Source organism: Camellia sinensis, chromosome 1 (genome assembly GCF_055761805.1).
Source record: "Camellia sinensis isolate YWXY chromosome 1, ASM5576180v1, whole genome shotgun sequence".
Lineage (NCBI taxonomy): Eukaryota > Viridiplantae > Streptophyta > Magnoliopsida > Ericales > Theaceae > Camellia > Camellia sinensis.
In genome coordinates, this window is record NC_138961.1 from 216,584,664 (window position 1) to 216,656,752 (window position 72,089).

The following is a 72,089-nucleotide window of genomic DNA, read 5'->3' on the forward strand; positions in this document are numbered from 1 at the left end:
CTTCAGACTACTTAGACAGAAAAAGACAAGAAAAGTCAAGTTTGATCAAGGAATTAATATTGTGTTTCAATGTGTATATGTTATGGTTTTGTGTAGGTCATGCGCTATCTTTTGCTTGATCTATCTGATTTGTCTGCATTAGCTGATCTGCTAATGGAGCCATCTGTGAGTAATAATTTTGTAAAGCTATGTTCAATTATAAGTATTTTCTGAATGATATAAGATGATCTGTTTTCTGAAATATTATTATTTTCTGCATAAATGAATGTTTGTCCAATATTTCTGAAATATATTTGTGGCATTCTTAGCTTCAGATGACATCTGTTATCTGTTATGTTACGTCAAAAATATGGGTCAACTGTACGTCTCATGAGCTAACTGTTATGGATCCTTATATATACGTCCCGTTTATGGGCCAACTGTACGTCTCATGAGTGAACTGTACTGTCTCCGTGCACGTGAGTCAACTGTATGCCTTTATGGCCGTTCCTTTATGGGTCAACTGTTTCTGCTAGTGCTAATGAATGTACCACGTATGATTAACTGCAAATTCTGATTATGAGTATGATTAACTGCAAATTCTGACTATAAGTATGATTTTGAATCTGTTTTTGTTATGAACTCTAATTTCTGAACATGATTATGAATCCATTTCTATTAACTACTGAATTCTGTTTTCTGTAACTGTTATGGACAGCATTCATTAAAACCCTTTACTTTATTATTATTCACTAGACTCTAGCTCACTGTATTATTTATGTATGTAGGTGATCAGACGCGTGACCAGGCCTAAAGCTTATGTCTGGACTTTGTTTTGTCAGCCAACCCATGTGCCTCCCGTGGAGGTTTCGGATATGCCAAGTGGTTATGGCTATGTGCATAACGTTTAAGTCTTGTTTCCTTGTTTTTGTTTATTCTGTGCTTAAGGCCAAGTCCCTTTTTGTCTAGCTTATATATATATATGATGACGTGTAAATGTATGTATATAAAGTTTAAATTTTTTCTGTCTCATATGAGTCTGCACAGCTCAATAGATGTTGTATAATTGCTATTTGCGTTCGCTAGCCCTTAATATTATGTTAATCTGTCTTAGAGGCCTTCGGTAATCCCATGATTACTGGTTGGTTAAGATGCTAAACCTATAGGGGTGGGTTTGGGTCATGACAAAAGTACATCTACTCAGTTTCTTTGTCGAAAACCTATCTCTTTTACCGTTGGTGAGCACGAAATAAGGAGTTGGTATTTGCTGGTTGCCCATGAACCCTAATCAATGGTGGTCGCTAGTCACCGATGACTGTAGATTAGAAGGATAAAGAGAAAAAAAAAAGGCGTGGTCGTGGTCATAGACATGGTTGTGATCGTCGCCAATATCAAAGAAAGAGAGATACAGAGAAGAAACAAGGGGTAAGGAAAAAGATAAGATAAATGAATATAAGACTCTTGGGTCTATCTAAAAGGTTTGGGGATTAAATAGAATACACACTTCTCAAAAAACACTTGTGGGTAATTTGCCCTTTTTTAAATTATAAAAAAACTATTAAAGTCACATTTAAAAAAAAAAAGGAATATTTTTTGGAGAAAATTAGTCTAAGGTCTCTATCCCATTTTTAGTAATGAAAGATATCCACAATATTATTTTGTGATATCTAAGGTCCTTCAACCCTGACACACATATATCATAGAAAAATTTGATTCTCTCTGTAACAACCCCAATCTCTGATTAATGTTAATTCATGATTAATTATATGTGCAATTGCGTTATTTTGTGTTTATATCTGTTAGGCGGAGAAAGATCTGTTCATGTTTAGTTACGGGTGCGAATTAAAGGCTTTATTGGCATTTGAATCAGAAATTGACTTGATTTATGTGCCAATTAGGATTTTTAGAATTTTACGGTAGATTCAATTGAAAATCAATTCGGAACGAATAAATTAGCATAATTGGTGCCAATGTGATTAACTTAAGTCAATTTAATCAAGCCAATTTAAATAAGCCTATATAAGGCCACTTTAACTCCTTTAGTGGAGGATTACACTTTCTTTCCTTTCATTTGATGCTCAAAAACGTGGGAGAGAAGGAGAGGGAGGAAAATTGAGATCAAAATTGAATTAGGGGAGGATTGCTTGAAATTGTGGACATTTGAAGAAGACTTGGGAGTTCAACTTCAACTCTTGTGAATTCAAGACTTAAGGTAGGAATCCACCCTCTTAATTGTGTAATTGAGTTAATTCATCTATGAATTCAAGTGAATTGAGCTATGAGATGTAAGAATCAAGCTTAAGAAGTAAATAAGAAGATCAATTCATGCATGCATGTACATTTCAATGCATTGAGAGCATGTTACTAGGAAATTCCCTCTTGCATGTTTGAAATTCATCTTAATTTAGGGAAATCATCAAGTTTCAAGTTGTTTTATGGCATTTGATCATGTTTTATCAAGAGAATTCATGTATGTTATGTTCATGGAACATTCAAAAAGATTAAGTTGAAATTGTGTACAAATGACATGCCTTTGGGCCATGATTTTTTGAAATGATCCTTTAAACATGTTTTATGATTTTCTAAGTATTTTCCAAAATTTTGGCCCAAAAGGATGAGTTTTGAAGTGTTTGAAGCTTGGAGATCAAATCTGGAAATTCCAGATTTTGCATTCACGCTCGAGCGTAGGATTTCACGCTCGAGCAAGCACTCTGAGTGTGTGCACTTTCGCTCAAGTGACTTGAAGCTCGCTTGAGTGTGAAATGCATGTATCCAGAAATTCATATGTTTTGCAGCACGCTCGAGCGGCAGAAGTCACGCTCGAGAGAGGGTCTGAGTCTCACGCTCGAGCATGGATCGAGCGTCCGTCGAGCGTGAAAAACAAGCAACTAGTACTTTTGTCAAAGTTTACAGTCCGCTCGAGCAAAGGAAGTCACGCTCGAGCGAACCTTCACATTTTGCATGTTCGCTCGAGCGATGAAAGCCACGCTCGAGCGTGGACCCTACTTTTAGCAAGTTTTGAAAAATGTTTTCAAGTGCATTGTTGCATCCTCATTCCATCCTAGACATTCCTAAGCCATGTCTAAGACTTCATAATGAGGATTAAAGATGAGAAACACACTAGGAACAAACAAAATAAGTTATGTGCAATCGAGCGTGTGTTTCAATGTATAAATCTGCCATGTTATGTTGGTCACGCGCCCCAGGATAAGTGAATTGTCCACTTTGCTATCTAATTGGAGCTACCAATTATCTGTGAGTAATAACTTTGTAAAGTTATGTTTGACTTTAATTATTTTCTGATGATATAAAATGATAAGTTTTCTGAAATGCTACATTTTGTATGAATGAATGATTGTCCAATTTTCTTTGAAACGTAATTGTGGTATCCTTAGCAGAGGCCCTCGCCCAGGGGACATAATACTGTGACTTATGGTCATAAGGCCCTAGCCTGGGGGATAATATCGTGGCCCAGGCCCTCGCCCAAGGAAAATAATACCGTGGCCCAGGCCCTCGCTCGGGAGAAACAATACCGTGGCCTATGTATGAGATATGTTACCCGGTATAGGAGGTTCCTTTACGGAACTTGACATGCCTTACCAAAGAGACATGATTATGCTAACGGATGTACCACACCTGATTTAATTATGGATAAGATTATGATTATGTTTCTGTCATCTGAAAATGATTCTGATTTGCTATGAGATTTGAAATATGTTATGGGCATCATTCGTTAAAGTCTTTACTCTGTTATTATCCACTGGACTTTAGCTCACTATTTATATTATATATGTAGGTGAGCAGGAACGTGACCAGGCTCAAAGTTGAAGGCCCATGTTTCAGTTTTTGTCAGCCACCCTTTGTGCCTCCCGAGAAGGTTCCAGATGAAGTCTAGTTTTATGGCTGTTTTTGCAATTATGTTAGACTTTGTCATTTTGCAAGTTTAGATGAAATTCTAACATTACACTTCTGGGAGTGATATGTAAATATTGTATCTTTTGGTCATCACTCATAAGTTTATAAAAGTTTTAAATTATTCTGTCCCATTTTCACAACCCAAACCCGCCCCTATAGGTTTAGCATCGTAACCGGCCAGTAATCCTTGGATTACCGAAGGTCTCTGAACAGATTAGCATATAAAAAGTGGCTAGCGGAAGCAAATACGTAAATATAGTTGTCCAATGAGCTGTGCTGACTTATATGAAACAGGATATTTAAAACTTTACATACATAACCAGTAGTCATACATTATACCCACACACATTACAGTAATTTAAGCACAGCCAACAACATCAAACAAGTCTTAAATGAACAGAAACAACGGAACTTAAACACAGGACTCTTCGGGAACCTCCACGTGAGGCACAATGGTTGGCTGACAACAGAACACAGATCCAGACAAAAGCCTTCAGGCTCGAACTCCAGAATGCTCACCTAAAATATATATATATAGAAACAGTGAGCTAAAGCCCAGTGAATAACATTAAGGTAAAGGGGTTAGTGAACGAAATCTGAACATATCATAAGCAGAAAACAGATCATAGCATAATCATTCTCATATCAGAACATAATAATGGTACATCCCATAGAACACATTACAGAACGTCTTCCGACTAGAGTAATCGGTTCTGAATACCGATTAAACACATATCACCACAATGAAATGGCTAACGAGATCTCGTAATTACTTGTATGTCATGGACCCGCATTTTCATGCCGTTCCCCATGACTTGGGACTATCTATGGATGCCATAATAGATTTCAAACTCGGGATGTTCGTTCACATAAACAGATATCATATCAGAAATCATAGCTTATCACATTTCATTTGGAACATAATTTATATAAACGTATCTTTATGATAACGTTATTCACAGTGGTTCCAGTAAGCGGTCAATCAACTCTCAGACGTTGACCTACAAACACAAAGGCACATAACCCAAACATATCTTAGCATTACACATTCATGTGGCCAATACGGCTTAGCTTTCATTACGTTGATTCATGATCATTCTTAACACATTACTTAACACACACACCCTTGCAGCCTCGGAACTTAGTACATTTTTTTCTTAGTGTGTTTCTAATCCATAACCTCATTGCTATGGCTTAATTAGGGCTTAGGAATGCCTAAAATGCAATGAGGATGCCAAAACACGCCTTGGAACACTTAGGAAAAATTTCTGAAAATGAGGTCCACGCTTGAGCGTGGCTTTTCTCGCTCGAGCGAGAATGCAGACAATGGAGCTCCGCTCGAGCGTGAACTTCCCTGCTCGAGTGGACTGTAAAATTCGGCAAAATTACTGGATGCACAAAATGTCCGCTCGAGTGGCAAATACCCCACTCGAGCGGCCTTAAAAAATCTGGGTTTTCCAGAACAGGGTTTTGAGCTCCAAAAGCAATTTCAATGGCAAATTCGTGCATAGCTTGTTCATAAACTTGCAAAACTTATTCATAAACATGAATGTACGATTTTCATCAATTCTTTTTAGTTAAAACCCTCATTTACCAAAATTAGAACCAAAACTTTCATGCATGTAGAACACACAATTCTTTTCTCCAAAACTCATGAAATTAGTAAATTTGAGCTTATCAACTCCATGCATGTAATTCAAAACATGAAACTCAATGATTAAACATGGTGATTCTAACATGCATGCACCAAATAACTCCCAAAATAAGTTAGATGCTCAAAATCAAACTCAAATGACAACCTCTACATATATATACACATGCAAGTGGAAGTATAGTCAAATCCTCCATCCTCTTCACAACCATATGTAAATTACATGCAAATGATACTAAAAACTCCATGAATGCATCTTTATAACACAACTTCTTCATGAATTATGGGTTAGATGCTCACCAAAAGCTCTCAATTACACAAGATCCTTGCCAAACTTGAGCTACTCTAGCAAAATTCTTCACTTCTTCCTTGAATCCACACTCTCTCTCTCTAAATGGAGTCTCACTCTCACTCTAGAATGTATTCTCAGATTTTTGCACTAAGGGATAAAAGAAATGAGCTCAAAAGGAGTTTAAGGCCCATATATAAAGCTATGATGTCAAAATGCATTAATTGGATTATTAAGCTAGCCAAACACAACTTAACGAATCAGACTGAATCAATTTTTAATAAAATTTGCCAAATGATTCTAAAAATTCCAAATAACACATTGGTGTAGTCGATTTCGGTTTCGGATGCCGATAAGGCTTTCAATTTTCATATCAAAGCGGAATTCTAAACAGATATTTCTACAAGTAACAGATAGAAAGCCAAACCTCATGCAATTTACATAATAATCCTTAATTTATTTTATTCACTTAATTAACATCATTAATTACTGATTAGTAGCTAATTACGGGTCCGAGTTATTACACCCATGTATGTCATCACAGCTTATTGGACCTCGCATATTTTGTACATTTGCTTCTGCAGCCCCTAACTATATGATGTTCTGTTAAGAGGCCTTCGGTAATCCAAGGGTTACTGGCCGGTTACGATGCTAAACCCATAGGGGCGGGTTCAGGTCGTGACACTCTCAAATCTAACTGTTCTCTTCCTCTTTCTTTACTCTTCTCTCCTCAACAAACTCCATCTCCATCGCAGCCATCGACAGCTCTTCCTTACTGCCGTATCTCCCCCCACCGTCTCTATCTTCTCCCATATCTCCTTTCGCGATCAGATCTACTCTATCATCTCCCCTTTCTCTCTCTCTCTCTCTATATACACACACACACATTGATAGATTTACAAATCTCTATTTTGTTTTGTACTTATGGTATGAATATGTGATTATTGAACACAAGCCCAAGAAATCTTTCATGGTAGGTCTGATTAGGGTTTGTTTCATCTAGAATCTTTGATCTTTCTCTGTGTATGTGTGTGTATATATATATATATATATAATAAACAAATACATACAACCCATACACATGTAATAAGAGCTTATTGAAGATCAGGGTTTTGTTTTCTGATATATATTCCATCTTTCTGTCTCTCCGTTTTTCCTCTGTTTTGTTTTCGTCATTTTCAGTAATATAGTTGATGCAAATATATGTTTCTTGAATATCCTTATGTTTATGTATGTACTTAATGTTGTGGGAATTGAATAATAATTATTTAAAATCAATTTTATAGAATAAAACTGAAAGCAAAATAGATTCTGAAAAATAGGTTTTTACAATTCAATAAAACTATATATACATATATACAGAATAAGAAGAAGATGAAGAAAATGGTCCAGAAAATAGCCTGTGTAATTGTGAGAGGCACGTCAAAGACATTGTCCTAAAGTTGTTATGCGCTCCCTCCGTGTAGGTTTTAATGATCACAAACGACTCCAAGATACTTTACAAGATCTGACATAATGCATAGTTGCCCCAGAAGAATTTGCCAATAATGTATCGATTGACTAGAAATTAGGGATGCAACTCGGGCGGGTTCGGTCGGGTTGGGGGTCTGCCCAAGCCCCACCCGAATTGTATTTGGCACTGCCCAAGCCCGCCCAAGCCCGACCATGAACCCGAACATTGTTGCCCAAGCCCGGCCCAAGCTTTGTATTTTGAACTCGGGTTGCCCGAATTGCCCGAATTGCCCGAATAGCCCGAGTTCAAAAACCTGTAAGTAGATCTAAGGGTAGACATAAAAGATGCTAATCTAATGGTAGAAAACTAACCAAAAAAAAATAAAAAATAAAAATTAAGACTAACTCTTTTACTTAATAGAAGACTAACCAAAAAAAAAAATAAAAATAAAAATTAAGACTAACTCTTTTACTTAATTTATATATATTACATAATTTATTAAATTATATATATATTATATATTATATATTATATAATTTATATAATATATTAAATTGAATTCGGGTTCGGGTTGCTCGGGTTGGCCATTGGTTCTGCCCAAGCCTGGCCCGAATTGCAATTCGAGCATCAAAAATCTGCCCAAGCCCGTCCAGATTACAAGATATAGTTGCCCAAGCCCTAAAAAAACTCGGGCTGGGCTCGGGTTGCTCGGGTTGAGCCCGCCCAAGTTGCACCCCTACTAGAAATATAGAATATAAAAATATAGTAAAGATGAGAGAGAGAGAGAGAGAGAGAGAGAGAGAGAGAGAATATTGTATGTAATTTTCCCAATGTTAGAGTCCTGTATAAAAAGGCTCTATGGTGTTTGTTAGGAACAGAAACACTTATTGCTTTTGAAACCAAACACATATTTAAAATTTAAATAAATAAGACTATAAAAAGAAATAAATAAATAATTAATAAATAATAAATAATTAAAGTTTTGAAGCTGTTAGGAAATCTCCAATAATCTCCCACAAGATTCAAAACTTTGTAAAACCGTCAAATAAATACAAAATAAATAAAAATAATATGGGCAACTTTAAAACCATACAACGTGTGTATGTGTTTTTGAAACTTGAACCTCACTTAGTGTTAACAGTTTCATTCTGAAAGAATCTTAGTGAACCAGTGAATCTTGAACTAAATCCCTTTTACCAGAATTCAACATGTCACACATATGGTATCATACATAACTGTGGCGCAGGTTAGCACTATTAGCAGCCATGTGCTTAATTTTGATTCCTATGAGTGTTTTAGGAAATAGCCCTATTCTTACGACCGCACTTCACGACGCTTTCACTTAGGGAATCCTCCAAAGATAGAAGTGACAGATGTCTATCTTGCGATAGTTTGCCCACCTCAGATTCATTTAGAGTAAATACTCTTCCTTAGCCATCACATTTACATCAGCACTGATATCTTAGGGATGAGCAGGAGAATATAAATAATAAGTTTAATAAAGTCTCTTTCTTTAAAGTGTTGGAATACGAGTCACACTATAAGGATTATTCCTACCTGTTGAACTTCTTTCATGGGATCTCCAATCACAGAAGTCGGGTTACTTCCTTAGTTGACTCCTTATGGGCTTAGACCCATCTCCCTCGATAAATCTAAGACTACACTCTTAGATAAATCTTTTGTTAACTGATCAGCAATATTCTTTTCAGATTTCACAAAATTCAAAGACACAACATTTTTATTCACCAAATTTTTTTTTATAGATTTATACCTCACTTGCATATGTCTATTCATCTTTTTATTAGTATATGCTTGTCTCACAAGTTCTATTACACCCTTATTGTCACAATGTATGGAAATAGCAGGTATAGGATTTTTCACAAGTGAAATATCAATGAGTAAATTTTTAATCCATTCAGCTTCAATATACGTAGTATCTAAGGCTATAAGTTTTGATTCTGTTGTACTTCTAGAGATAACGGTTTGTTTTTTAGAACCCCAAGATATTACTGCTCCACCTAACATAAATATATACCCAGTAGTAGACTTAACATCTAAGTTATCTGTTATCCAATTAGCGTCGCTATAACCTTCTACCATAATAGGAAAGCCACTAAAGTAGAGTGAATAATCTAGAGTTCTTCTTAGATATTTAAATAATCTTTCCACAGCAATCCAATGATCTTTACCAGGATTATGAGTATGTCTACTTAATCTCCCAATAGTACATGCAATATTAGGTCTAGTCTTATTAGCAATATAGAGAAGTGATCCAGTAATTTGAGAATATCTACGTTGAGATACAGGTATACCATTATTTTTCTTCAAATTCATGCTAGAATCAAAAGGAGTTGAAACAAGTTTGAGATTATAATAATTAAACTTTTTTAACATTTCTTTTAGGATTTTAGATTGATTCAATGTAATACCTTTGGTTGTTTTCTCTAATTTCATACCCAAAATTATATAAGCTTATCCTAAATCTTTCTTATCAAATTTTGAAGATAAATAAGATTTCACATTTTTAATTATCTCTAAATTTGTTCCAAATAACAAGATGTCATCAACATATAAACACAAAATAATACATTCTCCATTATCTTCTTTATAGTATACACATCTATTATGTTCATTGATCTTAAAACCAAATTCTAGAATTATCTTATCAAACTTTTCATGTCACTGTTTAGGAGCTTGCTTAAATCTATACAAAGATTTAACCAACTTGCAAACTTTATGTTCTTGATCTTTAACTACAAAACCTTCAAGTTGCTTCATATAAATTTCTTCATCTAAATCTCCATTCAAAAAAGCAGTTTTAACGTCCATTTGATGAATTTCTAAATTATAAATGGATGCTAGAGCAATTAAGATTCTAATGGTTGTAATCCTAGAAACAGGTGAATAAGTATCGAAATAATCCTCTTCTTTCTTTTGTGTAAATCCTTTGGCTATTAATCTTGCCTTATATTTATCTATACTTCCATTAGGTTTTAATTTCTTCCTAAATACCCATTTGCAACTAACAGCTTTACTCTCAGGAGGTAGATTAGTCAACTCCCAAGTATTATTTTGAAGTATAGATTCAAATTCACTATTAATGGCTTCCTTGACATAGCTTCTATAAAAGTATTTGGTTCTCCTTCAGTTAAAAAAGCATAAAAATCATCTCCAAGGGTTTTCTCTATTTTAGTTCTCTTATTTCTTCTAGGTTCTATGTTTAGATGTTCAGAATCATCTCTCAAAGAAATAACACTAGTACTAGTAGTAGAAGTTCTATTTATAACCTGATTTGAGATCCTAGTTTTATATTGAAAAATATCTTCAAAAAATGTAGCTTCACAAGATTCAATTATTGTATTATTAGTAATTTCACTAATTTTAGAATTTATTACTAGAAATCTATTAGCACTACTATTTTGAGCATATCCTATGAAAAAGGTATCAATAGTTTTAGGTCCTATTTTCTTACGTTTAGGTTTTGGAATTGCTACTTTTTCTAAACACCCCCACATTTTCAACATTTTGAGATTAGGTACTCGTTTTTTTCCAGATTTCATAGGGTGTTTTATCATTATCATTCACAATTACTTTGTTTAATATAACACAAGCAATGAGTATCGTTTCCCCCCACAAGCTCTCCTGTAAACCATAACTAATAAGTGTTGCATTTATCATATCTATTAAAGTTCTATTTTTCCTTTCAACTATCCCATTAGATTGTGGAGAAGAAGGTGGGGTTACTTCATGAATAATTCCATGTTCTTCACAAAAAGTACTAAAGGTACCTACATTATATTCACATCCTGTATCAGATCTAAGTTTCTTAATCTTTCTTTCTAATTGATTTTATACTTCAGCTTTATAAATTTTAAATTTACTAAACACTTCATCTTTGGTTTTAATTAAATATAAGTAACAAAACTTAGAACAATCATCTATAAAGATTACAAAATATTTATTTCCTGCTCTAGTTAGTGGTCTATTAGAATCACAAACGTCACTATGTATAAGGTCTAAGAGTTGTGAATTTCTTTGTACAGATTTATAAGGTTTCTTAGGCCGTTTTGCTTGCACACATATTTCACATTTGCGTTTAACATCAATAGATGATTTAGGTACTAATTCTAAATCCATCATTTTCATAATTTTCCTTAAATTCACATGTCCAAGTCTTCTATGCCACAAATCACAAACTTCAATATTCAAGATATTATGAGAGATATAATGAACTTCAAAAGATACATTTAATTTAAATAAACCATCACATACAAAACCTTTACCAATAAAAATATCATTTTTACTTATTACAATTTTATTCAATTCCATTAAAATTTTGTAACCTAACTGTACTAAGCACGATCCACTAATAAGATTTCTTCTAACTTTAGGAACATATTGCACATCTCTCAAAGTCAAGATTTTTCCAGAAGTCATCTTCAAATCTATATCTCCAATGCCAAGTATTGGTGCAATTGATCCATTTCCCAAAGTTACACTTCCTCCACTTGATTTCTGGAAAGTTTTAAAATAACCACAATCAAAACACACATGTATATTAGCCCCAGAATCTACCACCAATCTTAATATTCAAAAGTAGAATTAATTTCAGGATTATACCTAAAAGATGGTCCAGCAATTTCTTTTTTCTCCAAAATCATATTCACTTGAGCATTATGACCTTAATTTCTTTACTTATTGTTGAACCTTGGTTTATACTCATCAGTTTTCTTAAAAAAAACAATCCTTAACATAATGATTAGTTCTTCCACATATATAGTACAACCTTTTGTCACTCCCTTGTCCTTTAAAATTATTAGCATTGGCTTGGTAGTTGTTATTACGATGTTTGCCATTTTGACCTCTAGATTTAAATTTAAGTTTGTTCTTGAAAATATTACCTTTAGGTCGAAAGTTATTCCTATTGTTAGAACTATTCTTATTCTCATTCTCCACCACATTTACCTTAGGCGTTTTCTCTTTTCCAATTTCTAGATTTGATCTATGCTTCTCTTATACCCTAAGTGCATTGATTAGTTGAGTTAATGACTCCTTGTTTGTGCCTAAGACAATTAACAAAGTCATTCCAAGATAGAGGTAATTTATTGATAAGGCAAGACACTCTAAACTCCTCACTAAAAGTTATCCCTTTCTTTTATACTTTTCTAAGTAGTTCTTGAAACTATGAATTTGGTCTCCTACACGTATGTCATCTTTCATTTTATACCCATTAAAATTAGAGACAATGAACCTATCAATACCAGCATCTATAGTTCCATATTTGGCCTCTAAGGTTTTCCATAATTCTTTTGCAGTTGAGGTGGTTGACTGATATACATCATATAAATGGTCAGACAAGACACTAAAGATTCTGCTATAATAATGAAATTCGATTTGTTTGGGTGACAACCAAGATCCAACAAAATCCTGATCTTCTATGGTAGACACAGGACCCAACACGGTCAACCAATCTTTTGTTTGTTTTTTTTTTCATATTTCAAAATTGTTACCGTTAAATTTTTCAGGTTTCACATTAACAGTTTCTTCTAAATTAGTTATAAAAATAAATTAGTTAAGGTACAAGAGAGTAAACAATTATAAAATCTGTAAGAGACAACAATCACAAATGTTATTAAATTTGTAAATGACAATTAGTTGCCAACAATTTAAGGATAGATATAAAATGTGGCAATTTGATACAAATCAAATTTGAACACAATAATTTATAACATAAACAATGCTAATTAAATATCATGAATCTGAACAAAATAATTTATCATATGAAAATTTTGATTTTACTTTACAACTTTCCTAAGAATAATTAATAATTAAAAAAAATAAAAAATAAAACATAAAATAAAACATAAAAAAACTACACAGAATCAAACGCAGTTTACACTACTTCCGAAATTAATTGAATAGAATTAATACTTCATGCAAATCAATGCAGTCTAACAAGGTCACATGTACAATACAAACAATTTTTATATTGTATTGTAATCAAACAAGGGACGTTTGCTGAATTGATTGTGTGAAAAGAAAAAAAAAAAAAAATTTTTATATGTTACAATGCAACGCAATAGATTTAATTGAGAAAAAAAAATTAATTTCAGAAAAAATTTAACAGTGTTTGTGCACAACAAATCAAATTATAGAATATAGTTAAAGAAAAGACTGAATAAGTTATAGACTAACGACTTTAAATTGTTGTGGGAGTTGAATAATAATTATTTTAAATCAATTTTATAGAATAAAATCTAAAGCGAAACAGATTCTGAAAAATAGGTTTTTACAATTCAATAAAATTATATATACATATATATAGAATAAGAAGAATATAAAGAAAATGGTTCAGAAAATAGCCTGTGTGATTATGAGAGGCACGTCAAAAACGCTGTCCTAAAATCGTTATGCACTTCCTTCGTGTAGGTTTTAACGATCACAAACGACACCAAGATACAACCCAAAACTTTACAGGATCTAACACAATGCACAGTTGCACCAGAAGAATTTGCCAATAATGTATCGATTGCCTAGAAATATATAATATAAAAATACAGTAAAGAGAGAAGAGAGAGAGAGAGAGAGAGAGAGAGAGAGAGAGAGAGAAAAAAAAAAAACAGAGAACGTTGTATATAATTTTCCTAATGTTAAAGTCCTGTATTGAAAGGCTCTATGGTGTCTTTTAGGAACAGACACACCTATTGCTTTTGAAACCAAACACATGTTTAAAATTTAAATAAAGAAGACTATAAAAAGAAATAAATAAATAATAAAATATAATAATAAATAAATAATAATTAAAGTTTTGAAGCTGTTAGGAAATCTCCAACACTTAAAACTCTATCTTATGAACAATGTGATTACGGTTTGTTTGACAATCTTGTATGGTGTTGATGGGTTTTAAAGGATTTGGGGATGATGAGTTCTTGAATTTTGGATTTAAAGTTTTAGGGTTTGAGGAGTTGTATATGTATTATGTATATGGACAAATGCAAATCACAGTGATGCCAGATGCTCTGTTCCTTGAACTTTTCATCACTATTTCTTGAAATCCAGAGAATTGCTCTGGCCTTTCCAGGGACAAATCCAAATCACTGTGAAGCCAGATGCTCTGTTTCTTGAACTTTTCATTACTGTTTCTTAAATCTAGAGAAAATCCAGATAAATTCTCTAGAAATCTAGAGAAAATCTCTAGACTCTGGCCTTTCCATGGACAAATGCAAATCACAATGAAACTAAATATTTTGTTCATTGAACTGTTTGTCCATGGAAATCTAGAGAAAATCTCTAAACTGGAATCCAGAGAGAAATTTTTTGGAAAGTTTAGAGAAATTCTCTAGATATATGTATATTGGTTGTTGTTATTGTTTATTTGGGTGATTGATTTGTGTATTACCCATCGTGATTGGGAAGACAAAGAAATTTTCTGGTGTTTCTGGAACTCTTCATTATTGTTTCTTGAAATCTAGAGAAAATCCAGAGAAAATCTCTAGACAGGAATCTAGAGAATTTCTCTGGCCTTTCCATGGACAAATCCAAATCACAGTGAAACCAGATGCTCTGTTCCTTGAACTCTTCATTACTGTTTCTTGAAATCCAAAGAAAATCTAAAGAAAATCTCTAGACTGGAATCCAAAGAATTTCTCTGGGAAGGCTAGAGAAATTCTCTGAATATATATATATTGGTTGTTGTTGTTGCTTATTTGGGTTATCGATTTGTGTATTGCACATCGCGATTGGGAAGATAGAGAAATTTTATGGTTTGAACTCAGAGAAATTCTCGCGAAAATCAGAGAAAATCTTTAGACTAGAATCTAGAGAAATTTTCTAGCCTTCCTAGAATTTCTCTAAAGAGAAATTCCATGAGAAGTTTAGAGAAATTTTCTAGATTGAATTTTCTCTAAATCAATGTTGAGAGACTTTAGACATTATAAAAATATTAAATATCTTTTATACTATAAAATCTTAATAACGGAGAACATAAAAAAAAATCCCTTATTTTTTGATCGTGCAGACACAAATCATGTTTAGGATATGGGAAAAAAAAAAACTTTGAAATAGATGTTGCAATGAGCAGTGGTGTTCTCTCGAAACCATCATATCAAAATAAAATAAAAAAACAAAAATTATTTGGTGTTGCATCCCTTGGCATTGGATGGTAAGGGCCGAACCCCTCTGATTTTTTATAATTTATTATTAATTTTTATTTATGAATATTTGTAAAGTATATAAAAGGATGAATTTTTTTTTTAAAATTTTATAAAAACTATCTTATTAACTTTCTATTTCATTAATATTTCATAATGTATAATCAAAATGATCTCTAATAATTTTATATTTTAAATAATAATATCAATTTTATCGAGTTGGATTTATTAATACAAAAGGTACATATTATTTATTTTTTTAATTTAAAATAAAATGATATGTATAGCTTTTTATGAGTAATGCTAAACAACTTAAAATTTCACTCCTAATTTATTCACAATAACATAACAGGGGTTGACACTTAGTTGATTGATTTCTAAATAATCAACTGACATGTCACATTGAATATTATTGAATGTTAATTTAAAGGTCATGTTTTAGGGATCTTAAGCATTTTTCACTTTTTATTTACTAAATTATATTAATCAATAAATAGCTTGAAATAGTAGTTTAACCCATTGTATATTAAGATCTAATAGCTCAATTTTTTTTTTAAAATTAAAAAAAACTATTTATTAGATTTATATAATTTTTTTGTGAAATACTTCTTTCAAAATGCTTATATAAGAAATTATGTTCAATTGCTAATGTATCAAAATTAACTCAAAATTTTTTATGCATATATATTGGCTCTTCCCGAACAAAATTCAGGGTTCTACTTTCGCGTGGTAATGACTCTTGTTAATTATTAAACACCACGTTTCTTAGTTATTTTTCTATTCAAAATTATGAGTCTCACCCCTTTCACTAATCAATAACACTCTTGACACTACGTAACTATATTCTAAAATCACCAAATAACTTCCCCATCGTGATACTTTCATGAACCTATTTAATCACCAAGCCCAATAAATAAATAAATACAAAAATATAAAAAAGGAAAAATTAGTCTAAGATCTCTCTCCCATATTTAGTAATGCAAGAGATCTATAATATTATTTTATTATGTCTAAGGTCCTCAACTCCCACACTTATATATACTACAGAGAAATTTCCAAATCAATCCCACCACACACACTCTCTCTCTCTTCTCGATCTCATCACTTTACCTCCGCTGCAACTGCTGCCTCGTCTATTGTTGCTGCCACCGCCACCGCTGCCAACGCCTTTCCCTTCAGATCAACTTCGCAGATCGTTGGATTTGCCGCCATCATCACCAGATTGGACCTCCACCGGATCTCCACACAAGGTTCTGCCGATGTCTTTCTTCACTTTTGGTCTTAAGATGTTCATTCCTTTATTTAGGTTTGAGTTCGAAAAATGCTTAATGAATGTAGCTTCAACCCTATCCATAAGCTTATTAACCTATAATTTGCCAAATTGAATTATCAGATTTTTCAATGTTTTCTTTTCTTTTCCAGAGCACCTAAGAAGTTGAGTCTAGTCCACTTAATTTTTTTGGCTGAACCTAAATGCATTGTTAGGGAGTTTCTGGATTGGGTTTTTAGATCATTAATGGTCAGCTAAGTTGCTATAATGGATGGATGTATTGTAACTTGTAAGATTCTAGGTTTCCTTGTTGTTGCTTGGTTGATATTTACAAAGATGATTTTGATGAGTTTTGCCTAATTGCTCACTGCCTAATTGCTTACTGCCTATTTTATCTAGTCAAAATGAACCTAGAGAAATTTGAATTTTCGCTGAGTTTCAGTGAATTTCTCTGGGTTGGAGGGGGATTTTCTCTGGGTTTGAGTGAATTTCTTTGAAATGAAGAGGGGAATTTCTCGGGTTTTCAGAGAATTTCTCTAGATTGAAATGAAAGTCCAGAGAAATTCAGAATTTCTCTGGTGAGATTTTTCTTCACTTTTGGTCTTAGGATGTTCATCCCTTTACTTTGGTTTGAGTTCGAAAAATGCTTAATGAATGTAGCTTCAACCCTGTCCATAAGCTTATTAACCTGTAATCTGCCAAATTGAATCATTAGATTTTTTAATGTTTTCTTTTCTTTTCCAGAGCACCTAAGAAGTTGCGTCTAGTCCACTTAATTTTTTGGTTGAAGTTTCTGGATTGGGTTTTTAGATCATTAACGGTCAGCTAAGTTGTTGTAATAGATGGATGTATTGTAACTTGTAAGATTCCAGGTTTCCTTGTTGTTGCTTGGTTGATATTTACAAAGATGATTTTGATGAGTTTTGCCTAATTGCTCTTACTTGCTCACTACCTAATTTCTTTGGATCAAAATGAACCCAGAGAAATTTGAATTTTCTTTGGGTTTCAATGAATTTCTTTGGGTTGGATGGGGATTTTCTTTGGGTTTGAGTGAATTTCTCTGGGATGGAGAGGGGAATTTCTCTAATTTTTAGAGAATTTCTCTGGGTTGAAGTGAAAGTTCAGAGAAATTCTTCCCAGAATAAATTAGCAAGATGAGAAAATTAAGATCATTTTCCTTAATTTTTTTACAAAACAAATGGTCCCATAATCATAAAGATAGAATGCAGCCCAAATAAATTAGCATTTTTAATTCTAAAGATAGCAACAGAAGATGCAAATAAGAAAGTTCAAATAATGAATGCATACAAAGACATTAATAATTCAATGAGATATACTTTTGAGAGAAGAGTGAATTGTTGAAAGAAAGTGCTTGTGCTGTTGGTTTGCCATGGTTAGAGGTCCAAACTCCAAAATGAGTGTGTGAGAGAGAGAGAGAGAGAGAGAGAGAGAGAGAGAGATTGTGGGTTGATGGTTGTTGTGTTTGAAGGAAATAAGAGAGGAAAAGGGCGTTAAGTTGGTTAATTGTAGATTTAACTGAGTTAGGTTTTGGGGATTGATGGATAAATGGATGATGCAGAGAGTAGCAGAGACATTCAATAATTCAAGCCATTGTTTTCGGGTTGTGGTCTTTTTTTTTTTTGGTGATGCAGAAAATTTCTTTGGTTTGGAAGAATTTCTCTGGGTTGAATCCAGAGAAATTCTCTGGTGAGATTTTCTCTGTGAATATGCATCCAAATCACTGAAGTCATCAAATTGCAGACAACACAAGTGAATTTCTTTAGTTGGAGGGGATTTTCTCTAGGGTTGAATAAATTTCTCGGGGGTAGAGAGGGAAATTTATTTGGGTTGAATCTAGAGAAATTCTCTGATGAGATTTTCTTTGTGATGTGTCCAGAGAAATTTGAAATTTTCTCTGTAATTTGTTCAGTGAAATTCTCTAGATCGAATCGAATTTTCTCTGGATCGATATTGAGGGACCTTAGACATTATGAAAATATTGAGTGTCCTTTATGCTATAAAATCTTAATATCAGGGACCTTAAAAAAAAATTCCCTATAAAAAAACCATTGTTATGTTTTCAGTTATAGTTGTCATGCTTTTGAAAAAAAGTATTGTTATTCAGATTCAAAAATTATACCTACATTTAGATCTAATGATATGTCACTCTATTAAAATATTTAATTCAAAATGTTTCTCATTTATTCTTTTATCATCAATCAATTATCTCACTAAGTCTAAAAAATGGGCTTATATATCATTTTTCTTTGAAAAAATATAAGCACATTGAAAAAAAGGCATTGATATTATCGATTTTTTATTATATAAATGTAAATCTTTATGAAGAGCCCGTAACTTCAGCAATCAAATATATCAATAATTTTGTTGATTTTTATTTGTTGTGTATAGAAAAAAATCCCCACAATTGATTATGGTGAAAATAACATTTTAGTAAGAAAATATATAAGTGCGCTTGCAGTAATATTTATCAATTGAAATTTTTCTCTGAAATATTAACATAGCAGTTACAGGCCTTACTTTGTGTGTGTGTCAATTTCTGACCACACTGCCAATCGATCACTCAGCTGGAAAACACTGGCAGAATAGATTAAGCCCGAATAACTTGTCATAAAAAGAAGAGATTCCGGCGGTGGTTCGTCCACCCGGGGGCACTCCGACAATCAAGTCAGTTATCTCTCAAAGATAGCAAAAGAGGTTAACTCACTATTCAGAATATAAAAAGCATACCTTAAACCCATGGGGGTGCCTCTCTTTTATAGCCAACACAAACCTAGTCCCAATAGAACCCTAGTTTTAATGGACTTAGGATTACTACTAATCTTGGACTTCCAGTAGGATTGGGATAAACTCTCTAAGAGTCTTATCTTTAACCAAACTGAAGTTCTCTCTCATTCTAGGACTCTTGTCCTTTATCCGCTTATCTTGGATTCCAGTATCTTCGCAGATAACCTCAGCCTAGTCGAGATGATCTCGATGTCATGACTAGGACACATGGCATCTCGGCTGGCACTTCGGTGACACCTCGACCACGTGTTGTCATTCAAAAATTATGTCCCCACAACTGCCCCCTAGGTTCTATTACCTCGGCATCCTAAGGTGATGGAACCTATATCATTCATTCCTTTAATCATGACCCCGGCTTAACTTCAGCTTGTATATTTTTTTTAAAATTTCAACAAGTGTTAAACATGACCTCGGTTTAACTTCAACTTGTAAATTTTTCTTAAAATTTCAACAAGTGTTAAACATGACCTCGGCTTAACTTCAACTTGTAAATTTTTAAAATTTCAACAAGTGTTAAACATGTCCTCGGTTTAATTTCAACTTGTAAATTTTTAGAATTTCTACAAGTGTTAAACATGTCCTCGGTTTAACTTCAACTTGTAAATTTTTAAAATTTCAACAAGTATTAAACATGTCCTCGGTTTAATTTCAACTTGTAAATTAATAAGATTTCAACAAGTGATAAACATGTCCTTGGTTTAACTTCAACTTGTAAATTTTTAAAATTTCAACAAGTGTTAAACATGACCTCGATTTAACTTCAACTTGTAAATTTTTAAAATTTCAACAAGTGTTAAACATGACCTCGATTTAACTTCAACTTGTAAATTTTTAAAATTTCAACAAGTGTTAAACCAACCTTAGCTTGTAAATTCCAACTCTCAAACATCATTCTCCAGCCCTCTTTGATTCTCCATGCCCGACCTCCTGTGAAGGCCGGTGAGAATGCCCCTTTGCCCTGTTGTGCTGAGGGACTACAGTAACTGTGTTCTGCCCCCCTTTTTGGTTACCTTTCTTGGCCGTTGGAATCGGCGTATCTTGTAACGGGAATGGTGGTTGCATGACGTTGTTCTGCATCATGAAATTGACGACCGTTTGCAGGTCCGCCAATTTGTCTGTCATTCCCTTCATCTCGTCGTCCCTCCGCTGACATCTATTTTTCCATACCTGGAGGTCGTTCTCGTTATAATACTCGCTTCGGTCTGATTTCTTTGGCAAGTCGCCCTCCTAGCCGACGTTCTTTTCTACGTGATTCTTATCATAAGTCTTTTCGTTGCAGTTGTCTTCTTCGACGTCAAGGTCAATATGTTTCCCACTCCCAGTAGTAGTGTCGTCCCCAACCTTCTCTTTCTGTCCGTCGTTGAACATCTATTCTCCTTTCTTTCCCACAGACGGCGCTAAATTGTGTGTGTTAATTTCCGACCACACTACCAATCAATCCCTCAGCTGGAGAACACTGGCAGAATAGATTAAGCCCGAACGACCTGTCACAAAAAGAAGAGATTCCGGTGGTGGTTTGTCCACCCAGGGGCACTCTGACGATCAAGTCAGTTATCTCTCAAAGATAGCAAAAGAGCTTAACTCACTATTCAGAATATAAAAAGCATACCTTAGACCCATGGGGGTGCCTCTCTTTTATAGCCAACACAAACCTAGTCCCAATTGAACCCTAGCTTTAATGGACTTAGGATTACTACTAATCTTGGACTCCCAGTACGATTGAGATAAACTCTTTAAGAGTCTTATGTTTACCCAAATTGAAGTCCTCTTTCATTCTAGGACTCTTGTCCCTTATCCGTTTATCCCGGATTCCAGTATCTTCACAGATAACCTCGGCCTAGCTGTCACGACCCAAACCCGCCCCTATGGGTTTAGCACCGTAACTGGCCAGTAATCCGTGATTACCAAAGGCCTGCTTAACAGTAATAACAGTAATACAGAGTACAAGGGCTGGCGGAAGCCAAAACAGTAAATAAAAGATGTCCAATGAGCTGTAACAGTCTGTATGTAAAAAGATTTTTCATAACACATTCACATTCGGAACAAAAACAGTATGTACATACATCATATACAGGCATTCGGGTTAGGGACCAAATCCCTACCATAACAGTATAGTACAAGTCTATACAGTATTACGAAACAGAGACAGAAGGGTGAACTGAGACACCCCAAACGAGCCTAAGATTGGACACACTTGGAACCTCGCAGTGAGGCACGTTGGTTGGCTTGACAAAAAGGGAGTTTAACCCAACGCTCCTAGCTCCGATCCGGTACCTGGACACCTACATATATATATAAACAGTGAGCTAAAGCCCAGTGAATAACAGTTATGTAAAGAAGTTAAGAATGAATGTCCTTTCAGTCAATAAGCAGTCATATCAGTCATTTAGAAACCATAGCAGTTATATGTGGTACATCCAATAGCAAAACAGTACAGTAGGTCTTAACAGACCGAACAGTCAGTTGATGGCCATCATAACAGTAAACAGTAGTGGTTCCAAACATGGGAACCAACAAAGATCTCTGTGACAGTAGCAGTAACAGTACAGTAACAGTAAATTGCTATGGATGCCACGAATACAGTTCACAAATAGGACAAACATTCATTCAGTAAGAAATATCATTTCAGAAAGCAATACAGTTGATCATTCAGAAAATATTCGTGATTGAACATATCTTTACAACATTGTTACTCACAGAGCACTAGGCTATAAGCGGCTAATGAGCGTCCTCGGATGCCAACCCTACACAGTTACAGAATGAACACACACTAAGTTACACACTTGGGAATCAATGACTTAGTCCCTAACTTGTCTCGTTGTGGTTCTACATCAATATCCTCATTAAGATGCCTTAAACTAGGTCTAGGAATACCTAGGATAAAATGAGGATGCAAAGATGTACTTAAAAACAATTTTCAGAATTTTCAACAAACAGGGGTCTCGCTCGAGCATGGCTTTCTACGCTTGAGCGGACATCCAGACAAAGGATCTTCGCTCGAGCGTGACTTTCTTTGCTCGAGCAGACTGTAAACGCAAGCAACAGTACTAGATGCATGCAATTCACGCTCAATGGGCGCTCGACCTCCGCTCGAGCGTGAGACACAAGTCCTCGCTCGAGTGTGCATTCCCTCGCTCGAGCGGACTGTAAACATGTAAAAAGCACTGGATACACGCATTTCACGCTCGAGCATTACTTTCTCCGCTCGAGCGGGATGCATGTACTCAGAGTGTACGCTCGAGCGTGGAATTCCCCGCTTGAGCGTGGATCCAAAATCTGGAATTTCCAGATTGTCTCCAAGCATAAAACTCAACATTTAAAGCATCAAATTCGATTCCTTTGGGCCAATTTTCTGAAAAACACTTTAAAACTCATAATATGACATGTTTTGAAGATCAATTTGTAAAATCAAAGCCCAAAGGTGAGTCAATTAAACACAATTTCAAATAAACTTCAAGAACATGATGAACATATGACATGCATGTTTTCATCTGAATTCAAAGCTTCTAATACAAGATCAAATGAGTCTAAACTTCCAAAAACATGATGAATTCATGAACTATAATCAAGATATGGACATGCATGTAGCAATTTCCATGAAAACAACCTTAAAATGCTAGAACATGTACATGCATGCATGAGTTAAGCTTCAATTCAACATTTTGAACCAATTCTAGACTCTAATCACCAAACTTCCATGAAACATGCAAGATACAACTTAAATACAAGTTCAAGAAGATGATTTTCCTACCTTAGGTCCTCAATTTCAAGAATGGAAGCTCAATTTGTGCAATTATCCTCCAAATCTTCTAATTCTCCAAGCCAATTTGATGAACTCAAGTCTTTCCTCCTACTCTCCCTCTCTCAATCGGTTTTGGTCTCAAGAATGAACAAAATGATGCAACACATAAGCTCTAACAAGACTTAACAAAGTGGCCCACTTCTATGGCATTTTGGTAAATAAGCCAACTAATGTAATTTACCATAATTTAATCTAATTTAATCATTCTAAATCACATTTCAATCAAATATACCATAAAATCACATAAATTTTAATTAACACGAAACACTAATCAATTTCAGATTCGGCCGCCGATAAGGCCTTCAATTCACCATCGACACTTAAAACATGAACAGATCAATTAACAATCAAACAGATAGAAATGCGTTTAAACCAATACACTCAATCGATCAGTTTAGAATGTCAGTCAAATCAGTTACTTAATCATGTTCAGTCACAGTTTAGCAGTAATCAGTGGTATTATCAGTAAACAGTGGTGAGGGTTGTTACACTAGCCGAGATGATCTCGACGTCATGACTAGGACATGTGGCATCTCGGCTAGTACTTCGGTGACACTTTGGCCACGTGTTGTTATTCAAAAATTATGTCCCCACACTCTGTAAGACGAATAAATTCTAAATTAAAATACTACATAAATTTATGAGTAAATGACAATCAAACTCTTTGAGGTTTGTTTAAAATAAAAATTATTTTATGTGGTTTAAAAAATTATAAATGTCTCATTATCAAAAATTTTTATTTAATAGAATTAACTAAAAATTGGAATTCTTAACTGCTCTTTTATACAATAATAAAATTAACTGAATTATTAATTGAAATATATTTATGATATTATTAAAAACTATTAATTGATTTGATAATTTATTAATAAAATGAACCATTTGTTATGAAATTAAAAATTTCAAAAGATGTAATGTAATTTTTAAAATTACAAAGAATAATGGGCAAAACACTAATAAATCTCAAATCTTAATTTGTTAAACCATTTGGTCCTGCCTTTTATTTTATAGACTAATAAGTCCTATTTGAATTTTAATTACATATATACCCATTTATTTAAAAAAAATCCAAAAAGCTTACTATAGGCCTTTTTATGATTTCCCTTCATCATCAAAATCATTAAACATCAGCAACGTCATCAAACATCAAACATCAGCAACATCAACTACAATAAACATCAACTATAGGCTTTTTTTAGATTTCTCTCATTTTCGAACATCAGCAACATCAACTACATCATCACCATCAACAACATCACCAACATCACTAAAAAAACATCATCAAAAATTCAATAACATTCACAACAAAAACTATTTCGGCCCAACATGAAGAAAATGTTCAAACATCAACACATCAAACATCATCAAAACATCAACAACATCAAACATTAACAAAAACATCATCAAACATCAAAAATTCAAGAACATTCACAACAAAAACTATTTCGGCCTAACATGAACAAAATGTTCAAACATCAACACATCATCAAAACATTAACAACATCAAACATTAACAAAAACATCATCAAAAACATCAACAAACATCATCAAAAAATTTGTAAACATCATTAATATCAACAACATCATCAACATTCGAACATCATCACCAAGTCAGCGATGTTCTTCAGCGGCGTTGGAGGAGATTCAAATCAGATCAAGGGACTGCGAGGTGAGTCGGTGGTGTTGATGGGGAAGAACACAGTGATGTTCACACAATGATGTTTTTCAGCGATGTTCGAACTTCAGCGATCGTCTCCGACTCCCCTGATCTCGTCGATTCCCATGCCCGCACAGGCCAGTACCTCCAGCTCCGGCTTCCGAACGTCGCCAAGCCTTCATTTCTTGCCATCGCGTTGCCGCTGTCCCTGGCGGCCGCGAGAGGCGAGTTCGAATTCTTGGTGAAGAGCGTGGCCGGTGCAGGAATCGGGTGATTCGCAGGAGGGTCTGGTCTCGTACTTCCAGTAGATGTCCATCAGGAGGAAGAGACAGAAAGGGACAACTGAGAGGAAGGGTTTGGGGAGGTTGCGTGTTACGGCGATTAGACCCTTCCGTAGACGATCGACGCCAGGGAGGGTGAGGAGGAGGACCATGATGGCCTCTGCTCCGGCGGCGTACCCGAGAACTATCCATTCCAACACCATTTCTCTTGTTTGTGATGAGATTTGAAACCCTAGATCTGTTTTTCAAGTTTCTGGTAGAAAGAAAGATATTATAGGGGGGTCTTGATGTTTGATGATTTAGTTGATGATGTAGTTGGTGTTCATGATGTGCACGATGTTGATGATATGTGTTTGGTAATGGTAATGTTGAAAAGGACTAAATGATTAAAGAAAAAACACTCAGACCTAAATAAATAGAGTAACATTTCTCAATATAAGATTTATGAGTAATTTTTTCAAGAATAATTTACATTTTAAATAAACTTTAAAAAGTGTATTTATCTTAACTTTATTCAACGAACTCGGAATAATTTATGGCAAATAATAAAAAAATTGTAATCTCTTGAGCTACTAAAGTGGGCCGGCCGAGCTATCTTTTCATGGGTTGTCCACCAGGTAGTGGGTGTGATCCCATGCCGAACTTACCTCCTCCACATGTTATGTTTTTTTTTTTTTTTTTTTTTTTAAATTTAACCTCAGTGCCTAACAATATAAAAAAGAAAAGTAGAAATAATAAATCAGTGATATTTTTAAAAAATAATTACAGATGTAGGATAAATTATAAATTTTAATGATTAAAGTTATAAGATTTTTCATACATTTATAATTATTTTGAGAAAATAAGACTGACATGTAATTTCCTCAAGAGAAAAAGGGTCGGTTAATGGATTAAAATGGGCTCAAAAAAAATAAAATTGAAAGAACAAAAAGGTTGAAATATGTTGTCTAGAACGGATTCAGGATTTGAATTTGGAAAAACAAATACACATGTAACTTTTTATTTTTTTGAATTCTTATTAATTACTAGTATAATATATGTCGTTTTTATATTTCACTAATAAAAATGATTTTATTGAAAAAGCTATAAGAGCCTCTGTTTGGCAAGATGGTTTTCAGGCTTTTTTGGCTATTTTAGTCACAAAAAACAAAATAGGCTATTTTAGCCATAACAAACAAAACATCACATCCAACCTATAATCATTACATTCTTCTCTCACAAAAAAATTCAAAAAAGTCAAAAAGCCAAAAAGCCCTTCCCAAACCAAGCTTTTTAGCCCAGGCTAAAATAGCCAAAAAAGCCAAAAAGCCAAAAAGCCAACCTACTTCCCAAACCAAGCCAGAAAATCATTTCTTTTTATGATCTGTGTATTTTTTCAAATTTATTCTATTTTATTTTTAATTTTTTGCAATCTTCTACCTTAAAAAAACCTAAAGACAAAAACAAAAACAAAAACAAATAAACGAACAATTAATTAAAGTAAAAAAAAAAAATATAAACCAAAACCGTGTCAGAAGTTGAAGTATTTTTTCAAATTTATTCTATATGCAATTTTCATTTTTACGATAGGCATTGGTAGATATTATAAAGCCAAAAACTGCATGAGGTGAGGTCTCGTGTTCTACTCAATGGAGTGACGCTTTGCTTGAAGTAGTAATCTAACTAATTAGAGTAATGTTAGAAATTATGAAAAAAAATATCATGAAAATGATCATGAAATATTCTCTATATTTGGATTACACATATAATAAAACACCACACACTAATCAACAAATGAAAAATTTTCATGATACATTTCATGATTTTTTCTTTCATGATACCTAACGTTACCCAACTAATTAACCTGCTAAAAAAACAAAACCACAGTAAACTACCTGAGTTTGTGGGAACATATATGTTGGACTATGTCAAAAGTTGCAAAAGGGCTAGTCGGAACTGGACCGTATTGTTATTTTGGGCTTATAAAATGGGTTTTGAGTCCTGATGGACACGGGCTTTTGGAATACGAGGCCAGGCTTTTGTACACAAACTCGAAGTTCATCAGAGAAGATTGAGCGAGATGCGGTTTTGTTTTAATCTTAGTTTGAAAATTTATTATTAAAAGTGTTTAGTGTAATTTTTTTTATTAAAGTTTACGAGATAGAAATAACTTAAAGACGTCGAGAAACTGACTGTTGAAAAGTTATGAGAGATTTTTATTTTATTGTCAATTTTCTCACTTTATGATGTTATTAACCCAAGTAACTATCATTATTGTATTGTTTCATATTTTCTGGTCTCTTATCTCAATCTTGCTCTTTATCACACCATTAGAGTCTTATCATTGTTGTATTCGGTAAATAATTCACAACATGATTTTGGTATCGGGACTCAAAGCAAACTTTCAAATTGAGACCTTAATATCTCACCCCCCAAAAAGAAAAAAAAAATGGTAATGAAATAGTAAATATTCAAAAAATTTAATTTTTTATTTTTATAGTATCCACATAAAATTTGTTGAATATAATCAATAAAATATAAAGAAATCATTACAAAGATTAAAAAAAATAAGATCTGATTTTGTTGCTTTATTATTTAGCAAAATTCAATTTACAAAAAAATAAAAGTAAAACAAAATATAATGCCATAATACCAAAAATAATTTATCCAAACACAGCAAAGTGATTTCTCATTTCGCGGCATTTTGGAATGTTGTTGTTGATAGTGGGCCCTCTCTTGAGAGGAAAAATTTTGGCATTTGCTTTTGATTTGGGCCCTTTCGCCTTTAGTTTGGGCCTTTCTAGTCATGTTTTAATGTTGGAATATGTATTAGTGGGGTGATTCAATTTACACCCAAATAGTAATTCGCTTAATTAAAATTTTGAAATTTTAATTTTTATTATATCATAATATACATTTATTAATAAAGATAATACACATTAAATCTTAAAAACAAATATTATTTTTTTCTCATATAGACCCTAATCACTTATACATATTTTTCATCTTCTTTCCAAGTTTGAATCCTCTTTCATTTTGAGACGGATGAATGATTGCTGGTAGCAGTTTTTTTCCTTTCTTGATTTGTTTGTTTATATTGATTGCTTGTTCAATACAAGAACAAGGAAGGATTCAATTGTATATCTCCCTCTAATTGCACAATAAAACATCTGAGTTTGTAGAATTTTTTTGTTAAGTTCTTCCAAGCCAACCACATCAAAACCAGAGGACTGAATTGCTACAGAGGAGAGAAAATCCTCTTCCATTATCAATCCAATCAAACATGAACCCTAGGCCAGTAACGTGAACCCTAGGCTTCATTTGTTGCTTATAACACTACATGAATCAGGATGCTAAGCCAGGTAAGTTGAACGAAAAGAAGAAGATGGGGATGAAGATGAAGAAAAAGAAAGATTTTATCTTGAAGGATAATTTGAGTTAATTTGTTTATTATTTGGGTGTACTACAAATTATGATTTTATCTTGAAGGGCAATTTGTGAAAAAACATAGAGGCCATGTTTGTTTGGGCAGACTAAATTAAGTTGGATTAGTATTCCTTTGACTAATAGTTTTAGGACTACGAATCCCTTTGGATTATGTATCCTATCTTATGTTTGGATTGAGTTAGGATTATAGGGAAAGACCAATAGTCCAGACTTTGGCTTAATTCTCCAATTTATATCCTATCCCTCTCTGTGGGATTAAATAGTCCGTCATACGTGGAACACCATATCCGGATGGATTGTTAATCCGTTTTTCAATTGTTTAACTAAACATTGGATTAATAATTTTATTGGATTATTAGTCCAATCCCAAGCTCATGTGCATCCAAACAAACATAGCCAGAGTGTATTGAGAATAAATTATAATTCTAAATAATTTAAGAGAGAGTACTGAGAAATTGAGTGCACTAAATAATTTTTTAAGTGTAAATAGAATCACCTGTATAAGTGTTGCAATTATTTTGGGTCCTAATTTTAGACTATTTTCTAGGAGCCCAAGCATTGCTTTCTTGGTTTATGCCTAGAGTCAGCCCTGTCCCTATTCATAATGACACGAAAATAATATCCAAAATGAGATGGACATGATTAAGGGCAATAAAAATATTTTGTCGACTTAGCTTTGATTATTTTAATGACTTCCAAATCTATAAGGTGCTTTGAGTCTACCCTACTTTATCTTTTATTTTTATTTTTATTTTTTTTTATAAATTTAAATTTTAATTAATTATCATTTGTTTAATGAATTAATGGATAGTAGGTTAAAAAATATTGATATTCCACAAATCTCATGGGTATGGCCAGGCGGTGCCACTCACAGTTTGTGGTTGACGAATGCAGTAGGGGTTCATCATTTTATATTGGCGTGGTGATTATGGAAATAACAGTAAACATGACATTTTGTTGTCATATCACGTAATGTTTATGAGTACTGTTTAGTATATTTATAATTATACATATAAATTTTTTGCTGTCTTTAATCGAAAGTACCCGTTGAAAAATAAACATAAATACTTCAAAACTGCTAAACAATTACATGTGTGGGTTTAGAGGGGCACTATTTAGTGTTGATAGCTGCACCTCATATCAATTACAGGGGACTGAAAGTTTTCATAATTAAAAAAACTATCTTTCTGAATAAGTGACCCGGGCTCGAGCTACATACATATCTTATATGATGTTCTTACTATAATAATAATAATAATAATAAAGCATTTAGGCATTCATAATATTCCTTTCCTGGGGCATTTGGTACGCCAATGGAGCCCTTAAAGATGGTGACACTGCCTTTCATATGTAGTACGTGTCAACTGGCTGGATCATAACCACATTAAAAATTGACAATTAAAATATTTGCATTTTTTAGAGATAAGGATGAGAATTTTTATGATGTTTGAATTATGGATGTCGGTGAAGATTTAAAAAGGAAAATAGAAAATGTGAGTGAAATGTACTTATATTTTAAATTCATATTTCACCTATTTTATTATTATTTTTTATTTTTTTCAAATCTCTATCCAAATTCATAATCGAAAATACAGCTTAAGAGTGGATGTTATGACGGAAGCTTAGCAATGGGAGAGCGACAGGATGCAAGACAGGCTAGCTAGATTCCAGTGATTCATCCGAGAAAGAGTGGTGGAGCACATAGCAATGGGAGTGTTAGTATATTATTGTATATTCATATTGTATATTAGTAGTGTTAGTCATCATTGTAGTCCATTATTATGTTTATGCTTTCATAATTGTTGTTCCCTCTCTCTCTTTATGCTTTCGGTGCAACGGCACCCAATGTCCCTCTTCCTCTCTATAAAAGAGAGGTGTAAATCTCCTTGTAATTACACACAGATATACAACAACTGAACAATTCAGTATTTCTCTCTCTCTATTCTCTATCACTCTCTAAAATTATTGTTTCATGGTATCAGAGCCCAGTGTTGCATTTCTGGCAATTTTCGATTTTGGTGTTTAGTCCCGTACACAGTGGCATACATCAAACCGCTCGGAATTTCCTCACGATTCCAACGGCACCAAGCCCGTCCTCAGAACACGCTCCACGCGCCCTCACGCGCCACCTTTGTCTTCGGCGCGTCACCACCTCCGTCACCACTCTCACACGCGCCCGCACGCGCCATCTGTTGCACCTTGCTTCCGCCACGCGCCTCCACGCGCCCACACAACCGCGGCTGACGTCAGCCCTACCACTCCCGTACGCCGCGCCTGCTACTGTGCGCCTTTCGTGCGCCGCTTCACTAAAGTGCACCCGCGTGCGCCAAAACGGCTACCGTGCGCCGCGCCTGCGCCTGTCCGCTATCGTGCGCTGCCGCTTCCTGCTAACGTGCTCCTTCTTGCAGCCTGCTAACGTGCGCCGCTGACATCATTGCTGACATCATCTCTGTCCAGCATACCTTTCCTGGCTATTTTCGACCTTCCGGACTCACTGGTACACTCTGTTTTACCTAATTTTGCTCCTACAGGTCTATTCCTCTTGCTTTAAATCCTACTCAACTCGTATTATGGATCGTCCTGATGCCTCCCATCCCATTTCCGTTATTTTGAATGGTTCCAACTATGTTCTGTGGGCCCAAGCCATGTCTTCCTTCCTCAAAGGCAAGAAGCTCTGGCGAATTGTCACCGGGGATGTGACTAAACCGGTTAAAGACAGTGTCACTACTGAAACTACTGCTCATACTGCTACATATGAAGACCAACTTGAGGAATGGGACAGTAAAAATTACCAAATCATTACCTGGTTTCGTAATACATCTATTACCTCTATCAGTCTTCAGTTTGGTCGCTTTCAGCTTGACTCTGTAAATACTCCTGCAAAGGACATATGGAATTTTTTGAAAGAACGATACCAGACTACTGGTCTTGCCCATCAATATCAACTTCAGAACCAACTTCATCGCATGCGCCAAGAATCCACTCAGTCCATTAATGACTTCCTTTCTCAAATGTACTCTGTTTGGGATCAGCTTGCTCTTTCGGAACCAACTTGGCATAACCACGAAGATGCTGTTTTATTTACTATCTATCGCAACCAGCAAAGATTGGTGCACTTTCTCATGGCTCTTACTTCCTCCTTTGAGCCCGTACGTGCCTCTCTGCTTCATCGCCATCCATTGCCCACTCTTGAACAAGCAATTTCTGAGTTGCTCTCAGAGGAGACTCGTCTTGGTACACTTCAAACTCATCATGTGGACTCTGTTCTTGCCACTCCTCCGTCCCGGCCATCATTTACCCAGCGGCCCACTGCTTGCCTCTATTGTCAGAATCGGGGCCTTTCTTCAACCCATCTCCTGGTCAACTGCCCCGTCAGATCCTGCCGCTACTGCAACAAACTTGGTCCTGGTCATCTACAACAGGATTGTTATCGCAATCCTTCCCGATCATCCTCCAACAGCCACTCCTCTCGTGGTGGCTCTTCCCGGGGAAACTTTCATCGTTCCGGGAATCAGTCTCATCACACTGCTGCTGCTGCTTCCGGGAATCAGTCTCATCACACTGATGCTTCTGCCTCTGCGGAGTTCTCTGAGTCACCTGCTCCGTCTACATCTCGCTTTTCTCCGACAGATGTAGAGGCCATGCTCAAACAACTTCTCTCTTCATCTGGTACACCTCCTCCTACTGCTTTGTCTGTAATCCCAGGTAACTCTTCTTGGTATTTTGACTCTGCCTGTTGTAATCATATGACCTCCAGTTCTACTATCTTTTCTTCCTCCTCCTCATCTCCTCCTTTTCCCTCCATTCATACTGCTGATGGTTCCCTCATGTCTGTCCGTCATGTTGGTACTGTTTCCACCTCTTCTTTATCTCTACCTCAAGTTTATCATATCCCTGCTCTCACTTTAAATCTTATTTCCATTGGTCAATTATGTGAACTTGGTCTAACTGTCACATTTTCTGCTACTGATTGTTTGGTACAGGACCCTCAGACGGGGCAGACTATTGGGATCGGCCGTAAGCATGGACGTCTCTATGAACTCATTCACCTTCATGTTCCTACCTCTCCTCAGATCGCTGCTCCTACCTCTACTTCCTCATTATCTCCCTTTCATCTTTGGCATTGTCGCTTAGGGCATATTTCTGTTAATCGCTTAAAGTCTTTGGTTTCTAGTGGACAGTTGGGTCATGTAATTCCCGATCATTTCGATTGTATACCCTGTCAACTTGCTAAACAACCTGCTTTATCATTTAATAAAAGTACTTCTGTTTCCCTTGCACCTTTTGATCTTATACATTCGGATATTTGGGGACCCTCCCCTACTCCTACTATGGGGGGATCTCGTTATTTTGTTGTCTTTATTGATGATTTTTCCCGATTTACTTGGCTTTTTCTCATGAAACATCGGTCTGAACTTAAACACATTTATTATCGCTTTGCCCAAATGGTCCACACCCAATTCTCTAAAGTCATCAAAATTTTTCGCTCTGACAATGCCATGGAATATCGGGATTCAGATTTCCTTTCCTTTCTTCAGCATCATGGTACACTGCCTCATCGTTCTTGTGCTGGCACGTCCCAGCAAAATGGCCGCGCTGAACGGAAACATAGGCATATCCTTGACACTACTCGTGCTCTCCTTCTGTCTTCTTCTTGTCCTGAAAACTTTTGGGGGGAAGCTGCCCTCACTGCTGTTTACACTATCAACTGTGCTCCTACCCCTGTCATCCTTAATCAAACTCCCTTTGAACGTCTGCATGGCACTCCTCCTCCTTACGCCAATCTCCGGGTTTTTGGCTCTGCCTGCTTTGTTCTTCTTCAATCTCATGAACACACCAAACTTGAACCTCGTTCTCGTCTTTGTTGCTTTCTTGGATATGGAATTGAACATAAAGGCTTTCGCTGTTGGGATCCTATCTCTAAACGTCTTCGTATCTCTCGCCATGTCGTTTTCTGGGAACACCAAATGTTTTCCTCGCTCTCCTCATTTCACCTACCCACACTTTCCACTTCTGTACTGTTTACTAATCCTTCCATCGATCTTTTCTCTGCTGATTTTGATACAGGGTCTTCATTCATCGAGACGCCCTTGCTCACTCCTGATTCTGTCCAGCCTGCTCCCTCTGAAGGTCTACCTCTTATTGCCACACCTCCTTCTCCACCGGTTCTTCCTCCCACCGATCCTCCTACGGGTCGACCACGCCGGGTAACTCAACCTCCTCTCCATCTTCGTGATTATATTGTTGGATCTGCTGCCTTCTCTACTTATGAACCTACCTCCTATCGTGAGGCTTGTACTAATCCTCTTTGGCAGCAAGCTATGACTGATGAACTCCAGGCCTTGGACAAAGCTCATACTTGGGATCTTGTTGATCTTCCTCCTGGCAAGACTGCAATTGGCTGCAAATGGGTTTACAAAATCAAAACACATTCTGATGGCTCTATTGAACGCTACAAAGCTCGTCTTGTTGCCAAGGGTTTCAACCAGGAATATGGTATTGATTATGAGGAGACATTCTCTCCTGTTGCTCGACTTACCTCTGTTCGCAGTTTACTTGCCGTTGCTGCTGCTCGCCACTGGGGGCTCTTTCAGATGGATGTCAAAAATGCTTTCCTCAATGGTCATCTTCTTGAGGAGGTCTACATGCAACCTCCACCTGGGTCCACTTTTCAACCTCATCAGGTCTGCAAACTACAGCGTGCTCTCTATGGCCTCAAGCAGGCGCCTCGTGCTTGGTTTGCTACGTTCAGTTCTACCATTCATGACTTCGGGTTCACCTCTAGCTCCTATGACTCAGCTCTTTTTATACGATCTACTTCTCATGGTACCACTCTTCTTCTTCTATATGTGGATGATATGATTATCACTGGTAATGATGAAGCTGGTATTCTCCACCTCAAACAGTTTCTCCACCGACAGTTTGAAATGAAGGACCTTGGTACTCTTAACTACTTCTTAGGCCTTGAAGTCTCTCATGACTCTACTGGTTCCTATTTGTCCCAGGCCAAATATACATCCGATCTTCTGGCTCGTGCTGGTCTTACTGATTGCAAAACTACCTCTACTCCAGTTGATCCTCAGATTCGTCTCACTCCTCTCGATGGGACTCTTCTCTCTGATGCTACTCTTTATCGCCAGCTCGTCGGCAGTCTTGTCTACCTCACAGTCACTCGTCCTGACATTGCCTATGCTGTTCACATTGTCAGTCAGTACATGTCGGCCCCCCGCACTCCCCACTATACTGTTCTACTCCGCATTCTTCGCTACCTCAAAGGCACTCTGTTCCATGGCCTTCACTTCTCTGTTTCCTCCTCTCTTGAACTGCGTGCCTTTTCCGATGCTGATTGGGCTGGGGATCCTACGGATCGACGCTCTACCACAGGTTTCTGCTTCTTCTTAGGGGATTCTCTTCTTGCTTGGCGTAGCAAAAAACAATCCCTCACTGCCCGCTCTAGTACCGAAGCTGAATACCGAGCTCTTGCTGATACTACTCAGGAACTTCTCTGGCTTCGCTGGCTCCTTACTGATATGGGTGTTTCTTCCTCTGGTCCTACCCCTCTCTATTGTGACAATCAGAGTGCCATTCAGATTGCTCACAATGATGTTTTTCATGATCGCACCAAACATATTGAAATTGATTGTCACTTCATTCGCCAGCATGTTACCTGTGGTACTGTTCATCTTCTTCCTATTGCTTCAGTCGATCAACCCGCTGATATCTTCACTAAAGCTCATCCTCCTGGCCGCTTTCATGATCTTGTTTCCAAACTCAACTTGGTTGATGCTTTCCCTCCTTGAGTTTGCGGGGGGATGTTAGTATATTATTGTATATTCATATTGTATATTAGTAGTGTTAGTCATCATTGTAGTCCATTATTATGTTTATGCTTTCATAATTGTTGTTCCCTCTCTCTCTTTATGCTTTCGGTGCAACGGCACCCAATGTCCCTCTTCCTCTCTATAAAAGAGAGGTGTAAATCTCCTTGTAATTACACACAGATATACAACAACTGAACAATTCAGTATTTCTCTCTCTCTATTCTCTATCACTCTCTAAAATTATTGTTTCAGGGAGGATTAGTAATGGGTTATTCAATGTCTTCGTGGATAATCTACTGTCTTCAATGGATGTAAAAGCCTTGTTTAAACTGTTTATGAAGTTTGGAGTTGTTAAGGACGTGTTCATTCCTTTTAAAAGGAGGAAAGTAACAAAGTCAAGGTTTGGATTTGTTAGATTTGATTGTTACGTTGCAGCGAATTTTGCAATCCAGAAAGCCAACGAATTGTGGGTTGATGATAGGAGTTTACAAGTGAAGCTTGCTGCTTATGATAGAAGCAAAAATGAGGAGTTGTCGAGGAGACCACACCATGTTGTTTTGAGGATTAATGGTTGAAGGACAGAGATTGAGAAGCGATCTTTTGTGGAGGCACTGAAAGGTAATAAAAACATGACTGTGGAGAAGACGAGACTGACCATCCCTGTGAATGAAGATGGACATGGGTGGTTGCTAGAAAGTGTGATTATGAGGTTGAAGATTGAGGGTTCAATCCATAACATTCAAAAGGTGTTGAGCGATAAAGGTTTAGGTCAAACAATGGTAAGGTGTGGTGGAGGAAAGGATGTTGTGTTAACATTCAAGTCTCAAGAGATCATGAAGGAAAGTTTTGGACTCATTAAGGAATGGTTTGATGAATGGTGTGAGTCGATTGTTGTCTGGAAACCAGGTCTGCATCTTCAGCAAGAAAGGTGTGTCTGGCTTAGGTGCTTTGGTGTTCCTCTTAATGTATGGAACATATCCACTTTTAATCGAGTTGGGAACATATGGGGGAATGTTATTGGATTGGAGGATGATATTTGTCAACCCTCTTCATTTTGTTATGGGAAGGTCTGTGTTGCTACAAATTGTATGGAGTATATTAACACTACCATTAATCTTGAATGTAAAGGTAGATGTTATCCAATTTTGGTATGTGAAGAACAAATAGTTGATAAAGCAACTATTAGCAACATGAGTCTTTCAAGGTGTATGAATGGTTGCTGCTCAAATATGGTTGTTAGTTTGGAGTCTATTGCTGATTGCATAGGCCATGAGGAGAGTGAACCAGCGAAGGTATAGAGCAAAGTGGAAGATAACAATGGAGGCCAGGGTATGGTGAAAGTTGAACCAGCAAACGACATCAGCAGAATGGAAGATGGTGCTGATCTGGAAGCAAGACAGATCAGGTGTGGTGCTGAGTCAGTAGAGTCTGAGGAGGTGGCTAACATTCAATTGGCTAATGTTAACAATATGCGTAATGAGGTAGACATAGTTGTGGAGGAGACAACCCATGTCATGGGAACCAGTAATGATGAGGCAGCTGGGGTGCAGGTCTCGAGTATGAAGGGGGCGGCTAAGTTAGTCTCTCCGTATGTCAATATTAATGCCCAGAAGCAGGTTCTTGAAGAAGACGTTATCAACCCAAGTGTTTTGAAAAGTCTTAGTGGCACAAAGGTGGATAGGCCAGGAGTTCATTTGGTGGTGAATGGTGTAGAGGCCCATTTGAGTGGGCCATCAACTAGGCCCATTATCTCTAATTTTTGTGAAGGGAGTGTATTAGGTCATAAAGGTGTTAAAGCCTAAAGTCATGTTGGGCTTCGATTAGGTCCAACATCTAGTCTTATGGGTAATGTGGTTATTAAGGAGGGGGGGTTCAGTCAGAAAAAGAGGAGCAGAGTAAAGGGAAGGAAAATATTGTCAATGGCTGATTAAAGATGGATTCGTAGGTTGATAAGAGGTGCTGGTTTGGAAAGAAAAAAAAGGGACTAGTTCCTATGGGAAGCTGGAATAGAGGAGCGGTTTGCAAAACAACAATGGTAGCATTGTCATCATCTATCTTAAGCAGCTGATCTTAGACTCGTGGATGTCTAATGCGTAGGGAGGCACAAACGACAATACAGATTTGTAATGCACTGGGTATGCAGTGTGAGGGTTGTGAAGAGGATTTATTACTTAAATGTGTGGGATTGGAGAAGAATGATTCAGATCAGGCTATTCAGGGAATGGGGGTGAATCGACCTTAAATACCTGAAGTTGGAGATTTGGGAGTTAGATTGTTTGTATTTGCTCACATGGAATATTAGAGGGCTTGGAAAGGCTGGGAAACGACGAAAGATAAAGAAGGTGCTTAATGAAAAGAAAGTGGATATGGTGTTTTTTCAGGAGACAAAGAGAGCAGAAATTTTAGAGGAAGTAGTGCGTTCATTATGGCCAGGGGTGGAGATGGACTTTGTGGTGGTAGATTTGGATGGGCATTCTGGTGGCCTGTTGTGTATATGGAAGCCATCAGTTTTTGCGTTGTCAAGATGCTGTTGCAACCGGAATTTCATCTTGTTGTCAGGTACTATTGCTCCATCTTTTTTGTGTGTGCTGATGAACGTATATGCACCAAATGAGGTTTCTAGGAGGGGTTTAGTATTGGAGTCCATCACAAGGTTAAAGTCCATTTTCCAATTTCGTTGGTGCCTGGAGGGGGGGAATTTTAACGAGATTAGGAATATTAAAGAAATAAAAGGCTGTTCTAGAAGGGAGAGAGGAATGAAGAATTTCAATGATTTCATTGATTGGATGGAGGTTACTGAATTGGATATGCTTGGAAAAAAGTATACTTGGTGTAATGCTGCAGAGGGAGAAAAGTGGAGCAAAATTGATAGGTTTCTTTTGTCCCCCGAGTGGATGTTAATGTTTAAGTTCAAAGTTTGGGGGTTGGGGGTTGCCTAGAAAAGTCTCTGATTATTGCCCAGTGGTTCTAATGGAGGATACAAGAGATTGAGGTCCAAGATCATTTAGGTTTATTAATGCTTGGATTTTGCATCCTCAGTTCATCTCCGTAGTTAAAAAAGCTTGGGAGGATACAGTGGTATCAGGTTGGGCTGGTTATAAAATTTTTGCCAAGTTAAAAGCAGTCAAGGCATCCTTGAAGCAATGGAATATGGAAGTGTTTGGAAATGCTAATCATAAACTTAAAGTTTTTGAGGATGAATCACGTGAGTTGGATCTAATTGCTGAAAGTAGAGATCTTGATGATGGTGAGTTAGTAAGAAAAATGGAGCTTAGAGGGAAGTGCTGAAGTGGAGTAAGAGAAAGGAATGTTTGTGGCTTCAAAATTCGTGATTCTCATGGACATTGAATGGGGATAAGAACACCAAGTTTTTTCATTTCATCGCCTCTTGTCATCAAAATAAGAATTCGTTAAATTCGTTGACTGTTAATGACAATGTGATTGAGGATCTGGTGATTATCAAGGAAAAAGTTTATAGACACTTCAAATGTTTATTTTTAGAATCTTGGAAGGTTAGGCCTAAGCTTGGAGGAGTCTTTAAATCAATTGGGAGTAATGATACTAAGGTTGAGTTGGAAGCCGCCTTCTCTAAAACTGAAATATGGGCAGCTGTTAAGGAGTTCGATGGGAATAAGGCTCCTGGGCTAGATGGGTTTAATCTGTTATGTTTTCAAAAGTGTTGGAAGGTGTTTAAGGTGGAGATTGTTCAATTTTTAAATGATTTCCATTGTTATGGAAGATTGACTAAGTGTTTTACTAGTTCCTTTGTTACTTTAGTTCCAAAAAAAGATTGTCCAGTGGGCCTGTAGACGTCCCCGAACGCTCCGGGAGAGGAACGAGTCCCCCGTTCCGTTTGATATTGGGCTCACTACAGTTCAGGACTCTCAAATTGTCACGGTTCTAAATCTGAACCAAAGAGTCCAAATCCGGCAAATCGTTTTGAGAAAACAGATTTTTAGAAAAGAAGTGCCAAACATGGACTGCTTTGCCAGATACAGAGTCGCCACCTAAATATTTTATTTTGAAAAATTTAGGAAACCCTAACTCGTTGCCTAAGGCCACGTGTCCGTCATCACCAAAGTTGCCTCGGCTCGGGAACTTGGGTACGATTGGGGAAGGTCACTTCGTGAGCACCCCCGCTCGCCCGATCAAAGATTGGCCTCTACTAACCATGATATCTATTTTTGAAAACATTATGTGTTCTTATTCCGGTTATTAGCCTAGGTTACTATGTGATGCGCACAGCATACAAGTATAGACTGGATCGCCTTAATTGGAACAAAACATTTCATGTTTGTTTGTTTGAAAATGGTTTGATGGTGCTACCCGCAAGTAGGCTAAGACGTGGATTTGCCACCCTCAAGTGGGCTTAGAAAACATGATTTTGCCACTATCTAGTGGGCTTAAAACACACAGTGAATGAATTGTTCCAATCCAAATAACCCAACCTTCACCCACAGGCATTCAGGCAGTTATATCACATAAACAATTAGCCTTATGGTAAGCATGCTATCATGGCAGTCACTTACACGCATGCAAGGATGCTAAAGCATAAAACTCACTGAGTACTCCAAGCCAAAATAGAAACTAATTAGAAATCCATGCATGATCCTAATTATACAGAAATGCCTAATGCAACACATGCAAAATGCAACTAAGATAGGCTCGGCTATTCTAGACATGGCATATGAAATGCCACAGCTAACATGTATTCAACTTAGAATTGAAAATACAATGCAGTTAGTATGATGCGCCGAGCCCGGTGCATGCAAAACAGATGAATAAATGCAAACATGCTATCATACTGTATGCTAATTGAAACATGCCCTAATCTAACCATCATAAGCGGGTAAATAAAAGGGAGAAAGACGTGGGGTTGGAAGGCATACATCACACACACGCACACTTATTACAGTTGTGCCCTCGCGCAGAGGGTCCGAAAGAATAATACAGTCCCGAATAAATATTACAGTCTAAATAATTACAAAATCCTAATTAAATTTACAAATTTAACTAAGAAAGCTGTAAACTGGCATGCATGCCAGGGACTGCCTTGACTCTGATGAATGATGTATATTTGGGCTGCCTTGCACGGAAATCCACTGGGATGTCCCAATTAGCCTCTGTTTTGCAATGATTTCTTGGAAAACGCGCCAAGCCCCGGAAGACTGCTGATTCTTGATTTGCTGCAACAGAGAGCAGGAGAGGGGCATAGCAATGTATTTTATAGATGTATGCATGCCTCGATTCTCGTGCCATCAATCACGCATCTCGATGCATGATGGCCGAGGAGACGAATTGTGCAACTCAATATAGAATGAATGCACATAAAAACTCAACTAAAACCTAACTCTATCATGGATAATCCGGAGTGTCGGTGACTGGAAAATTGAGACACGTTCCGTCACTCGGAGTACGAAACGTACCTCGTTTCCCGTGCTCGGGCTAACTTCTATCCCAAGCACGATGCAATATGCATGATATGCATGAAATGCAACTAAGATACAACCTAACATACACAATGCTATGAAATGGCATACACGATGCACGAGCTAACATGGCATACACAATGCGCTGACATACAACCCAGCATACGCAATGCTATGAAATGAAATGGCATACACAATGCATAATGGACTTACACCAACATGAGTGGACCTCAGCCACACTCACATAAGAGGCCATAAGATGAAAATGAGACTCTCGAAGTACGTGCACGCATGCATGCAAACCGAGGACCGACCCTAGGGCATCGAATGCCACTCTAACAAGACATGGTAAGGCATGGAATATGGCATACGAGCATGAAAATTTCAGCGCTAAAATATGACCCGAAGCGGCCCCAAATCATGACAATATAGCACCCAATGCATGAAATGGTCCCGAAATGCAAGATTAAGCACATGAAATGACTTGTAGCTACATCAAGCATGCATTATTTGATCATGACATGTGAAGACAGATTCAAGGAAGCCCCAAAAAAAGCATGTTTACATTTTTAGGTGAGGCCAAACAATGAACACAAATGGGGCTAAGCTAGCATGCAAAAATGGCCCTAAATGTGAGATAATGAAGCAAGTCACAGATGCTGGCCCCAAACAGCTGAGGGCCCTTCAACAATATTGAAGAGGGACCCAAAAAATGGCATTTCTAAGTTGGTGGCCGAGCCAAAAACAGTGCACAAGCATGCTCAAAATACTATGCAAGACAAGGCCAAAAAGAGAGCTATAACACAAAGTACAAAAAGGATGCCTCAAATAGTAAATGACCCTTAATAAAACATAAATAGGGGGTCAAAAAAAGGTTGTTTTCAGTTCGGACCAGAGTCCAAAAACAGAAGCACAAGAGGCTAATAAATCATGCAAAAATGGAGCCAAAAAAGGGATATAAAGGTAAGTGGAAGATAGAAGCGTCAAACAGTAATGATCCCTTCAACAACATTGAAGAAGGGCTCAAAATAAGACCCTTTATAGTTTATGACATACCTCAAAACAATTTATACATAGGCCAAAAATACTACTCAAGAAATAGGCATACAAAAGAGATAATGAAGCAAATGGAACAAGGAGGCCTCAAACAGTGAGAGGCCCTTAAACAAACATGAACAATATCTCAAAATAAGCCTAGTTCCAGTTAGGGTCGGAGCCCAAAACAGTAAGAAAGTATGGCCTAGAAAGCATGCAAAATATGGACCAAAAGGAGGGAAATAGAGCTTACCCTTGAAGACCAATCTTTTGGCAACTCTTGGCTTGAGTTTGGTGGCTCCTTAGCTCTAAAAATGGCCCTGAAGCTACTGGAATGGATGATGGTGGTGTGGTGCTTGGTGGTGGTGTGGAAAGGGGTGTAGGACTTGAAAGGTTTTGAGCTTGGAATAGAGAGGAAGAGAGATATAATGCAAAAGGCTTGAGGCAAGTTTTTGTAACCCTAATAACAGAGCTGGAGCTGTTGTTATATAGAAAAAAAGGGGGGGAAAAAGGGGAGAAAAATGGAGGGAAAACAATCCAAGTTTTCCTCCAAAATGCAGCCCCCCAGATACAGAATCTGGGGGGAAAAAGAATGTATATTTGAGATGTACTTGCAGTAAGGATTCTGGCCGACCGGTTGTTGAAACTGCAGGTGGCCGGCCGGCTTTCCCCATGGCCGGCAGGCCAAGGGTCAAAACGGTCAATGAGAATTAATGGCCGGCCACCACAGAAATAGGGCCTCCCATGTGTGCACAACACAACCCTGTGGTCAAAAATTGGAGAAAGTGAACCAGGAGAGAGAACAACCCACTTTTCAAAGGGGTTCAAAAGAGTCAAAAAGAATTACTGGCCGGCCACCAAATATTGGTAGCCTCCCAGATGTGTACATCATAAATATGGGGTTTAGGGTGCAAGAAAATGGCCCAAGGGTGGTCAACATTGGCTTTGAAGTGAACAAAATCGGGCGACGGAGGGCGATGAAGGGATAAAGTTGGCTGACAGAACAATTACTGGCCTCCCATCCTTCTATGACCTTCCTAGCAATGAAACAGAGGTCCCTGCCAAAAATGAACCAAAACCGATGCAAAATGAAGGTTCGGGGGTCGAAACGCGCAGCCCGAGGCTCCGAAAACTGACTGTTAGGCACCGGAAGTGGTGCTCGACCACGAAGTCGGTTTCTCGAACCACAGTGTCCCTCAAAAGGGAACAAATAAGATGTATTCCAAAAACCGGGGCAAACGGAGGTGGTTAGGCGGTCCCGAACTGAGGCACACGGCCAAGGCTCCGAAAAATCGGAAACCGGGCTCCAAACGGGCAAAATGGCCTACGACCACGAAACGTAGCCTATGGCCACTGAGAGATGATCTACGAGACCTCTCCCTCCCTTCGGGAAGAGAAAATAGAGAAAACAGAGCCTGGTTCGCAAACCGAGGCAAAGCACAAAAGAGTCCAGAAGTCCGGAGGCAAGGCTCGTAGCCGAGACTCTGAAACTTCTGAACAAGCACAATATGCAATATCACCGAGTGCTCAACTGGTGACGTCTGAGTCTCAAGGTCGGTCAAAAATGGGGTGTCTACAGTTGCCCATCTTTGACAGAACTCGGAAGTCATAAGTGACGGGAGTGAATGTCAAAGCCCAGAGACGACCCATTTTTGATAAGGCCGAAGACTTAGACAAACATACGAAATAACACAGATGTGCCCGCAGGCAGGGGCAAAATGCAACCGAAAATGCAAGAAGCCGAAGGTAACTTAATGATCATGCAAATGCAGCGAGCTGTAATGAAGCAAGTATTCGCAAATAGATGCAACAATTTTAAGCAAGAATGCAAAGCAACAACTACATTTCATGCAGTTAAGAATGCGGAGAATTATTCAATTCTCGTCGCGTCTCACACGGAGAAGATACGATACCTGCACGATTCGTCTGGTCGCACCAGTCTCAAATGAACCGTACATATAATATCGTGCCTGCAAAAGAAAGAAACTCAACAAGCACAACGTATCCAACAATATATATCCAATGTGATATTGAGTGCAGACAATCGCGATGCTGATGGAAAAGTGCATCGCAATGCGGGAAGGAACGCGTGCGACAACGAGGGTTCAAGCATGGAGGCTTGGTGATGTCAAAGAGACGTGCATAACAATGCAAGTATGCGCATGAGAATGCAAGTTATGTGCATGATAATGCAGAACAACCAGGATGCATGTTCTTCACAAAACAAAGAGCTAGGAAATGCGCGTTTCGGCGAGGGCGATTCGATCGCGACCTCCGGTTCACCTCCCGGAGAAGTTACAATATGTTCAAAAAGGATACATCTCACTTTTGATGAGTAATGATGAGACACGCATCGGAAGTTAAAGCTGAGGTCCCGGCAGAGCGATTTCGCGGCGGGAAGTGCACTTCTCTTATACTTTTTCAGGTCCTGGGGACTCCAATCCTCCTCAAAATTTGCAGGGACCTTGAGGGGCATTTGGGGAACACCACCGGCCAGTTTTATGGGGAGAGGGAGGCCACCGACCATTTCTTGAAGAGTGAATGGCCGGCCTGCCAGAAAAAGTGGCCGGCCGGCCACTTTGCCAAATTCGGGGGCAATTTTGTCCTTTTAGCCTCTTTTCTATAAATACACTTATCTAAACACTTTGAGCTCATAAGTGCAGCTCCGAAATCCTCCTCTCTAGCTTCCCAAACCATTTTCTCCCTCAGATCTGGGCTCTATACGCGTTTTCCAACGTCCTACGCAAGTTGTTTTCGCGAAATCTTTCAGTTTCAAGCACTTTGAACCGATTAAATTTTGGTTTCGGGGCTTGTAGACACCCCATTTTTGACCGACCTTAAGACTCAGACATCACCGATTGAGCGCTCGGTGACGTTGCATATCGTGCTCGTTCAGAAGTCTCAGAGTCGCGGCCGTGAGCCCTGCCTCCGGATTTTCGAACCCTCTTCTGTGCCTTGCCTCGGTTTGCAAACCAGACTTGGTTTTCTCTGTTTCTTTTCCTGAGGGGAGGGAGAGGTCCTATAGACCATCTCTCAGTGGCCGTGGGCTACATTTTGTGGCTATAGGCCATTTTGTCCATTTCGGAGCCCGATTTCCGGTTTTTCGGAACTGTTGGCCGTGTGCCTCGGTTCGGGACCGTTTAACCATCTCCGTTTGCTCTAATTTTTGGCATACATCTTGGTTACTCCCTTTTGAGGGACACTGAGGTCTGAGAGACCCACTTCGTGGCCGAATGCCACTTTCGGTGCTTAACAGGCAGTTTTCGGGGCCTCGAACTGCGCGTTCTGGCCCCCGAGCATTCGTTTTGTATCGGTTTTCGTTCATTTTTGGCAGGTACCTCTGTTTCATCACCAGGAAGGTCGTAGAAGGGTGGGAGGCCAGCAATTGTTTCAGCAACCAGTTATATTCCTCCGGCGCCCTCTGACGCCCGTTTTTTCTCACTTCCAAGCCAATGTTGAACACCCTTGGGCCATTTTCTCGAACTTTTAACCACATATTTGTGATGTACACACATGGGAGGACACCAAAAGTTGGTGGTCGGCCACTAATGTTGATTGACCCTTTTGAACCCCTCCAAAAAGTGGGCTTTTCTCTCTCCTGGTTCACTTTCTCTAGTTTTTGACCACATGGTTGTGTTGTGTACACATGGGAGGCCACCAATATCATATGGTCGGCCACTAATTCAACTTGACATTTTTGACCCTTGGCCGGCCGGCCATGGGAGGTAGCCGGTCGGCCACCTGCAGCTCCAAAAAGTGGCCGGCCATAATCCTTACACTGTGCACTTTATAGCTGTATAGCTGTTTTCCCCCAAAAACATCTATATCCGGGGGATATTTTTTGGGGGAAAACTTGCCTCCTTTTCCCCACCTTTTCCCCTCCTTTTGGTCCATATAACCAGCAGGCAGCATTGGTCTTAGGGGTTAGAAAAAATTACCTTCAAGCTTGCATACAAAAATCTCCATCCATCTATCTCTTTCAAGCAAAAAACTTCCTAAGTTCTACCACCATTTCTTCTACACCACCAACCCCCACCCTTCCATCCTCCATTCCAGAAGTTTGAAGGTGTTCTCCAAGGCCTAAGGGTGCTACAAACTCAAGCCAAGAGTTGCTAAAGACTTGTCTTCAAGGGTGAGTTTCATTTCCCTTTTTTTGGTCCATTTCTTGTATCATTTGTAATCCATACATGCTTGCTGTTTTGAGCTCCGGCCCTAATTGAAAGTGGCCTTCTTTTGAGCTCTTTTTCACTTTTTCTTAAGGGCTCAACACTGTTTGAGCCCCCCATATTGCACTTGCTTCAATATCCTTCTTGAATGTCATTTTCTTGCATGATATTTTTAGCTTGTGTGTGATCTGTTTTGGAGTATCATGTAAACTGTAAGTAGGATTATTTTGAGCCCCTCTTCAACATTAAAGAAGGGCTCATCACTGTTTGGGACCTCCATATGCCACTTGTCATTATATCCATCTTTGGTCCCCATTTTTGCATGGTTTATTAGCCTCGGATGCTTCTGTTTTTGGACGATTTTCAGAACTGGAAACAGTCTTATTTTGACCTCCTCTTCATGTTTCATTGAGGGTCCTTCACTGTTTGAGGCACCCTTCCTATACTTTGTGTTATATCTCTCTTTTAATCCCCATTTTTGCATGATTTATTGGACTATTGTGCTTCTGTTTTTGGACGATTTTCAGAACTGAAAAAAGTCTTGTTTTGGCCTCTTCTTCATGTTTCATTGAGGATATTTCACTGTTTGAGGTGTCCTTTATATACTTTGTGTTATATCCCTCTTTTTTGGCCATATTTTGCATGATATTTTTGGCTTGTATGCATACTGTTTTGGGCCCAGTCATCAACTGTAAAATGTATTATTTTTGGTCCCTCTTCAGTATTGTAGAAGAGTATTTTTCTGTTTGAGCTTTGCATCTACCACTTCTTTCTTTGGCCATCTTTTGGCCCTTTTCTTGCGTAAGAGTGAAGCCATACCTGTGTTTGTTTTTGGGCTATTTTCAGAACTGAAAAAGATCATATTTTGGGCCCCTCTTCAACTTTTTTGAAGGGCCCTAATCTGTTTGAGGACAGCAGCTGTGAGTTGCTTCTTTATCTCGCATTTAGGGCCATTTTTGCATGCTAGTTTTGCCCTATTTCTGTTTGCTGTTTGGCCATGCTTTGAACTGTAAAAATTCTTATTTTGGGGCTTCCTTGCTTCTGTCTTTTCATTCCATGTTCAAATTATGCATGCTTTGTATAGCTGTAAGCCGTTTCATGTACCTAGTTTTGCATTTCGGGAGAAATTCCTTGCATCGGGTGCCATTTCGCTTTGTTTCGGGGCTGTTTTCCCCCTCATTTTGCTACTGATTTTTTCACATTTGCATAGCATATTCCATGTCTTTGCCATGTCTCATTAGAGTGGCATTTCGGTGCCTGAGGGTCAGTCCTCGGTTTGCGTGCACGCGTGCACGCATTTCGAGTCGTCTTGTTTTCATCTGATGGCCTCCTATGTGAGTGTGGCTGAGGCTCTCTCATGTTGGTGTAAGCCCATTATTGCATTGCGTATGCCATTTCATCCATAGCATTGTGTATGCTCGGTTGTGTATTACCTCGTGTAGCGTGTATGCCATTTCATAGCATTGTGTATGTTAGGTTGTATCTTAGTTGCATTTCATGCATATCATGCATATTGCATCGTGTTCGGGATAGGAGTTAGCCCGAGCACGGGAAACGAGGCACGTTTCGTACTCCGAGTGACGGAACGCGTCTCAATTCCCCAGTCACCGACACTCCAGATTACCCATGATGGAGTTTAGGTTTTGTTGTGTTTTTCATGTGCATTCATCCTATATTGAATTGTGCAATTCGGCTCCTCGGCCATCATGCATCGATATGCGTGATTGGTGGCACGAGGATCGAGGCATGCATATATCTGTGAAAATATATTGCTATGCCCCTTTCCTGCTCTCTGTTGCAGCAAAATCAAGAATCAGCAGTCTTCCGAGGCTTGGCACGCATTTCAAGAACAGGTGCAAACAGAGGCTAATTGGGGCATCCCAGTGGATTTCCGTGCAAAGCAGCCTAAATATACATCATTCATCAGAAGCAAGGCAGCCCCTGGCTTTCACGCCAGTTTTACAGCTTTCTTAGTTAACTTGTAAATTAATTAGGAATTTGTACATTATTTGGACTGTAATATTTGGACTGTACTATTCTTTTATTCGGGACTGTATTATTTATTCAGACCCTCTGTGCGAGGGCATAATTGTAATAAGTGTGCGTGTGTGTGATGCATGTCTTCCAACCCCACGTCTTTCTCCCTTTTATTTATCTGCTTATGATGGTTAGATTATGGCATATTTCAATTAGCATACAGTATGATAGCATGTTTGCATTCATTCATCTGTTTTGCATGCACCGGGCTCGGCGCATCATACTAACTGCATTGTATTTTCAATTCCAAGTTGAATACATGTTAGCTGTAGCATTTCATATACCATGTTTAGAATAGCCGAGCCTGCTATAGTTGCATTTTGTATGTGTTGCATTAGGCATTTCTGTATACTTAGGATCATGCATGATTTCTAAATTAATTTCTGTTTTGGCTTGGAGTACTCAGTAAGTTTTATGCTTTAGCATCATTGCATGCGTGTGAGTGACTGCCATGAATAGCATGCTTACCATGAGGCTATATGCTTATGTGATATAACTGCCTGAATGCCTGTGGGTGAAGGTTGGGTTGTTTGGATTGGAACAATTCATCAAATGTGTGTTTTAAGCCCACTAGATAGTGGCAAAATCATGTTTTCTAAGCCCATCTGAGGGTGGCAAATCCACGTCTTAGCCTACTTGCGAGTAGCACCATCAAACCATTTTCAAACAAACAAACATGAAATGTTTTGTTCCAATTCAGACGATCCAGTCTATACTTGTATGCTGCGCGCATCACATAGTAACCTAGGCTAAAAACCGGAATAGGAACACATAATGTTTTCAAAAATAGATATCATGGTTAGTAGAGGCCGATCTTTGATCGGGCGAGTGGGGGTGCTCACGAAGTGACCTTCCCCAATCGTACCCAAGTTCCCGAGCCGAGGTAACTTTGGTGATGACGGACACGTGGCCTTTGGCACCGAGTCAGGGTTTCCTAAATTTCTCAAAATAAAATATTTAGGTGGCGACTCTGTATCTGGCAAAGCAGTCCATGTTTGGAACTTCTTTCAAAAATCTGTTTTTTCTCAAAACGATTTGCCGGATTTGGACTCTTTGGTTCAGATTAAGAACCGTGACAATTTGAGAGTCCTGAGCTGTAGTGACCCCAAATGAACGGAACGGGAGCTCACCCTCCCGGGGGCGTTCGGGGACGTCTACAGGGCTTCTTTTCTCATTTTCGCCACTTGAGGTGAGTTTGTCTCAATATTTGGAAGATTTTCTCGGGAGTTGACTTTTGTTGACTTTTTCCAATTTTGGCTCATTTTTGCTCATTTTTGCCCATTTTGCAGATTTTTTTGGAAATGGCGGGTCAATTTTCCCACGGCGGCGGTTCTCCAGGCGCCGGAGGCGAGCCTGACATCGTGTCTCTGCCTCTGAGGATTCGCCCCTTCATACCCGAGAGGTATGACCCACCAGTACACGTCCTTCCGCGGGCTGTTTTTCATCATTTCACCGAGTTCGACGAGCGAGCACTCGGAGATCTCCTCCTGCGGTAGCCTGAGTATCATCTCTCCCATGAGGCACGAGAGGTATTTACTTCATTTTTACCTTTTCTGTAACGTATTATGAATTTTTCTTGTATTCTGTTTGCACTCTGAACATACGGTTCAATCACTTGAATTTCTGAACACTCAGCCCATAAATTGATTGTGAACACACAGCACACACCGGTTGAGGGTTGAACATGCAGCTCACACACTGATATTCTGAACACACAGTCCAATTTGAAGGTGAACACGCAGCACACACTGGTTGAGAGTTGAACACGTAGTCCAAACACTGATTTTCAGAGCACACAGCCCAAATTGAAGGTGAACACGTAGCCCACACTGATTGAGAGTTGAACACGCAGTCCAAACACTGATTTTCAGAGCACACAACCCAAATTGAAGGTGAACACGCAGCCCACACTGATTGAGAGTTGAACACGCAGTCCAAACACTGATTTTCTAAACACACAGTCCAAATTGAAGGTGAACACGCAGCCCACACTGATTGAGAGTTGAACATGCAGTCCAAACACTGATTTTCTGAACACACAGTCCAAATTGAAGGTGAACACGCAGCCCACACTGATTGAGAGTTGAACACGCAGTCCAAACACTGATTTTCTGAACACACAGTCCAAATTGAAGGTGAACACGCAGCCCACACTGATTGAGAGTTGAACACGCAGTCCAAACACTGATTTTCTGAACACACAGTCCAAATTGAAGGTGAACACGCAGCCCACACTGATTGAGAGTTGAACACGTAGTCCAAACACTGATTTTCAGAGCACATAGCCCACACTGATTTTCTGAGCACACAGCCCAAATTGAAGGTGAACACACAGCCCACACTGATTTTCAGAGCACACAGCCACTTACTTTACTTTGCGCGCAGCCTATTCATTTTATTTGCACGCAGCTTATTCATCTCATTTGCACGCAGCTTATTCATCACACTTTGAACACACAGCTTACACATTTTACTTGTGAACACGCAGCTCATTCATTTCATTTGCACGTAGCTCATTCTTAATTCTGAAACACCTATTCATTCTGAATGCAGGTGACTTCTCGCAATGTGCGTGGGTATGGCTCTACTGTGGCGAGAGACTGGTATGCCGAGCTCCCGGAGGCCGTCCGGGATTTGGTTGACTTGACGGGTTTCGGACCCTTCAGTATTGGGCTATCCCGTTGCCCTGCCAGGAGGACGCCGATGGCTGCCTTGGTGGAGAGATGGTGGGACACCACCAACTCCTTCTATTTTTCCGCTACGGGGGACTTGACTATGACTCCCTTTGACTTTGCCGTGCTGACTGGCCTGGACATGGGAGGTTGGCCTATCCCTTACGATGAGGACATGGGTTAGTGGGAGGCTGCCTGGATATATTTGCTGGGGGCTCGCCCGCCTGTTGACAGAGCTTCAGGGAGAGTCCGATACACCTGGTTCTCTTCCCATTTTCGATGGGTGGAGATGGAGCCCGGGACTCCTGATGAGGCGGCACAGTATGCCCGCGGAGTTCCTCTTCGGGACCACTTTGTTTGCCGACAGGGGGAACACTGTAGGGCTGTATCTGCTGAGTGCTTTGGCAGACCTATCACAGGTCAGACGATACGATTGGGGTGGTGCCGGCCTGGCTACCCTTTATTGCTATATGAGCGCGACTTCCCGCGGACGGGGGGACTTACTTGGCGGCTACTGGAGAGCCTGGGAGGTACTTTCTGCCCTCTTGATTTACATTTCTGTTCCTCATTACTTACACATTGCACACACGGCGCACTTTATACTCTGTATCGTGCACTTTTGTCCTCAGCACTTCGTATTCTGCTCTGTTTTCACAGTTGTGGATTTATGTGTATTTCCCGACATTGGCCCCGGAGATGTTGGTAGGGGGACTTTTCGTGACCCCATACTCACTGGCATTTGAAGGCCAGCACCGGCCAAGACCTCGGGAGTCTCTCCTTTATCTGCGGCAGTATTTCGGCACGGTGCGGTCGTCGGAGGTATCTCAGAATTCTCAGTTCTTTCTGTTTTCACCTTTGATTTGTCCAGTACATTATTGATTTCTGCTTGATTTATGCGTTTGTTATCCGCAGATTACATGGCAGCCATGGGCGCCTTTAGGTGAGGGTCTCTGATTCCAGTTCGCCGGAGGGTGGGGTGCCTCCCGGTACAGGATCCTGTTCGAAGGGCCAGTTGGCAGGGCTTGGTTTTTGGGAGAGCGCTTCTTGAGTCAGGTCTGGGGGTACACTTCTCAGGACCCTCCTTCAGCACCCCCAGCTGATATGCGGATTGCTGATATGCTCATTTCCCAGGATGTTATTAATGCTATGCTGGGTACTGACGCCTTGATACATCTGGAGGAGGGGGATTACACCACTTACCGCCACATATACCTGATGCCTTCATTGACGGGAGCTCGTACTCCGACGATGAGGCCTGCTGGCATGCCATCTTCGAGCCAGGCCCGGGCTCGGGTTGCAGACGCCCCTTCCACCAGCTGGGCTGGTACCTCTAGAGGTGGAGGTGGATTGGTTCGCCCGATTCCTCCGACTTATCCTCATCCTGGATGGCCGGACATGCCAACTGAGTTGACAGGATGGCGGTACGGGACCTCCTACACGATTCCGATAGAGCCTCCCATGCCTGACCATCGATACGTCATTGATCCCGACTCACCGCCGGTATGTCCCACTGTTTTTTCATCTATCATTCAAACACTTAGACATTCCTTTATTCACTGACGATTATGAGCTCGTATCTGCAGCCACCCAGAGAGTACATGGAGGGGGTGATCGGATTGGTGGCCTCACTTGAGGGCATGGTCTTGCGGAGAGAGGCGCAGCTGTCCGTCATGGGCTTCCAGGTACCCTTTAGTTTTCTGGCATTTATCATACTTCTGATGATATGCTGATTTCTATTGCATTGATAGGCTATTTGTGTAGAGCACATCTGACACACACCTCATTTATACACTGTGTTTATATGTACCCACTTCATGTAGTTTTCTCGCATCTGCATCTGATGTACATACTTGGACTGATGTATTTAAATTGAACTCTTTATTCACAGATGCCCCCGGTAAATGCTCAGTCGCAGGCCGGGCCACCTGGGCCTTCTCGGGGAGGTGGACCATCCGGGCCTTTTCGAGGAGCTGGGCCATCCAGGCCTTTTCGAGGAGTTGGGCCATCCAGGCCTTTTCGAGGAGCTGGAGGGGGACCGTCTCGTAGGCGCAGGGCACACATTATAGAGGAGGAGCCCGATGAGGATGAGGAGGAGGAGGCTGTAGATCGTCAGTCAGAGACATCAGCCGACAGAGAGGACGGCTCCGGTCTCAGTTCCGGGAGTGGAGGCGAGGCTGAGGGGGATCCCGAGGGTGACGACTCTGATTCAGATGATGACGATGACGATGGTGGCGGAGAGTCTATTCCGCAGAAGAGGACGAGGAGGGCCTCTTATTCCTGCTCTTGAGAGCACAGATGCAGCTGTTTCCTGTTTTTATTTATCTTTTTGCTAGTAGTTGTAGCACATTTGTACATTATCGGGCAGTTTTATTTTTGTAAAACTTGTGCCTTAGTTTGTAAAATGTTGTAACAAGCGAGGCATGATGGAGTGAAACAGCTTTTGAAAAAAGTGTTGTATCTTAAACTCTTAGCATCATATCGCATCATTTTGCACCATAATGAGATTGAATGGAAACGTGCATTGTGCATTTTGCCCAGTCAGGTAGTGAACCGACGCAACAACTTAACTTCCTAAGATATAACAAAACCTTAGTAAGTTTACAACTCGATAAGCAACATACAATAGTGTTGACAACTCAAATAAACAAGACTCAAACAAAAATTGCTTAAACAGAGAGTAACAACTCAAAAACACAAAACACGACAGCTCGACAAGCAAAATGACAACTCGATAAACAAAACAACAACTCGATAAACAAAGCAACAACTTGACAAACAAAACTTAACAAAACAAAGTGTACTCCGGACGATCTGGGCAACGGAACGCATCCAAAACAGAGGGAAATGGAGGCCTTCGACACACCCGTCGCAGGGGAATGCTTGAAACTTTCTCTTGGAGGGTACAACAAGGCTAAAGACACACATTGGAGCATGGCCGGCTACTTTTTGGAGCTGGCCGGCCATATTTATTGCAGGGGGGCCATCGGCCAGTTTTTGAAAAAGGGAATGGCCGGCCTGCCAGAAAAGGTGGCCGGCCGGCCACTTAGTCCAGCAACTGTCAAATTTTTGACACTTGTCCCCTGAATAGTGTCTTTCCCTCTTTAAAAGCCTTAGCTCCGTGGTTCATTCAATTCATATTAGTTTTGCATAAAAAATGGAGGCGTTTCTCATAGAAAATCTCACAGCTTGGATCACTTCTCTAGATGGATCGAGAAAGTTAAACTTCTGAGGTTTCGGCTTGAATGCACTGTTCACGCTGAGTCGCACTCCGCTGCACCTTCCTTTCCTCCATGCCGCGGCGAGGTTTTGGAACTCGGTGACACATGTCTTTAGCTTTGGCGGGCAAGAGGTATGTCCGACTTTTGAAGATTTTCAAGTTTTGATGGAATCTGAAGGTTATGAAGAGATTTTGCCCCAATTTCGCTTCGGCCACGCCCAGGCTTTGGGGCGGATGTGTGGACTCACCGCGCATGATGCTCGATCTCTGATCTGTAATGGGGAACTGGATATCCTTTGTTTGATTTATCGCTTTTCTGACACTGGTGACCGCAGCAACCATTGTTGGCAAGGTTTCCGACAACACGCTCTTTGCTTGTGCCTGCTGTCTCACTTTCTGCTTTCCCCGGGCTTTGGCGGATCTAGCATCTGTCTAATTGATGTTGCTCAAGGTTTGAAAGAAGGAAAGAGTTGCATTGCCATGACCTTGGCCGAGACGCTGATGGGCTTGGATGCTTTCCATCGCCGGGAGACGACTAGATTTGCCGGGAGTCCACTACTGCTGCAGGTAATGTTTCCCGCCCAATCTTACATATGTATTTGTTCACATCACTCGGTCCTCAGGCTCGATTTTTCTCACAAAACCCTTGTTTTACTTTTCTCTCATCGTACACCTCTCTATTCTTTATTCTCTCATTTTTCATCCCTCCCCCAGGTATGGTTGATGGACAAATTGCAGGTTGTGGATTCTTGCCCAGCCTACTCAGCTCGAGGCTATTTTTTTCGACAGCGCCTAGTTGATGCCCTTAATGAAGGGTAGTGGTTTGACTGGATGTGCAATTTGTCTATAGATCGCATTGCTTGGCGTTGTCCTTGGCTCAACCTTCCGGCAATGAGCTCTAGCATGTCCCGGCTGATCGGGATCCAGTTGATTGGTCTAACCCACTGTGTGTTCTACTTTCCGTTCCGGTTCCTGCGCCAGTTCGGTCATGATCAGATTTGCCCGCCAGAGGGGATTGAGTACCCGGCTGCTTTTCCGGTTCGAGGTGCACAGCTTGCCCGATATGCCACAGCATGGTGGACTAGAGAGCTCCTGGCCCCTGCTCTCATTTTCAATTGCACTTTGTCTGACGAGTGCTTGGATTGGCTCAATGAGGAGGCACAGATCGGGCCTAGCTTGGCATCAGAGGCTTCGACCAGCTCTGGGAGGGGGCGCAGGGACACTTGACTTGACTATGCCCCGGATTTATTGCTTTATTAGTACTTTCAAGTTTTCTTTATGAATGTAATAAAAAGCAACTTCGATTGTATGCAAGAGCAGGAGAACTCTGTTTTGAAATCAATGAAATTGAAGGGGTGGTACTGAAAATTTTCGCTTTGGTCCAAAAATGGTCTTAGTTGTGAAGAGATTAATTTGAACAAAGTCAACTTTTATTAAAACTTTTCAAAACCATTTTCGATATGGATCAGAACTGGACACGCCTAAGATCTGTCACTGAGATGTACAATCCCGGATCCTAGCAACTGGAAAGTTGCCCCTAGTCTGAATAGTACCGCGATAACGTGTGGCAACGGAAAGTTGCCCCTAGTCTGAATAGCACTGCACCGGAGATTGCGATAAATGCTGATGGATAAAGATGACTGAGATGGTCGAAATGGACAAAGTTGATCGGGGAAAAGTTTATGGTTGAACTTCGGGGTGAAGCTGCCTACGTATCCCAAAGATGGGAATCAAGCCTTACGTAGTTCAGGCTTAGGTTCACTCGGGTATTTTCACTCTCCTTTTACGCTCTAACTTTTGCCAAGGTCGCCCTTTGCAGGTTTTCAACCTTGCAAGCTCAGTTTTTTTATGTTTTCCAATTTTTTGTGCTCTAACTTTTGCCTAGGTCGCCCTTTCGGGTTTACGGCCTAGCGAGCCTCTCAAGGGTAATATTTCTTCAACTTGTCCATATTGATCGGTTGTGAGAACTCCAAATCTCCTTCTTTTAGATTCCTGGACTTAACTTTCTTGTTGAAAGCCCAGGCAATTCTGCGCTGATAACCTTGAACATGGTACAGTGCTTTCAGTCTCCTCTCATCAAAAAGCATGAGTTCCTTTAACCTGCTCTACTGCCAATCTGCTTCGGCTATTTGACACTCAGCCAATACTCGTAATGACGGAACCTCAATCTCGATAGGTAGAACGGCCTCCATCCCATAAACCAATGAATACGAAGTCGCTCCGGTAGAAGTTCTAATTGAAGTCTTGTAGCCCCGCAGAGCAAACGACAGCTTATCTGGCCAATCCCGGTAGGTTTCCACCATCTTCTGCAGTATGTGTTTGATATTCTTGTTGGCGGCCTCGACCGCTCCGTTAGTTTGCGGTCGGTATGTGGATGACTTATGAAAAGCCACGTTATATTTCTCCAACAAGTCAATCACTTCCTTCTTGAAGTGGGAACCATTATCTGAAATGACCTCGTTTGGGACCCCATAGCGACAGATGATGTTGTTTCTGATAAACTTTGCAACGTGCGACGCCTTCAACACCGCATAAGACTGGGCCTCAACCCACTTTGTGAAGTAATCTATCGTGACCAGGATGAACTCATGCTCATTCGACCCCTTTGGAGTGACAGCCCCGATCACATCAATTCCCCAAACTGAAAATGGCCATGGCGAAGTCATATTGTACAGCTTCGACGGCGGGATGTTCCTGCGATTTGCATGAATTTGACACTTGTGGCATCGCCGGACAAAACCGATACAATCCTCCTCCATAGTGGACCAGTAGTAACCCTGTCTGAGGATCTTCCGTGCTAGCATTACTTCGTTCATCAGGCGCTTTGATTCCTCGGCTTCGACACACAACTTATGCATTTCCAGATGACCTCTCTTATACAGCTTACCCCCACAGATGATGAACTGAACGACCATTCTTCTAATTGCCCTTTTATCCTTGGCATTTACCCCTGGCGAGTATGCTTCCTTCTCCAAGAAGTTCCAAATGTCATAATACGAGGGATTTTCGTCCTGAACCTCATCTATAGCAGTAATCGACTCGTAGGCTGGTGCAAATTTCTGGTCAATGACGACTGGACGCATCCGGATTCCAAACGGGATGTCTATCATGGAAGATAGAGTTGCTAAAGAATCTGCGAACTTGTTGTTCTCTCTTGGAAGATGAGCAAAGTTTAGCTTCTCGAACCTAGGAATTAACAAGTCCAAGATTTGGTGATACATCATCATCCTTTCTTCTTTGACTTTCCAGTCTCCTTTTGCTTGAGACACAACAAGGTTTGAGTCACCGATGACGTCCAACCGTCTTGCCCCTAATTCCAGGGCTGCTTCGAGACCGGCGATGCATGCCTCATATTCTGCTTCGTTGTTCGAGACTTTGAACCGGAGTTTGAAGGCTAGGGGGATACGGGAATTGTCGGGTGCTATCAGCAACACTCCTATCCCATACCCGTATTGATTTGACGCTCCGTCAAAGTACATCGTCCAATATTCGTCGTCGATGTGCAAAATGGCTTCATCTGGGAATAAGTACTCAACTGCTTCACCTCCTTCCACTGGATGATCGGCTAAGAACTCTGCCACTACTCTTCCTTTGACTGACTTGCGCGTTACATATTTCAGATCGAATTCGGAGAGCAACAGCAGCCAACGAGCTAGCCTACCCGTAAGTGCCGATTTCTCGAAAAGATATTTGATGGGATTTAGTCGTGAAACCAACATTACGGAGTGAGCTAACAGGTAGTGCCGCAGCTTCTTGGTAGCCCATACCAAAGCTAAGTAAGCCTTTTCTAATGGTGTGTAGCGAGTCTCATAATCCAACATTTTCTTGCTCAGATAGTAGATGGCCCTCTCCACCTTATCCTCTGATTCCTGTGCGAGCATGCAGCCCATTGTGGTCTCAGTCACTGAGAGGTATAATATCAACGGTTTCCCCGGCTCTGGTGGCGACAACACGGGTGGGTTCTGCAAGTATTCTTTAATCTGTTCAAAAGCAGCTTGGCATCGGACGTCCCATTGGAATTTCTTGCCTTTCTTCAGGAGACCAAAAAGTGGTTCACAAGTAAAGGTTAATTTTGAGATAAACCGTCTTATGAATTGCACTTTACCCAGAAAGCCTCACAGCTCCTTTTCAGTCCTTGGTGGTGGCATTTCTAAGATGGTCTTGATTTTTGAAGGGTCAACCTCGATGCCCCTTTGTGTAATCAGAAATCCCAGCATTTTTCCCGCTGTAACACCGAACGTACACTTCTGAGGATTCAGCCGCAACCGGAATTCCCTGATCCTTTGGAAGAGCTTTTGTAAGGCGGTGTAGTGGCCCTCTCTTTCTTTGGACTTGACAATCATGTCGTCCACATACACCTCAACCTCTTTGTGGATCATGTCGTGCAATATTGTGGTCGCGGCCCGTTGATAAGTAGCTCCGGCATTCTTCAACCCAAATGGCATTACTCTGTAGCAGTATGTCCCCTACAGGGTGGTGAAAGCAGTCTTTTCTCTGTCTTCTGGTGCCATTACTATCTGATTGTACCCTGAGAAGCCATCCATGAATGAGAGCAAAGCATGCCCTGCTGTGAAATCCACCAACTCGTCGATATGTGGTAAGGGAAAGTCGTCCTTCGGACTAGCTTTGTTTAAATCCCTGAAATCCACGCATACCCGGATCTTGCCATCCTTCTTCGGCACTGGAACGATGTTGGCTAACCAAGTCGGGTATTCGGAAACCAGCAGGAAGCCTGCGTCGATTTACTTGGTGACCTCTTCCTTAATCTTGAGAGCCCAGTCGGGGCGGATCCTTCTGAGTTTCTGTTTGACAGGTCGGGCCTCGGGGTCAAGGGAAATCCGGTGCTGTACAATCTCAGGATCGATCCCAAGCATGTCTTCGTAGGACCACGCGAAAATATCTTTGAAATCTTTTAATAAAGCGACTAAGCGCTCGCGTTCCTCTGAAGACAACGTGGACCCGATCTGAACCAGCCGCGGGTCCTCCTCAGTACCAATATTCACGGTAATGATTTCATCCGTTAAGGGTTTGACAAATCTCTCATGCTCCTGCTCAATTAAACGTTGCAAAACCGGAGGAATTTCTTTATCGTCGTTTTCATCAAAATTTTGAAAGTCCGAGTTTATGCAATAAATTAAGGGCACAAAAAAGTACTCAGAAACCACAGTCACTTGATTCTCATTAAGCACTTCCAAATCGTCCGAATTCTCGGTTACAACAGACTCAAATGAGAAAGAAAAAGACGACCTGGACATAACTGTGGCATCCGGGTTATCATCCCCAGGATCACCAGACTCAGACTCAGTCGAGCTGGAACCTTATTCCGACTCACAGGACTCGGTGGAATCAGATTCCGGCTCACTACCTGACCCGGTGCTGCTGGACAAGAATCCCTCTTCGTATTGCCAAGTGAGAGAGGGTGCGATGGATGCATCCAAAATAGTTGCTGGTAGGCCCGCAGCCGTTTCATCCCCGATCACGCATACCGAGAAGTTATCCCCCAAGCACTTATGGTCGATCGGAGGATCTGAGAGTAGACTTGCCAGCGCTACCCCCATTTCAAGTTCGGTGTCCTCAGACTGCACTTTCTTATTCTGTTCAACTTCAGCTGATGGGTCTGTCTGCTCTTCGGCAACGTCATCCCCGGGTAGTTGCAGGTCGAAGAAGATCTCGAAACCTGGCACGCGCTTCTTCTCCGCGTTTAGCCATGGCTCTGGGAAGCCGCAAAACGGAAATTCCTCCCCCTCCCGGACGAAGGGTCCGTTTAGGGTACCCTGAATGGGCCTATGCATCAATTCGAAAGGCTTCCCAGCCTGCTTTGCTCTGGCTCTTCCGGCCATTTCCTTTCCCTTCCTCACCCAGTCCTCTTTGGTGGGCAGATATCCCAAGCCAAAGGTATGAGGGTTATGTGGCACTTCGGCCAATGCTGAGACGCCATTCCGGCCGTTTCTTCCCAATCCCATCCCGGGGATGTGTTGCAATTTGTTCATGAGGTAGACGGATTGAGCACTGACGTACACCCCCTTATTCATAGCCATAATATTCTGCACCACTCGAGCCTCAGCCAAAGTGAACCCTGATAAGAACACATCCTCAGTGCCGTGCTCGATTTCTAAGACTGGTGTGGACACTTCCGGCGGCGGATGGATTGATGAATTCCCAAAAACAATTGCTACCCCCTTCCCGTGAGGGTACTTCAGCATCTGATGCAAAGTGGAAGAGACTGCCTTGACCTGGTGCAACCACGGTCGCCCCAAAAGTAGGTTAAAGGTTGCGGGAACGTCCAAGACATGGAATTCAATGTTGTGTTGTCCTGGACCAACTTGAGTCTAAATTTTGACAGTCCCCATCACTTCCCTACTAGTGTTATCATAGGCTCTGATCACCTGAGTAGTCGGCACGAAGTCCGCGGGTTTCAACCCGATTGCATATGCTGTTCTGGCTGGGCAGACATTGATGTCGGACCCGGTATCAACAAGTACCACCGGTATCCACTTGTCTCTACATTCCACGGAAACGTAGAGGGATTTATTGTGATTTGTGCCCTCAGGCGGTAGTTCTTTGTCTGAAAAGGTCAATGTCGGGGAACCTCCTCCCGGAAAAACCAGCCAAACCAGCTGTTCTGGTGTAGTATCTATAGAGAGTTTGGCCTTGTCCATGGCAGATAAGACAGCCTGTCTGTGCACCCGCGACGCCATAAGCAGTCCCCAGATGGAGATGTCAGCTTGTATCTTCTTTAGCTGTTTCAGTACAGCTTCCTCTTCGATCTGCTTCTCTTTTTGCTTCTCGGCTTCTTTGTCTTTCCCAGATGTCTCGGGTTGGTCTAGGTGTGGGGGCTTGAAATACCGCCCACTTCTCGTCATGTGATCAACCTCATCGAGGTACCAGGTGTCGTCCGGTTGATTGCTTCCCCAGCCTTCGTCCGTATGGGCAAGACATAAGTCGTCGTCTTCCCACCACATTCCGTTGGCATTCAAAAGGCACCTGTCTGGCTCGGGCATGTTTGTACTCACAGCACTTTCAGCCTGCATGCTCATAGCATCCTCTGTTCTTGTGCCCACAGCACTTTCGATCTCCTCATGAATTTTGCCTTTTCCGGTTCTCTCAGAACCCTGTTGTTCTACCTGCGTCAGTGCAGTTTGTTGCTCAACTTCTCCCGCATTCACAATGCTTCTGTTCTGAGCAAAATTCTTTGTATCGGCGCTCTCCGGCAATGTAACCTGACTTCCGGCCCTTCTGGCCATAGTTGATACTCTCGCCCCTGCCGGGCCCTGTTCTGGTTGGGATTCTTCCACTACATCTGGCTGATCATCCAGCCATCCAGTGGCCTCTGCCGATTCCTCATAATCAAACCAGTTGACTGCTGCGCCCTCTGATTCTTGGTCATCGAAAAACTGTAGGTTGGCAAAGTCCTCCTCCACAGCCGTCAAATCATTTTCCCCTTGCTCAAATCCGTCCCCCTGGATCACACACAACTCCTCCTTCTCTGGCAATTCTAAGCCCAGCCCAATCCGGCCTGTTGACAAGATGTACTCACTCGAATCATAGACTTCCCCAGCAAAACTCTGTTCAGTCCCAGACTCAAAAATTCCTTCCTTTTCTGAAGTCTGCCTTGCCCCATCTTCGATGGTCACCACCGTCGGCTCTGGTTGGGTTGTGGAGATGTCCAACATGCACAAAGAGTCAGTGCCGTCGGGAAGGAGCACCTCCGGCTTAGGTAGATGGGTAGGAGTAATATAGATGCTAGGATCGTAAGACACAACCCCGGTCTGAATAAGATTGACTCTTTTGGGAGGTGGAGTTTGGTTGTGTGTAGGGAGTGGATTGGTTGTGACGTTAGGTTTCTCCGGGGGTAGAATCACATTTTTGTCAACGAGGTCTTGAATCTCGTGACGTAGCTTGAAACATTGGTCAGTATCATGTCTGTGCTGTTGGTGATATGCACAGTACTTGGCTGGGTTGTGAGAGGGTGTAAGTGGATTTGGTAATGGCCTTGGCTCTAGGGGTTTCAGATGCCCCTTTCTGATTAAGACCCCCAGAGCCTTGGACAAAGGCATGTACAGTGGGGTGAAGGTTCTTTGGCCTCTGGACTGGTGTTTAGTGGTTTGGGTATTACTTCCGGATGCACTGGAGAAGGGTGTGGCTGCCATGGGTCTCGGAAAAGGGGGGGAATAGTGGTGACCATGCTCACCTCTGAAGCTCTTGCAGTTGCAGCGCCATTCGGGCCTGCATTGTTGTTACGGTTGAAAGTCCTCCTCGGTTGTTCCCTATCCTGGTCAATCAGACCTTGCTTCATCGCATCCTCAATTTGTACCCCCATCTCGTGTAAATCTGAGAAGGTGGGAAAGGGGAGTACAATCATCTTCTGCATCAATTTCGGTTGGAGATTGCGCACAATCATCCTGATTTGGTCTTTATCAGTGGGCCTCAAAGTCATCATCGATGCCTTCGCCCTCCATCGAGTCACAAAATCTGAGAAAGTCTCTTTGGGCTCCTGCCTCGTCGTTTTGAGATCACGAGTTGTAATCTCAATCTGAGTATTGTACGAGTACTGTGCGACAAAGGCCTCAGCCATTTCATCCCAGCTTCTTTTCACCTCATCCTCTAACTTCGCGTATCAGATGGCGGCCACACCCGACAGGGTCCGGCCGAACAGCGAAAGTTTTTGTGGTCGGGTTAGGCCCATTGGCCGCAGTGTATCTGAGAATAACCGGAGGTGGACCATGGGATCCCCGGATCCGTCGAATCGATCAATCTGCGGCATCTTGAACCTATCGGGCAATGTCACGGCCACGTCAGTATATCCATCCTCGATATCCGGAATAGCCTTTACTCCTTGTGATTTCTTGAAGAGCTTCTCAAGCTTGCTCAGTTTCAGAGCTGTATGGTCTATTTCGAACTCGAAGGGAGAGTCCGGGTGGCTGGGTGTATGGGTCTTGGACAGTTGAGTCGGAAGCGGGAGCGGAGCTGGCCCCGTTGGAAGATTCGTGTCCTCTTGCATGTTCTGGACATTTGGCACGGTGTTTTGGGTGTTTGGCAAAGCATTCTGGACAGTAGGTGCCTGCTCGGGTAATGGAGCCCCTGGCAGAGGAGGAACTTGATGTGAAGCAGATGCTGCATTCTGCTGTTGCAGTCTAGTGATTAGCTCGGCCTGCTGGGCCATGATCACGGCCTGCTGTTTGGAGAACTCCGTTTGACGGGCGGCATCCTCCTGCATTTGTCTCATGCTCTCCTACATTTGGCGCATCAGGGCTTCCATCCCTGATGTATTTTGCTGATCCATTCGACTAACTGGTATATTTATTTCTATAGCAACAATCGAGACCTCAGTCCTATTGCCCTCTGATGGAGTAACCCATTGTTCTGGCAACCTCTGTTCTGACACACTGCGCTTTCTCGGCATTCTTCTGACAACGGGGGGTAGAGAATGGAACACTGGCTGTCCATCAATTAGATCCTCAGATCGATTGAGTCGACGACCTCGTGTCCAAAGTGCTTGGGGAATATCTACCGGGTTGGAAGCAATTGTGCCAAAACTGCCCTAGTAAAAAGATAAATAAAGCAATAAGAAAATAAATAAACAGATAAACGGACAACATAACAGCTTAAAGTAAATGCATGACACACAGCCGGGCATAACAACACACAGTTGATAAGCTGAATACACACTGTCCTCAATCACTGATTATTATCCCTGAATCACTGTTCCCCAAAGACTGAATCGGATACCCGCAGATAACTGATTCTCCAATACTGACTGATGCCCGCAGGCCTGATGCCCAAACTCATACACTGATACATGCATTCCCTGTAGAGACGCACTCTAAAGCACATAACAGATAAGTGAGAGCCAAAACACCCCTATGTTGGGGTAGGGTTTCCCTGTCCTATTTTGTCAGGAGCTAGGGTTTAACTACGCACGCAGCGGCTTCAAACAACCTATCGGGTAAGCAACCTGTCCTAGTTTGGAATGGTCACTATGGATCCGAATATGCACTAGGTCGAATGGTCAAAAAGGGTGCCCCGGTAAAACCGGGGTTTGTGTTCCCATACTGGCAGAGCCCACAACTGGTCAGCCTTATGGTCATGCCTTGACAAGACAAGCCTCTGGCAAACCGTTCAGGAATAGCAGATGGCAAACACGGTGTCCTAGGCGCACCAATGCAAATGCAATGCAAAGAAACACATAAGTGTAGTAAAAAACAGATATCATGGGTTTGAGTCAAGTTCTCTAAATCCCCAGCAGAGTCGCCAGAAACTGTAGACGTCCCCAAATGCCCCGAGAGAGGAACGAGTCCCCCGTTCTGTTCGATATTGGGCTCACTACAGTTTAGGACTCTCAAATTGTCACGGTTCTAAATCTGAACCAAAGAGTCCAAATCCGGCAAATCGTTTTGAGAAAACAGATTTTTAGAAAAGAAGTGCCAGACATGGACTGCTTTGCCAGATACAGAGTTGCCACCTAAATATTTTATTTTGGGAAATTTAGGAAACCCTGACTCGTTGCCTAAGGCCACGTGTCCGTCATCACCAAAGTTGCCTCGGCTCGGGAACTTGGGTACGATTGGGGAAGGTCACTTCGTGAGCACCCCCGCTCGCCCGATCAAAGATCGGCCTCTACTAACCATGATATCTATTTTTGAAAACATTATGTGTTCTTATTCCGGTTATTAGCCTAGGTTACTATGTGATGCGTACAGCATACAAGTATAGACTAGATCGCCTGAATTGGAACAAAACATTTCATGTTTGTTTGTTTGAAAATGGTTTGATGGTGCTACCCGCAAGTAGGCTAAGACGTGGATTTGCCACCCTCAGGTGGGCTTAGAAAACATGATTTTGCCACTATCTAGTGGGCTTAAAACTCGCATTTAATGAATTGTTCCAATCCAAATAACCCAACCTTCACCCACAGGCATTCAGGCAGTTATATCACATAAACAATTAGCCTCATGGTAAGCATGCTATCGTGGCAGTCACTCACACGCATGCAAGGATGCTAAAGCATAAAACTCACCGAGTACTCCAAGCCAAAAGAGAAACTAATTAGAAATCCATGCATGATCCTAATTATACAAAAATGCCTAATGCAACACATGCAAAATACAACTAAGATAGGCTCGGCTATTCTAGACATGGCATGTGAAATGCCACAGCTAACATGTATTCAACTTGGAATTAAAAATACAATGCAGTTAGTATGATGCGCCGAGCCCGGTGCATGCAAAACAGATGAATGAATGCAAACATGCTATCATACTGTATGCTAATTGAAACATGCCCTAATCTAACCATCATAAGCGGGTAAATAAAAGGGAGAAAGACGTGGGGTTGGAAGGCATACATCACACACACGCACACTTATTACAGTTGTGCCCTCGCGCAGAGGGTCCGAAAGAATAATACAGTCCCGAATAAATATTACAGTCCAAATAATTACAAAATCCTAATTAAATTTACAAATTTAACTAAGAAAGCTGTAAACTGGCATGCAAGCCAGGGACTGCCTTGACTCTGATGAATGATGTATATTTGGGCTGCCTTGCACAGAAATCCATTGGGATGCCCCAATTAGTCTCTGTTTTGCAATGATTTCTTGAAAAGTGCGCCAAGCCCCGGAAGACTGCTGATTCTTGATTTGTTGTAACAGAGAGCAGGAGAGGGGCATAGCAATATATTTTCACAGATGTATGCATGCCTCGATTCTCGTGCCACCAATCATGCATCTCGATGCATGATGGCCGAGGAGTCGAATTGTGCAACTCAATATGGAATGAATGTACATAAAAACTCAACTAAAACCCAACTCCATCATGGATAATCCGGAGTGTCGGTGACTGGGGAATTGAGACACGTTCCGTCACTCGGAGTACGAAACGTACCTCGTTTCCCATGCTCGGGCTAACTCCTATCCCAAGCACGATGCAATATGCATGATATGCATGAAATGCAACTAAGATACAACCTAACATACACAATGCTATGAAATGGCATACACAATGCTATGAAATGGCATACACGATGCACGAGCTAACATGGCATACACAATGCGCTGATATACAACCCAGCATACGCAATGCTATGAAATGAAATGGCATACACAATGCATAATGGACTTACACCAACATGAGTGGACCTCAGCCACACTCACATAAGAGGCCATAAGATGAAAATGAGACTCTCGAAGTACGTGCACGCATGCACGCAAACCGAGGACCGACCCTAGGGCATCGAATGCCACTCTAACAAGACATGGTAAGGCATGGAATATGGCATACGAGCATGCAAATTTCAGCGCTAAAATATGACCCGAAGCAGCCCCGAATCATGACAATATAGCACCCGATGCATGAAATGGTCCCGAAATGCAAGATTAAGCACATGAAATGACTTGTAGCTACATCAAGCATGCATTATTTGACCATGACATGTGAAGACAGATTCAAGGCAGCCCCAAAAAAATCATGTTTACAGTTTTAGGTGAGGCCAAAAAATGAACACAAATGGGGCTAAGCTAGCATGCAAAAATGGCCCTAAATGTGAGATAATGAAGCAAGTCACAGCTTCTGGCCTCAAAAAGCTGAGGGTCCTTCAACAATTTTGAAGAGGGACCCAAAATATGACCTTTTACAGTTTATGACTGAGCCAAAAACAGTACACAAGCATGCTCAAAATACTATGCAAAACAAGGCAAAAAAGAGAGCTATAACACAAAGTACAAAAAGGATGCCTCAAACAGTAAAATACCCTTAATGAAACATTAAGAGGGGGTCAAAACAAGGTTGTTTTTAGTTCGGACCAGAGTCCCAAAATAGAAGCACAAGAGGCTAATAAATCATGCAAAAATGGAGCCAAAAAAGGGATATAAAGGCAAGTGGAAGATAGAAGCCTCAAAAAGTGATGATCCCTTCAACAACATTGAAGAAGGGCTCAAAATAAGCCACTTTACAGTTTATGACATGCCTCAAAAAAATTTATACATAGGCCAAAAATACTACACAAGAAAATGGCATACAAGGGAGGCAATGAAGCAAGTGCAACAAGGAGGCCTCAAACAGTGAGAGGCCCTTAAACAAACATGAAAAATAGCTCAAAATAAGCCTAGTTCCAGTTAGGGTCGGAGCCCAAAACAGCAAGCAAGTGTGGCTTAGAGAGCATGCAAAAGAAGGCTAGAAAAGGGAAGAGAGTGACTCACCCTTGTAGACCAATACTCCAACAGCCTTTGAGCCAAGTTTGGGAGTCCTTCACCTCTGGAAATCAGCTTCAACCTGCTGGAATGGAAGATGGGGATGTGGTGCTATGAGGTGTAGTGTAAAATGGTGTAGGGTTTGAAGGATTTTGGTGCTTGGAGTAGGGAGGGAGAGAGATATAATGCAAGAGCCTAAAGCAATTTTTTGTAACCCTAATAATAGAGCTGGAGCTGCTGTTATATAGACAAAAAGGGAGGGGGGGAAAAAGGAGGGAAAAAATGGAGGGAAAACAATCCAAGTTTCCCTCCAAAATGCAGCCCCCCCGGATATAGAATCTGGGGGGAAAAAGAATGTATATTTGAGATGTACTTGCAGCAAGGATTCTGACCGGCCGGTTGTTGAAACTGCAGGTGGCCGGCCGACTTTCCCCATGGCCGGCCGACCAAGGGTCAAAACGGTCAATGAGAATTAATGGCCGGCCACCACAGAAATAGGGCCTCCCATGTGTGCACAACACAACCCTGTGGTCAAAAATTGGAGAAAGTGAACCAGGAGAGAGAACAACCCACTTTTCAAAGGGGTTCAAAAGAGTAAAAAAGAATTACTGGCGGCCACCAAATATTGGTAGCCTCACAGATGTGTACATCATAAATATGGGGTTTAGGGTGCAAGAAAATGGCCCAAGGGTGGTCAACATTGGCTTTGAAGTGAACAGAATCGGGCGACGGAGGGCGATGAAGGGATAAAGTTGGCTGACAGAACAATTACTGGCCTCCCATCCTTCTATGACCTTCCTAGCAATGAAACAGAGGTCCCTGCAAAAAATGAACCAAAACCGATGCAAAATGAAGGTTCGGGGGTCGAAACGCGCAGCCCGAGGCCCCGAAAATTGATTGTTAGGCACCGGAAGTGGTGCTCGATCACGAAGTCAGTTTCTCGAACCACAGTGTCCCTCAAAAGGGAACAAATAAGATGTATGCCAAAAATCAGGGCAAACGGAGGTGGTTAGGCAGTCCCGAACCGAGGCACACGGCCAACGGCTCCGAAAAATCGAAAATCGGGCTCCAAACGGGCAAAATGGCCTACGACCACGAAACGTAGCCTACGGCCACTGAGAGATGATCTACGAGACCTCTCCCTCCCTTCGGGAAGAGAAAATAGAGAAAACAGAGCCTGGTTCGCAAACCGAGGCAAAGCACAAAAGAGTCCGGAAGTCCGGAGGCAAGGCTCGTAGCCGAGACTCTGAAACTTCTGAACAAGCACAATATGCAATATCACCTAGTGCTCAACTGGTGACGTCTGAGTCTCAAGGTCGGTCAAAAATGGGATGTCTACAGGGCCTTACTGATTTTCGACCAATAAGTCTTATTGGGGTAGTTTATAAGATCTTATCTAAAGTTCTTGCCCACAGATTGAAGAGGGTAATACCGATGGTGGTTAGTGAGGCACAATATGCTTTTCTGAAGGGGAGAAATATTTTCGATGGGATGTTGATAGCGAATGAAATTGTGGACTGGTGGAAGTGGTCGCATAAGAAATGGGTGATTCTTAAGTTGGATTTTGAAAAAGCGTATGATTCGGTCAACTGGTATTTCTTATTATCAATGCTTGGAAACTTTGGCTTTGGAAGGAAATGAATTGGTTGAATGCAGGAGTGTGTTACTACAACACGAGTTTCAGTCTTTGTTGATGGGTCTCCAACTCCAGAATTTTTTTCGGAGAAGGAACTTAGGCAAGGTGATCCCCTTTCACCTTTTGTTTTTAATATTGTTGTTGAAGGTCTTAATGTTATGCTTACTAGAGCTAAGGATTTGGGATTGGTTAGAGGGGTAAAGGTTGGGGCCAGTGATGAAGTCATATCTCATCTACAATTTGCTGATGATACCATCATCTTTTGTGAGGCAGATTGGGTGGAAGTGCTCACTATCAAGAGAATTCTAAGATGCTTCGAATTAATGTCTAGTCTAAAGATAAATTTCCATAAAAGCTATGTCTACGAGGTAGGTGTGAAAGAGGGGCTTATGGAGGATTTTGCTGCTAGATTGCATTGCAAGTCTAGCAAATTACCTTTTACTTACTTAGGCTTGCCATTAGGGACTAGTCCAAGGAGATTGCTAACTTGGAAACCTGTTGTTATTAAGTTCAAGTCTAAGCTAGCATGGTGGAAAAGGAAAATGCTATCGTTCGGTGGACGCCTAACTTTAATTAAATCAGTGTTATCAAGTCTGCTTTTGTTTTATCTATCTTTGTTTAAAATTCCAAAGGGAGTGACAAAGGTTATTGATAAGGTTCATGCTACTTTTCTGTGGGGAGGTTCAGATTTAAGACGGAAATTACATTTGGTGAAATGGAAGGAGGTTATTAAAAGTAAGGATCATGGAGAGCTGGGAATAAAGAGGATCAGAGATATTAATGATTGTTTGCTCTCTAAGTGGTGGTGGAGGTTTGTGATTGAAGATAGGGCTTTGTGGAAAAGGGTAATATGTTCAAAATATCCAATGTCTGGTGGAAGATGATTATCATTTATGGAGAATTCAATCAGATTATCAAAGGTTTGGGGTGACATTCTTGGAGTAGCAATTTACAACCCCCATCTCAGGAACTTTTTTTTCAAATGTGGACTTTGTTATTGGCAATGGGAATAGAATTGAGTTTTGGGAGGACAAGTGGCTAGATAATCAATGCCTCAAAGAGACTTTTCCAAGATTGTTTGGATTGGTTACTAATAGTAATGTTTTATTGTGAGGAATGTTGATTCAAAGGGGTGCTTCTAGAGAGTGGTGTTTTCAATTTAGAAGATCTTTAAGGGAATGAGAGATGGTTGAGGTGGGTGCATTCTTTTCAAAACTTAACACTACTCCGATTGTTCTGACTAATGTTGATGATTGCCTTAAATGGAAAACACTTCCTTTCGGGCAGTTTAGTGTGGCTTCAGTCTATAATAGACAGGAGGTTAGAGCTGTCTCAGTTGCTCTGTCTATTATTTGGAAAAATATTTCTTCTCCAAAAGTACAATTTTTTGGTTGGCTAGCTTGGAAGGGTAGAATTAAATCAGTAGATTTTTTTACAATGAATTGGTGTGATTAGTGAGGAAACTAGTACTTTATGTGTGTTTTGTAAATATGAAGGGGAGTCTTTGAATCATGTGATGCTGTGGTGTCTAGAGGTGTGGAGATTATGGTCATATATTGTAGGATGGTGGGGTCTTCAGTGGGTACTGCCTGGTTCAGTTGAGGGGTTGTTGTGTTGGTGGGCTGGCTTTAAGTTCAAGAAATTTCATGGGATGTTGTGGAAATCTATCCCTTGTGCTCTCATGTGGTCCTTATGGAAAGCAAGAAATGAATGTGTATTTAATAACCCTATCTGGATGAGCTGAGTGATCTAGTTAAAGTTTGAATTATTTTGTGGTCGAAATCTCACTTTCCCAAGTGTGAGTACACTATTCATGAACTTGTAAACAATTTGTAGTAGATCAGGAGCTCTATTGTTTGTTGAATTACTGGTGCTACTGTTATGTTGGTGGCTGCTGGTGTTGCTGCATTTTTGGTGCTGTTGCTGCTAGTTGTGCTACTGCTGCAATTTGGTGTTGTTGTTGCATTTTGATTGCTGGTTGTTGATGTCTGATGGTGCTAATGTATATTACTGTTGTTGCTGCTTGGTGGTTGCTGGGTTGAAAAGTTCTAGTGCTGCTGAGTGATGGGTGGTGGTCCTAGTTGCAAGTAGTAGTAGTTTGTTTTGTGTGGATGTTGGTGTCAGATTTTTGTTTCTTGTTTTGTATTTTGCTTGTTTTGTATTTTGCTTTTGCTCTGTATGTTGGTTTCTCACCAACTTGGAGCTTGGAGCTTGTGCTAGCAGATGATTTGGTGTTCATCTTGGTGCCAACCTAATTGGGATCTTGATGGTTCACTGTGATGCTTTTGTACTTTTTTCTTTTTGATGTATTCTGTCATATTTTGTTTGTTTGGTTTTCATCAATAATTTTTTTTTTTGCTAATCAAAAAAAAAAAAAAAAAACAAGGACATGACAACAACATCTCATCACATTGACATAGTAGATATACTCCCTTTAACAAATTAAAGTTTTAAAGATGAAAGTTTAGAGACAAAATATTTTAATTATTACAAGTATGATTATTCTATTTTTAATGGCAAAATTAAACATTTAGTAATGAGATATTATCTTTTTAGAATTATTATTATTTTTTTGTTTAAAAAAGTCAACTTTTTTGACAAGATATTGTAATTCATTTATTATAGGAACATTTTCAAATTTTGTCGCTAAATATCATTTTTGTAACTAATTTTTTGTACAACTCACCTAATGACTCAAATTGGTCTATTATTTTTTGTAACAAAGTTTTTACTTTTGAGAACAAAAATGTTTAGTCCCGAAAACTCTTGTATAGTTTATATATGTTAGAATGTTTAGTATAATTTTTCCTTATAATTTATAAAGCTGAAATATCGTACATAAGTTATGAAAAAATTATTATAAAGCAAGAAAATAATACTTTTAATTTCTAATATCTAATTATAAACTTTTAATTTAGAAGAAAAAGTTATACCCAAAACATATCTATAGTATGTGTTAGGAAAAGGTGAAACTAGTGTAGCTAAACGAATTAACCTACTTAAATTCGACTTATGTTTGGGTTGTTAAAGACTCTTTTAACATCGAACAAAATTTTAATTATGTATTTATTTTAATATAATTCTTTTCATATATATAATTAACCTTCAACTAATGAAAAAAGACAAGAAAAAAAAAAAGATTTAGCTTCTTAGTACAATCTTAAATAAATTTTTTATTTTGATAGATAATTTCAATTGAATAAAAGGAGTAT

The 72,089-nt window shown here is 40.1% G+C and overlaps 2 protein-coding genes and 1 pseudogene across 2 annotated transcripts; 2 read left to right on the forward strand and 1 right to left on the reverse strand.

Annotated features, from left to right (window-relative positions):
• Positions 1-8,907: 8,907 nt before the first annotated feature.
• On the reverse strand, positions 8,908-9,621 carry LOC145822480 (secreted RxLR effector protein 161 pseudogene; annotated as a pseudogene).
• An 18,950-nt stretch (positions 9,622-28,571) lies between these two features.
• LOC145822482 (uncharacterized) lies at positions 28,572-36,074 on the forward strand. Its single transcript, XM_082919563.1, has 2 exons — positions 28,572-28,593; positions 35,752-36,074. The coding sequence occupies exons 1-2, from the start codon at positions 28,572-28,574 to the stop codon at positions 36,072-36,074; spliced, it is 345 nt and encodes a 114-aa protein (XP_082775689.1).
• A 1,791-nt stretch (positions 36,075-37,865) lies between these two features.
• Positions 37,866-42,363, forward strand: LOC145822485 (uncharacterized). The gene is made up of 4 exons (XM_082919571.1): positions 37,866-38,414; positions 38,539-38,746; positions 39,001-39,151; positions 42,270-42,363. The coding sequence occupies exons 1-4, from the start codon at positions 37,866-37,868 to the stop codon at positions 42,361-42,363; spliced, it is 1,002 nt and encodes a 333-aa protein (XP_082775697.1).
• The last annotated feature ends 29,726 nt before the right edge of the window (positions 42,364-72,089 follow it).

Bases quoted from the DNA above. Each gene is read 5' to 3' on its own strand.
- LOC145822482 (XM_082919563.1), top strand. From the start codon at position 28,572: ATGAATCAGGATGCTAAGCCAG. The intron at 28,594-35,751 runs GTAAGTTGAACG...TTATTGTTTCAG, and splicing joins GAATCAGGATGCTAAGCCAG to GGAGGATTAGTAATGGGTTA.
- LOC145822485 (XM_082919571.1), top strand. From the start codon at position 37,866: ATGGTGTTTTTTCAGGAGACAAAGAGAGCAGAAATTTTAGAGGAAGTA. The intron at 38,415-38,538 runs GTTTGGGGGTTG...TTGCATCCTCAG, and splicing joins TGTTAATGTTTAAGTTCAAA to TTCATCTCCGTAGTTAAAAA. The intron at 38,747-39,000 runs GTGAGTTAGTAA...GTTTATTTTTAG, and splicing joins AAGTAGAGATCTTGATGATG to AATCTTGGAAGGTTAGGCCT.